The sequence below is a fragment of the Gossypium hirsutum genome, chromosome A05 (genome assembly GCF_007990345.1).
Source record: "Gossypium hirsutum isolate 1008001.06 chromosome A05, Gossypium_hirsutum_v2.1, whole genome shotgun sequence".
Lineage (NCBI taxonomy): Eukaryota > Viridiplantae > Streptophyta > Magnoliopsida > Malvales > Malvaceae > Gossypium > Gossypium hirsutum.
The window spans coordinates 41128426-41200514 of NC_053428.1; the positions used below are offsets into that span (position 1 = coordinate 41128426).

The 72089-nt window shown below is 33.7% G+C and overlaps 2 protein-coding genes and 1 pseudogene across 2 annotated transcripts; 1 reads left to right on the forward strand and 2 right to left on the reverse strand.

The window, feature by feature from the left end:
• Nucleotides 1–6357: 6357 nt before the first annotated feature.
• LOC121229120 (uncharacterized) lies at nt 6358–12153 on the reverse strand. Its single transcript, XM_041112413.1, has 2 exons — nt 10525–12153; nt 6358–10424 (listed from the first exon to the last, which is right to left on the reverse strand). Exon 2 carries the CDS (start codon nt 9792–9794, stop codon nt 8418–8420), a length of 1377 nt encoding a protein of 458 aa, XP_040968347.1. The 5' UTR covers nt 9795–10424; nt 10525–12153; the 3' UTR covers nt 6358–8417.
• Nucleotides 12154–15154: 3001 nt separating this feature from the next.
• On the forward strand, nt 15155–17822 carry LOC107960311 (enoyl-CoA delta isomerase 1, peroxisomal). Its single transcript, XM_016896630.2, has 3 exons — nt 15155–15699; nt 16955–17272; nt 17597–17822. Exons 1-2 carry the CDS (start codon nt 15254–15256, stop codon nt 17241–17243), a joined length of 735 nt encoding a protein of 244 aa, XP_016752119.1. The 5' UTR covers nt 15155–15253; the 3' UTR covers nt 17244–17272; nt 17597–17822.
• A 4478-nt stretch (nt 17823–22300) lies between these two features.
• LOC107960310 (uncharacterized) lies at nt 22301–24598 on the reverse strand (annotated as a pseudogene).
• Nucleotides 24599–72089: the final 47491 nt, after the last annotated feature.

Consider the following 72089-nt stretch of genomic DNA (forward strand, 5'->3'; position numbering starts at 1 on the left):
CAAGGTTCTTCTTTTTCTGGTTATCTTTAGAATCATCATTCCATAGCTATATACATCCGATTTATGGGATGGTGGTAGGGGTAGGGGTGAGGGTTGGGAGATTTGTATTTTATTTAATATTACTATAATTATATTTATTTAATAATAATATAAAATTTAAATTTATTATTATATTTTTTAAAATATTAATTTTTATATATTTTAAAATTTTATACATTATTATTTATTGTCAATAATTTTTTTTATTTTTATATATTTAAAATATTTATATATTTTATATATTTATTTGAATTTTTTTAGAACTATGACTAAATTGATATAATATGTAAAAGTTTAGGACTAAATTTTTTATTATACTTGTTTTTTCTTACCTCTACATCAACTTGTTGTTTATGATTTTAATGAGAATGACAAAAAATGACCCAACTATGTAATGTTGGTGGTTAAATTGTAAACTTTTTTTTTTGAATGCATAAAATAATTTTTTTATATAATTGGGTGACTACCTATGTAGTTTACCCTTTTATAAAATAATCATTTCATTTAATTTGAATATTATATTAATTAACTTGTTATTGTTAAATGTTAAAGTAAAATATAAAAAAATATTTTTAATTAAATTTTATCTTCAAATTATTTTAAATTAAAATTGAGTAGCAAAATTTAATAAAAATATAGTGGTAAAATTCAATTAAATAAAAGTGAATCCAGAAAACTCAATATTGAGTTTAAATGTAATGGTAAATTTATCTTTAGTTCATAAAATTAATAGCAAAAATGGAGTATAGTGATAATTTTCGATATAATAGCAAATTTGTAAATTAACCTTTCTTTATAAGGAGGAGGGGGGGGGGGAATTGAGGAAGTAGGTAGTGGGGAAGTTGTCATGATTCCATATATAAGTGGAACGTTTATAGGTTATGTATTATCCTGATTAATTACCTATAGTAGAATTTAATAATTTAAGCTATTCAACGTCAAACTTAGACTAAATTACCTAAAAATGTCCATTTCCAAGTAAATTTACGGAAATGGGCCGATTACAACATTATTTACCGAAAAGGGCCGTTTTTGGCAAAATGTGCCTACCTGGCCGCTTTTAAGGGGGAAAGTGCCAGGAAAGCGCGCCTCCAATGGAGTGTTTTTTGCCACGTTATGAAAATACTCTGACGTGGAAGCGTTTTGCTGACGTGGTAAAAAAGGCTCCCTTAGGGGCGCACTTTGCTGGCACTTTTTCAAACTCAACGGCTAAATTGTTTTGACCATGGGGGGTCCAACGGTAAAAAAAAACTATAAAACCCCCTCCTATTATTTTCACACAAAATATCTTAACAATTTAGCAAAAAAATTCTACAATTTCTCCCTAAAACTCTCAAATTTCTCATTAAATTTCTCAAAACTCTTTATAATTAGTTATTTACTTTAATTTTTTCCTAAATTAGTATTATTTTTTTATACTTTTAAAAATATTTAATCGTGTTAGCAATGGCCGGGGAATTAATTCGTTTTGATGATAAATATATCTCTGTTGAACAAATAAAAATGGTAACGGTTTATTTTAAATTTTGAATATTATTTAATATTTTTTTCATTTCTGTAATTTTAATTAATTTTAATTTTTGAATATTATTTAATTTTTTTCATTTATGTAATTTTCATTAATTTGTATTTTTTTATTTTTTTATTATAGTCTTTAGATCGGGTATTACAATGTTATATTCGTAACATGTCTGGTTCACCATCACCATTGATAGAAAATTACTTGTGGGAAGCGGGTTTTTGGCACGCGGCCCTATAGGCCAGGGGTGCAAGTTGGACTCGAAACTCATCAGCGTGTTAATAGAGAGGTAGAGACCGGAGACACACACATTCCATCTTCCATGCGGAGAGTGTACTATCACTCTAGAGGACATCCAGTTACAATTAGAATTGCCGGTGGATGGGGCCGCACTCACCGAGTTCATTCAATCTGCTGATTAAAGAGCTATATGCTACGATCTTTTGGGTGCGATTCCGGATAGTATTTATGAAGGTCGGATTGAGATGGGCTAGTTGCGAGACACATTCCAAGAGTCAGGGAATGATTTGACTGAATTAGAAAGAATACAATATGCTCGGGCATACATCCTTGAGATGATTGGAGGTTATTTGATGTCAGACTTGTCACGAAACCTCGTACATCTGAGGTGGTTGCTGAAACTCGTTGATTTTAGGGCAGCTGGCGAACTTAGTTGGGGTTCTACCGTGTTGGCAACATTGTACCGAGAGATGTGCGGGGCAACGCCACCAAATAAAGTAAAAATTGGAGGTTGCCTATCACTATTACAATCATGGGCTAGGTTTCGCTTTCCATTTTTATGTTCTCGAGTGAAACACCCATATACATTCCCACTCATAACAAAGTAAAATTTTTATTTGATTTTACAATTATTCCATAGATTTAAAATAAAATTGTATGCTAAAAATTTATTTAATTAAGTGGAACCATTCAGTGAGTTATGTTGGAATACCTACTGCTCTTGAAGATATACGTCTTCTATTAGACCAACGGTCAGAAGCATAAGTAAGTATTAAATAAAATATATATACATAAAATAGTCGCTTCATATTTAGTATTTAGTATTTAGTATTTAGTATTATTTATATAACTAATATTTTTATCTCGTTCATATAGTTTCAATGGACACCATATGAGGATCCGACAATACGGGCAGTAATTCTAGATGAATTCTTTCAAAATCCGAACATTTGGCATGTTAAGGTCCCATTGGTCAACTATGTTATTGTCAAGATACACCAGACGGATAGAATGTTGCGATAATTTAGATTCCGACAACCGATTCCTGAGAAACTTGAGGTGCTTGATGACCAGCATAAAATCGACTTACGGCAAATGAATACGAATTGGCCGTTATTCTGGTCGGAATATATCGAAATTTGGGAAAACTGGTATGATCATATACCTGATCGCAAACTGTTCATCGTCCCAAAGTTAGCGTGCACCCCGGATTACATGCCATGGTTTAGGATCCATGGCAAGACATATTTGTTATCAAAAAAGCAAAGACATTGAAAAATCCGTATGGAAAGGGAACAACGGGGCCCTTTAAATCCAAGAAGAAGAGACGATGGCACGGGCCCATCAATAGCGCCACACAATCACCTAGCCCATCAACAATACACACACAATCACCAAGCCCAATGCTTCAACCGACGACACTCACATCACAGCCCTTTCAGATTATGCCAGGTGCTTATCCTAGCCCTTATATGTAACCTAACCCATATATGTTTCCTTTTCCCAGTCCTATGCTAGGTTGGAATGCATGGCTCGGTGAATCTTCTTTCCTAATGACTCTAACTTAATCGATGATATATAAGCCATCGTCGTCGGAGGGATCGCACTAGGCACCGTCGGAAAGCTCATCCCATTACCATTCCCCATCGTCTTATGGGATTTAGACACCTTTGCCATGGGTGATGCAAACACCTCCACATTCTTTATTCTACCAAGGTAGGTAATCCTCTCAACACCACAACCCCCGCCACAGCAACCACAACCCCCGCAGGAGCAACCAAGAAGGAATCCAACGTGTAATTGTCGTCCACCCCCATATGGCATTGATTTCGACTGACATATACATTGATTTTTTAATATATTTGTAGAAGTTGTTTCTATATTGTTTCATTTAATAAAAAAAGAATTTTTTTATATTTTAATAGTAAATTAATTTTTTTATTTTATAATTTTAATAAAATATAAGTTCTTTTAAATAAGGCAGAATAGAAATAATGCAAAATCATTTCATTACAGCAATTATCAACTATTTCAATTTGGACATGATTGAATTGTATGAACTGGGTTCCTACACCATCCACACAACTTCTATTGGTTCGCTCTTTCCCGGATATCTATATTATTACGTATTCTACTCGAGTAAGGTCGACCTTTTGGTTTGCGACACAATTCTCTATCTGGTAACAACTTAAACAGAGCGTGTGATATAGACAGCCACTTACGTTCATTTGGGACCGGTGGGAATACGTGTATCCACACATTGTACATGTTTTCTATTTTGTACATTTCGTCGACATATCTCATTTGATCCAAATAGAGATTCTGACAAGCTGCAATTGCATGAGCACATGGATAATGAAGTGCGTCAAAAGTTCCACAGTCGCAAGTTCTGTTTAACAGGTGTATACAATATTGCCCGCCAGTAATACATTGGCTTGGTCTGTCAAACTTCGTCACACAAAACCATAGGTTGTCACGATCGTAACCCACAGTGTACATCGTGTTAGCCCGCATTTGGTCTTGTTAATTTCTTGCAATACCTTCCGTAACTATACATGGTCTCCCTACATTTGGCCTTTATAACTCTTGCTCGCTTTGGAAATAGTGCCGCCAAACAAAAATATGTCTCTCGCACAACCGAGGTTATCGGCAAATGACGCGTTCCTTTCAGAATAGAATTTATGGATTCAGTAAGGTTTATGGTCATATGGCTATACCGTAAGCCGCCGTCGTATGCTTGTGTCCACTGTTCGAAAGCTATATTATAAAGGTAGTCTGCGCCTTGATCGTTAACTGGACGCAAATTCCCCAATATCTCATGAAAACGGTTCTTATTGATCTCGTACCCTACCAATATAAGTTGATAGCAAAAATTACATACCAATATTCCATTTAAAATAAATTGAATATTACAACCGAAAGTATAATAATAAAGATTAAATACCCATGTTGGTCACTTGCTTTCGTTCAGTCGTAGACTAATATTACCCGTAGTAGTTGGATGCAACGTGCCTTAGACAATACCGATAGTGAGTACGATCTTATAGGCTTCCACGTCGCTCAATTACAGCTAGTATTCCAGTACCCTGATCCGATATAACGCAGATATCAGGTTAGAGGCATACATGCCTCCTTAACCTAGAAAGAAAGAAATCTCAGTCATCAGTTGACTTTTTTGGTGTTATTACAAACGCAATTGGAAGGATTCTCCTACCGCCATCCTGTGCCATAGCTAGCAATAGCCATTGGGTGTATCTACCATGCATAAAGGTACCGTCAATTTGTACCAATGGTTTGTAGTACACAAATGCGTCCTGACATTGCTTAAAGCTCTAGAACAGACGCTTGAACACTTGGCATCTACGGAGCAATCGGTCATTGTAGTACGCAGGGACCGTTTCAAGGTCTATTATGCAACCTGGGACATACGTCTCTAGCACCTGACACCATTTCCAAGCCTCATTATATGAAGCGTCCCACCCACTATGCATCTTTTCCAACACCTTTTACTTAGCTATCCAAGCCTTGTGGTAAGAGAGCGTATACCTCTTAGCTACGAATACTGGCAATTATGCATGACACAGAAGTCTTGGGATCCGCCTTCAATATCGGTAGTATTAAGCTAGCTATCATGCCTAAATCTATCTTGGGATGATCTTGTGAAACACATATCAACGAAGTATATTAAATAATGTAACATTAAGTAATAACATTATTATTCAAAACCTTAAATATCTAGTGATACTGTACCGGCAACACAGGTATGTGGACCTTTGTACTTTTTTATCTCTCACAACCTTGTCTTTTTCCTAAATGAAGCCATTATTTTCCATGAACATGTACCGTCTTGCACTACACACTTGGCCTCGAACTTCTCGGATTTAGATTTAACCACGTTGTAGTTAACCCCATGATTGATACTATGTTGTTTCAAAGCACCAAGAAAATTATCCTTACTGGAAGACTCCTTACCAACTTCAATCACCTAAATCTAATGTTGAATCTGTACAGTCACACATTCTGTGTGGTAGATTTGGAAACTCCAACGCATCATCTACCGATATATTGACATTATGCATGTGGGCTGGACGCGAGTACACCCTGAATCGTGGATTTTCTTTTTTCATCTAAACCCTCTTCAACATCTTCAGGTTCAGATAGAACAGGCTCTGATTTAGAAATTAATGCAACTTCTGCACCATCGGGGTCATTCTCTCAAGGTGGATCTACATCGGACTCATCATCCAACACATCATCATCTGTAACGTACGAGGTCCCCTCACTGGTGGATGTCGTAAGGAGTACATAATCCATTCTTGTGGATGTTCCGTAATGATACGAACCGGCCCGGTAATGCAAGTCGAGTCGTCTTAAGTTACCCGATCATTTTCGAGAAAGTATCATTTGGTTTGGAAAAAAGGATGTATTTGGCTATTTGGAGCGGAAGTTATCAAAAGAACTCAAAATAAAGCTAAAATGATGAAGATAGGTTTGGTTGGAAAGGAACAAAATAGAAGTTATATGAATGGCTCGATTTAGGATAATAAGTAAAATAAAGATAGATAGTGAAATGGAGATTGAACTTAAACTTCAAGATTGATTCAACACCATAGACAGTGTTGCCCCGAAACTTATGTTGTTTAAGGTGGATTAACGAAGGATAGCAGGCGGACCTTGACCCGTTACTTAGAAAAGTAAGAACCAAAGGTATAAGAAGTTGGACGAACGCTACACTCAGGAGAGTGATAAGTTCAGAAGACAAGGACTGACGCCACTAACTAACAGATAAGCCAATCAAGTCTTAAAACAAAATATGAGAGAAGAAATTCTCACAAACTAAATTGAGTTTTATAAAAGTGTTCGTTCCCCTCCAAAGTAAAAATGATCACAAATTTATAGCATAAAAACTAGCTAGCTGAATGGACAAAAATCCAGCTGAATGGTCACTTGGTTCAGCCTTTAAATGAGCTAGAAATTCCATAATTTTTCAAGAAACTTCCAGGATGCTTCTCCACCCATTTGGAACGCCACAGGACAACTTCTAGATGAAGGAAAGTCAGCTGAATGCATTTAGAAGGGTTGGGAGCTGATTGGCCATGTCTATGTTCCTCCAAGTGCTTAAATGAGCTCCTTTAATCCTGCCTTGAGAAACTAAACGTGCAGCAGCACTTTAATGGAAGTTTTGGAACACAAACAGCCCAAATAGTGTGAATACTTGAACTCCAATAGCCTCCCAATGTGAAAGAACGAAAATGATCAGCTTCCTTGTGTGAAAATATGGTGTGAACAGCATATTGGCTATTGAAATGCACGAACAGACTTTTGGAGAAAAATAAAGGTTGCTGGATTTAATTTTAGCTTAATGCTGCAGCAAGATACATTTTCCATTTATTGCCGTCCATGCATGTATGCTGCTGCAAATTTAAACCACACTTAAATGAGTTGGGACATATTAAATTCGTCCACCAGCAGCTCATTAAATTCGTCAACCAGCAGCTTATTAAATCTGTCCAGGCATGCTGTCCTTTAATACTTCAGCTCCTTATTAATGCCGTCCTATGCTTGCACCTGTACACACAAATTAATTCAGCACATTAATTAATTTAGACACATTTAAAAATTATGCAAGGAACAAGACAAACTAAAAACATGCTGGAACTAAGTCATATTAAATTCGGCTGCAATTAATTAAGTCAAAAAGTCAGCTAAACAAATTAATTAGCAGCAATTAATAAATTTGTCTTAAGTAATTTGTCTTAAGTAAGACTAAATAAGTTCCAGAAAATTAAGTCACATTTAAACCTTGTAAGCTAGAAAACTTAATGAGCCAATAAAAACTAAGACACATTAAATTGCTGGAACAAGACAAATTAATTGTTAAAACTAATTTAACTAATTCAACTAATCAGCAAATCAAATGATTTATTTCAGCAAAATAACTGCAAAATAAAATGAGCTGAAATGAGCTCATCAAGCTAAAAATATCATGCAAATTATTTAATTAATTAAATGCAAAAGCTGGAAAATTAAAAAGAAGCTCAAGCAAACTGTAACGAGCTAAAATTCAAACAAATTCAGCTCGCAATGGATTGCAAGGAACTATTCAAGGAGGGCGCTCGGGCGTGGTCGTATCATCCTCCCCCTCTTCGAAGCGACTTGTCCTCAAGTCGGGCTACTTACTTGCAACAAAATGCTCGTCGATACAAGGCCCTTGGTTGTCACATTTTATAAAAACCTGAATATAACACACAACTATGAAGGATGACAAATTAGTCACGTGTCCTCCGTCGTTAGGAATGACCCACTTCAATGATTTACCGACACAATAAAAGAAAGTATTAAGGGCACACCAAATTAAGAATTTACAAATTTGTTTCATGTTCTCCAACCAAAATAAATCATTTCCAAATTCAAGAGTATAAATAAATCTTACCTTTTCAAAATGGATCTCCATGATCGGTATTATTGAAAGCATAGGAAGCAATGTAATAGACATGGGAAAATCATTCGAATAGGTACTCACTCCAAGGGGTACTGCTTTATCAAATGATCGTCTCAAAACCAAGCAGGTTTTAGGGTATTGATTCTCCTCAAATTGCTTCCACAAGTTGTCGCTTAGTCAAAATAAGTTAATGAAATAGTTCAAGTGTTGCAAGTTTTCAACATAAGCAAACAAGGAATAAGGTTCATATGTTACCTTGTCATCATCTAAAGCAACCAGATTTTTACAAGTCCAAATAGGACGTTCAACCACATCACTATGCAAAGGGTTTTCCACAATCAAATCATCAACCATGTTTTCATCTTCGCGCTTAAAGAACAAAGGTGTCTTAAAATTTTCAAAAATCATACCTCGATTACTTTTAGGCCTAATACATTGATGTTTGGTTTTACTTTTCTCAACCAACACAAATCTTTTTTCCTTGGAAAGATATTGTAGTCGGAACTCGTCAAACGATCCTTGAGAGACCTGAAAAGATGGGTAAACATAAAGACAATTTTCATTTTTTAGAGTATCTCCTTCACAAAGATAATAGATGGTAGGGTCACCATAAATGGTAGGCTCGAAGGAACAAGTTGAATCATCTTTCACAAGTTGATCATTTGATCCAATGCCAGGATTAAAAACATGAGTAGTACTTACCCTTTTGGGATGAAACATGAATTTCATGTACAACTTCATGAAATGATCAAGAAATGATTTTATATCCCAAGCATCAAACAAACATAAATAGGTCAAACAAAATTGAAAATGCCTGATTTTGCTGAATATCAAACTAAAATAATAAAGTCCAGGTTTAAACACATGAATTTGTTTATTTACTCCAAAGTGTAGCAAAGGTTTCATTTTTGTCATTGCATCAATCATGCCGAACCAAGAAAATTGATGCTTACGCCGAATCAAGCAATCAAAATTCTTTACATTCATCAAAACAGATGTGCGCAAATTTAATGATTTCACGCAAGGCAGGAATTGTTGCACGTGATCAACATGCTCTAACAAACTAAATACTTTTAGTGAAAACCCGTTAGCACAAATGATCATATTTGGTGTTTGTCGAACAATTCGAACAATATCAATAGGCTTTTCATCACAAATCACATCATGAAAACAATTCCTCAAACTTTCACTTAAAACGAATTTATCAACTTCAAACAAAGAATAACAATTGACCAAACTAAGATATGGGAAGCTTTTAAAAACTAAATCATCGGAACTTTTATCGACAACTTTCAAACCTGATTGCTGTCGTTCGGTTGCTAAAGATTCTTTACCATTAAACACTTGCGGTTGGATTCCACCTTCAACCTTACCTTTTTCAGTCAAATGAAAGTGTCTCTCGACAAGTAAGTATTGTAGTTGAAACTTGTCTCGGGAATCTTCAAAAACCTGAATAAAAGAAACATCATAGAGAGAACTCGTAGTATGGTTAGTTAAAACACTTGTGTTTTCTTGCTCTCTCTCGTTCTGTTCACTCATTTCTTTTTCTCTCATTTCTTTTTCAAACTCTTTTTCAAATCCTCTCTCTTCTTCCACAACACTCGTTTCTTGTGTTTCTTTAAGCTCACTCTCTTTTTCAAGTTTCTCTTTTTTCTTCTCGATTTCTTTTTCTTTCTCTTCACACTCTTTTTCTTTTTCAATTTCTTCTCTTTTTTTTTCTCGATTTCTTTCAAAATCCGTTCATTTTCTTGCATTATCTTCTCTTGTTTTTTTTTCTTTTGATTTTTTTGTCTCATTTTTTCATTACAAGAAGGAGATGTCACAAAAGATTCAGAACGGTAAGTTTTTCGTTCGAACGAAGGGAAAGCATCTTCATAGGAAATACGATCATATCTTTGTAAATGCCCCTCTATGGATGGATACTTTGAGGCACTTGGAGTATAACTAGCACTTTCTCGTTCGTCCTCTTGAAAGATCTTATTCTCAAAACGTTCCTTCTTCTTACTCGAATTCCTTGATGAGTAGGAGTCACGATAACGCTCTCTTCTCAGATAGTCATGGAATGCATGTCGTCGTGAGGATCTTAACCCCGTATCTCGATTTGGCGAAATTTACTTCCGTCGGATACTTTCCTCCACTCGATCCAAACTCTTGTGCATTTTATCAAATTCAGAGTTCATGAGTCTACGCATCTCGGTCACCAAATATTGATAATCAGACTCAGAAAATACTTCTTGATTCATGATTTGAATGATTAAGAACAAGACAGAAATAATAAACTCACCACAAAAATCTCACGATTCCCTCAAAAAGAAAGAAATAGTGACACTCACACTTGTGTTTGTGCTCGTTTTGGCTTTTACCTCCTCTCGAATGCGCTCACTCTCTCATGCCTTTTTCCACTCTTTTCTTCTCCCGTAACTTCGTTAAAAGACTAGAGTAGGCTTTATCGTAGTTTTCGGGGTCGACTTCAAATGGGTTTACAATGGTTGATGAATAGGGTGAATAGGGTAGGCTAAAAAATAAAAAAATAAATTGGTAGAAGTGTGGCGTTTGGGTAGTAAGGGAAATAGAAAAAGATTTGCTGATTGGGGTTACTAGAAAATAAACACAAACTCTCCAATCACTTTTTTTTTTCACAATAATTTCACCACTTTTTTTTTAATTTTGAATTTCCTTTTTTTTAACTTCTAATACAAAGAAATAAACTTAAGGGAATTTTTGAAGCAAAAATATTTTTTTAATTTTTTTTCACTTTTTTTTTACAACGCACTTATTTACTTTCGTTCACTTGAACTATCCCCGGGAATGATTTCATCGCACGAACTTCTCATTTTAGTAGCTCTGATACTAAATGATACGAACCAGCCCGACGATGCGAGTCGAGTCGTCTTAAGTTGCCCGATCGTTTTTGAGAAAGTATTGTTCGGTTTGGAGAAAAGGATGTATTTGGCTATTTGGAGCGGAAGTTATCAAAAGAACTCAAAATAAAGCTAAAATGATGAAGATAGGTTTGGTTGGAAAGGAACAAAATAGAAGTTATATGAATGGCTCGATTTAGGATAATAAGTAAAATAAAGATAGATGGTGAAATGGAGATTGAACTTAAACTTCAAATTCGATTCAGCACCATAGACAATGTTGCCCCAGAACTATGTTGTTTAAGGTGGATTAACGAAGGATAGCAGGCGGACCTTGACCCGTTACTTAGAAAAGTAAGAACCAAAGGTATAAGAAGTTGGACGAACGCTACACTCAGGAGAGTGATAAGTTCGGAAGACAAGGACTGACGCCACTAACTAACAGATAAGCCAATCAAGTCTTAAAACAAAATATGAGAGAAGAAATTCTCACAAACTAAACTGAGTTTTATAAAAGTGTTCGTTCCCCTCCAAAGTAAAAATGATCACAAATTTATAGCATAAAAACTAGCTAGCTGAATGGACAAAAATCCAGCTGAATGGTCACTTGGTTCAGCCTTTAAATGAGCTAGAAATTCCAGAATTTTTCAAGAAACTTCCAGGATGCTTCTCCACCCATTTGGAACGCCACAGGACAACTTCTAGATGAAGGAAAGTTAGCTGAATGCATTTGGAAGGGTTGGGAGCTGATTGGCCATGTCTATGTTCCTCCAAGTGCTTAAATGAGCTCCTTTAATCCTGCCTTGAGAAACTGAACGTGCAGCAGAACTTTAATGGAAGTTTTGGAACACAAACAGCCCAAATAGTGTGAATACTTGAACTCCAATATCCTCCCAATGTGAAAGAACGAAAATGATCAGCTTCCTTGTGTGAAAATATGATGTGAACAGCATATTGGCTATTGAAATGCACGAACAGACTTTTGGAGAAAAATAAAGGTTGCTGGATTTAATTTTAGCTTAATGTTGCAGCAAGATACATTTTCCATTTATTACCGTCCATGCATGTATGCTGCTGCAAATTTAAACCACACTTAAATGAGTTGGGACATATTAAATTCGTCCACCAGCAGCTCATTAAATTCGTCAACCAACAGCTCATTAAATCTGTCCAGGCATGCTGTCCTTTAATACTTCAGCTCCTTATTAATGTCGTCCCATGCTTGCACCTGTACACACAAATTAATTTAGTACATTAATTAATTTAGACACATTTAAAAATTATGCAAGGAACAAGATAAACTAAAAACATGCTGGAAATAAGTCATATTAAATTCGGCTGCAATTAATTAAGTCAAAAAGTCAGCTAAGACAAATTAATTAGCAGCAACTAATAAGTTTGTCTTAAGTAAGACTCAATAAGTTCCAGAAAATTAAGTCACATTTAAACCTTGTAAGCTAGACAACTTAATTAGCCAATAAAAACTAAGACACATTAAATTGCTGGAACAAGACAAATTAATTGTTAAAACTAATTTAACTAATTCAACTAATCAGCAAATCAAATGATTTATTTCAGAAAATAAATGCAAAATAAAATGAGCTAAAATGAGCTCATCGAGCTAAAAATATCATGCAAATTATTTAATTAATTAAATGCAAAAGCTGGAAAATTAAAAAGAAGCTCAAGCAAACTGTAACGAGCTGAAATTCAAACAAATTCAGCTCGCAATGGATTGCAAGAAACTGTTTAAGGAGGGCGCTCGGGCGTGGTCATATCACGTAACATCCTCAATCAGATGTGGATTGCCAACCACTAGAAGTTAATGTCATTCCCCAATACATATTTCCATCATCGAACATCGACCCACCAATGTGCATGTCTCATCCACTAATCGAGTGTTGTGTAGGAGTTGTGTTTTCCATATTGCCACCAAACACTAGCACTTTTGTGTTTTGTCCTCCATTAACGGAGTGTCGGCTAGGGGTCGTGTACTCCTCTCGAACAACAGTTGATGTTGAAGTTGCAAATGTTTCCTTTAGCGATGAAAATTGAACATATAACTCGAGATAGGGTGATCTACTAGCAAGATGAGTTTGCACCATCGCCTCAAAGCTATGAACGCCTTTGATATCAAAAGAGTCATATGTCACCTGATCAATCGAAGCACAAAATCGATACTTAATAAAAGTAACCCTACTTGACGTCATTCCGAAGATTTTGTGCCTAATTCTTTTACGAAATTTTGTAAAATCTATACTTTGGTTAAAAGCCATTCGCGCTACGTTCTCTGATAAAAAACAACGACGTTCTCGGTGTCACGGACCTCACCATTATAGTAAATAACAACACTAATACGTTCACTCATCTTCAATTTCTATTCTGCTTAGCCTCTCTAATTTTTCTTACTGTAACTTATGTAACCTGAGAATGATATTTGCCTCGTTTATAGCCTAAGGCCAAGTATGAACTACTGTAGAAAAAGAGCATCCATGTGAGAGCTTTTTTTAGAAATTTTGATAACATTGAATCCTACTTGAAGCGTTTTTGACACTATATGTTCAAAAACGTCTTCTTAAAATTATTTTTTCAAGAACTACTGTAGTAAAAGAGCGTCTATGTGGGAGTTTTTTTCAGAAATTTTAATGACATTACATCCTGCTTGAAGTGTTTTTGATACTATTTGTTCAAAAACGTCTTCTCAAAATTACTTTTTCAAGAACTATTATAGCAAAAGAGTGTCCACGTGGGAGCTTTTTGCAAAAAATTTGATGACATTGCATCCTACTTGAAGCGTTTTTGACACTATTTGTTCAGAAATGTCTTCTCAAAATTATTTTTTAGGGTAAAAATAATCAAATTTTGTTAAAAAAATTAACACAATGTTATTTTAAAAAAAACTAAACCCTAATTTAATTAATTTTAACCCAAAACCCTAATTTAATTTATCTAAAACCCTAGAACCCTAATTTACTTAATCTATTTAAAAATCATAAACCTTAATTTAATTTGTTTTAAATCCTAATTTAATTTATCTAAAACCCTAATTTAATTAATTTTAACCCAAAACCCTAATTTAATTTATCTAAAATCCTAGAACCCTAATTTACTTAATCTATTTAAAAATAAAAAACCCTAATTTAATTTATTTTAAACCCCAATTTAATTTATCTAAAATCCTAAACCCTAATTTACTTAATCTATTTAAAAATCATAAACCCTAATTTAAATAATTTTTATAAAAGAACACAAAATCTTGATTTATTTTTTAAAACTACTAAAACTATAAACTCTAACTTGTTTTAAAAAAAAACCTAAATACTAAACCCTAACTTATTTTAACCTAAACTCTAACCCTAAAAACCATAAAAAAACCCTAGGGACTAAACATGCAAATATCCTTAACATATAAAAACACGGAGCAAAGCACACCTCAAGGGAGCATTTTTTGCCACGTTAGCAAAACGCTTCCACATCAGCGCGTTTTGCTGACTTGGTAAAAAATACTTTCTTGGTAGAGCATTTTGCTGACAATTTCCTTCTTAAACGCTTCCGGTAAATAATGTTGTAATCGACCCATTTCCTTAAATTTACTTGAAAATGGGCTTTTTTAAGTAATTTAATCTCAGATTTGATTACTTAAAAAAAAACCATTGAACTTAACTTGCGAATTCTTTTTTGGAATTAAATTCAAATAGGTTAGGCGCATACTCCTCAAATAAGAACAAGTAAAAAGTCTGATATGAAAAAATAATTAAAAGAAAATAAGCTGAAATCTTTTTCCTCATAACTTCCGCCTCAATTTTGCAACTTTTATTCTTTCAATATTATACTTTAAACAATTTATCCATAAAATTTTAAAAAATATTGTTTATCAAATAATTTAATTATATTTTATATTTAATTTTAATTAATATGTCAAATAAATTTTATAACTTAAAAGAATATTTGACTTCTTCATATTTAATTTTTAATTCAGTATTTAATTTTTCAATTTATCATTTAATTAACGATTAAGAGAAGAGTCAAAAAGAAAAATACGATTAAAGGGTTCAACAAATAGGTAAGTTATTATAAGAAATTGTTCAGCTGGGATGCATAGCTAAAGATATTTAGACCAAGAGTAGCATTTTTTCCTTTGAAACAAAAGAAATGGAGATGTGCAATTTAGAGAAGCGGGGTAAGCTCTTCATTTTAACCTTGACCGGCGAAGACGAGCACCGCATAAACCCCGCCCGAATCGACGCAATCCGGTCTGCACTAAACCAAATCCGCTCCGACTCTACCTCTCTCTCTGGCTCCGTTCTCATCACCACCGCTCACGGTAAGTTCTTCTCCAACGGCTATGATCTCTCCTGGGCTGGCTCTTCACCAGACAAGATACGTTTAATGTCTTCCAAGCTCCGGGAACTTGTCGCCGACCTTATCTCCTTTCCAATGCCTACCGTTGCCGCCATCACCGGCCACGCCTGCGCCGCCGGGTTGATCTTTGCTTTTTGTCATGATTATATTGTTATGAGGAAAGATCGAGGGTTTTTGTACATGAGTGAAACGGATATCGGGCTGAAAATTCCGGCTTGGTTCATTGCCGTTATAAGGTGATTCTTCAGAAAACCTCTTTTTTCTCCTTCAACTTGATTTTTTTAATTAGCCGAATAATATGAACCGAGTATGGGAAGTCCAAATCAACATGGCTGCTGACCATTTGAGAAGACAATGATATATTTATGCTGTCAAAATCAAACTTGATAGCATTATAAACCATTATTATCAACCGTCACGCTGATTTAGGATTCCCATGGATAGCTCAAAGATTATTGAGAAAAAAAAATGTATAAGAATTGAAAATAGAATTTTCCATTTTCTTTTTTCTTGCGCTTTCCCACTTAATTAGCTTTTTCCATTTCCTTTCTTTTTTAATATATTTTTATTAGTGAATTGTAATTGGCTGTAACGAACAAATACCTTTTTGTTTTTAACTTCAAAAAGTAATTAATTAAAAATAAATTAACTTACGAAAATAACCACTGGAAATAGACAAAGACAATGAACTCACACAAACAAATAATTAAACATTACCTTTAAAAAATTTAAATCCCGTTCTCACAAAATCAAATAGCCAACAAATTTGGATTTTTTTTATGACATTTTTAGAAGGGTTTCAATTAATTTTAAGTTTCATATTATTTTGAGATTAAAGTTTCATGGGTTTAGATTTAACAAATGGAACTACAAAAAAACAAAAAGGGGTAAATGGATTTAGGGTTAATTGTTTTCAATTTTTTATTTCCAGGGAGAAATCTTTCTTGTAGGTTTCCGTTTCTCTTAGATTAATTTATTTTTAGTTAATTGCTTTTTAAATTTAAAAATAAATTACTTGTTTTTAAATTCCTTCATATACTTGTTATAGCCGATTATAACTCAAAAAATATATTTTTTAAAAAGGAAAAGCTAATAGGCTAAATCACTTAGGAAAAATGCAAGAGAAGAGAAAAGAATAGGAAAATTTTCTATTCAGTGTTTGTACATTTTTATTTTTATTTTTTGCAATCTTCGACGACGACTTGAGTTTACAACGCTGTCATATTTGATTCTGACAGAATAAATTCATCATTATCATCCTAAATCGCTAATCGTTATGTTGATTCGGAGTTTTGATACATAAATTCATATTATTCAAATAATTTAAAAATCATATTATTTTGATTATTATTATTTTTTATATTATTACAAAAAAAATAAAGGAAAAACCTTTTTTCCTGAACACAAAATGGTCTTATTTCACTCGTACAAGTAAGTTTAGTCAAACTTTTGAATTTTTTATTTAATATTATTTTATTTTTTTAATTTTAGCTGCAAGATTGGAGACGCCAAGGTACGGCGAGATGTGGTGTTGAAAGCGAAGAAGTTAACGGCTGAGCAAGCATTGGAGAGTGGAATTATCGACGCAGCGTTTGATACAGCGGCGGAGACGGCAGAAGGGGCGCTGGAATTAGGAGAAAAGTTGGTTAAAAATGGGTGGAACGGCCAAGTTTACTGTGAAAATAGAAAGCAGCTTTATAGAGAGATTTTAGATAAACTTGGAGTTGATGAAACTACAGACGATGTGAACAATGTTGCAATTGCAACATCCAAAATGTAGTAGCGGTTTCTGACCCCCCAAAAAATGCGGTAACGGTCCTGTTTTTTTCTTCTTTTAATTATTTTTTATATTATATAATTGAAATAGTAATTCTAATATTTTCTGTTTCACAAATAATAATTATAATGTCTTCTAGATTATTTCAATTATATTTAATTTTTTATTTCCATTGTTTTGCTAAAAAAATATTAGTTAATAATATTCGTAAAAAAAAATGGATTTACGCATTACAAAACATCTTTTATTTGTTTTAAGTTATATTTTAATTATTTTATTGATGTATTATTTGTATAATAGTGTGTTTATTTTATTGATTGTATTTCATAATTATTTTTGATTGTTTATGTCTTTAGTATGATCACTTGATGAAATATTGAGGGAAGCGGGATAAATGGTCGACATTACTGGAGGAATTTCTCTTTGGATAATAGATACTGTAATTGATATTCCTGTAATCAATTTAATAATTTTTTTTATGGTTCATATTTTAGATTGTATTCGTCCTTTTAATATAGAATAATGAGGCGAACTAAATTATGGAACTCTATCTTAGTAATTATAATCTCATACTATTTTGTATGATATAATTATATAATATTTAATAGGATTAATTGAATAGAGGCTTTAAACTATTGGTTTTGATTGAATTAGGGCTTCCAATTCAATTAAGCATATTTAATACTATCATTTTTTTTTTTGGTAAAATGGCAAGTTTGATAATAGAACAAACAAAAGGCAGATAATACTGAGATAATTTGTACAAATAGACTAAACTTGTAACGGCAACTTGTGTATACCAAACCCTGCGGTGCCTTTATACCAATTAACATACAGACTAGCCTCCAGAACAGTGACAGAGAGTCACAGTGAATTGCATTTGAAGGTCTCCCATCCTGCCCATGTGGACCATCATGAACAAGCAATAACAGGACACCTGTTAATAAGAGCAGAGCACATGTATCCTCAATGGCTTTACACTCCTCAAGATATGCTCTATAGAATAGTCATCATCAGCATTCAGCAAAGATTTGCTCTAAAGTTTCATAACTTTAAATTCTAAATACTTATTTCTTATTTAGCTGAACATATGATCCCTCAAAAATCTTCTCTTCATTGTTCACATCATTAATATCTATAACTATCATTATAGGTTATCCCCTGCCATAAAATTGCTTGAATTACCTAAGGTAGCATTTCAAAACTTATATTTGGATTTTAAAATTGTAGATTTGAATTCCTTGATTTCCAAATTCTTTGTTTAGGAATTAAAATGTGTTAAAATAGATGCTGATAATGGCAAAAGAATAATTGTAAAAAAAAACATAAATTTTACGTAAAATTCCTTTTAGAAAAAATCACGAGTAGAGGAGAATAAATTCACTAATGTTGAAAAACGAATGAAACAAAAGGAGTTTCGACTACATCTATTTAAATGTTTAAAAACATTATTCTAATCAATGTCAAATAAACGAAGTGTTCTATACAAGAGGAGTTTCGGCCCTCGACCTTAAGCCCTACGTAGATCCCCTTGTTTTATCATTGTATTATTTCTTTAACAAGGTTTCGAGTCACACAACTCTAACAAGATAATGTTTCAAATACAAAATTTTGAATTAATTTGATTCATGAATAATTCAAATTTAAATTTAAACTAATTTAAACTTTTAAAAGAATATTGAAATGAATTATTTATAAATTATAATTAGAAAATACTATAACAATGATAACAAATATCAAATTAATCTCAAGTTTGAGCTCTAAAGCCCTTCATTAAATTAAGATTTGGATATAGAGCATTTTAAAATTTAAAAAGAATCGATTAATAATAATTAAGATTTAAAGTTTCGATTAATAAAGTTATAGAAATCCCTTTTTACAGTTTAAATAAGTTAAACTATTTGAAAATATATTATTCTGTTCATTTTAATAAAAACCAATAAAAATATGCATATAATGGTATTTGAACGTGAAACAGTAAATTTATCACTCAACCAAAGCTTCATTTTAATGTATTTTATATATTTCTATTTTAATATGCACAATTCATTATCTCCATTAGTGGTATATCTATACTATTTATAAAGTGTTTTACTGAGTGACAAACACTTTCTAGGTCTACAACCCAAGTGCAGGTTGTATTCAAGTAATAAAATCTCGAGAGCCCAAGATTGATCCACAGGTGTGAAAATAACGGAGAAGATTGTTTAATTAAAAGCCAAAAAACATCAAGGATCCGCTTATCCAAAAAATATAGGTGCGGATTCGGTTAAGGTTTATTGCTATAAATATCATAAATCGGGTTGATTTTCAAAATTTTAATTTTTCATTGTACAAGAAAAACATTTTCAAATCAGGTTTTTTCCAACAATAACCTATTATCCAGATAACAGATTGTTGTTTTTCCAACATTTTGGGTCCTAACCTCTAACAAATACTCATATATCTTCTCATATTGTGCCTTATGATCTCTTTCAAGTAGTTCTACTGCCTTAAGTTTAGCCCTCCTACATTTGGTTAGTGAGACAAGGGAAATGTAATCTCTTTTAACATCTTGTTTGTAATGATGTCAAAGAATAATCAAGATCAGCAATGAACTTGTCTTTATAATGTTGACCTAGCCAAGTTGAGGTTATATTGTTAATTTTATGGACCTTAGAGTAATTATGGTTAGGGTTTAACTCCAAATTTGTCAAGTTTGATCAATAGGGTCATTAAGGTGTAGTCTAGAGGCCCATATGTACCAAGAACAGTTTGAACTGTTAGCTGCCTTTAACCTCTTTTGATCACTTTTTGAGAATTTAATAAAATAACTATTTAGCATACCATACTACCTGACAATTTCTTTTAGACTGTCTTTGGTCAAAAATAATATTCTAACCTTAAGTTTTGGATTATTCATGTCACTATCTGAGTTAAACTTAGGCCAATTTTGGTCATCTGAGTTAGATTCATGTACACTATTTAACCTCTTAGAATCATCACTATCAGACAATTTCCCTACTTCTATATCATCCATGTTTAAGCCATTTAGATTAGCTCTAACCCTATCAAACACATCAAAATTAAACAGGTCTTCTTCACTCTCATTAAATTCATCACCAAGTAAATCTGCCGAACAAATTTAACATCAATAAATGAAGTGACAGATAATAACCAAACACTTTAATATAACCTAGGCAGTTGCAGACAATAATAATTACAAAAATAATTTAATACAAATAATTTTTTTTCCGTCATGCACATGTCATAAACTTTAATACAAAGAAATCTATTTTTGTCATGTACAATAATAACCAAACAATTTAATACAAATAAATCTATTTTTGTCCTACACATGACTGACAATAAAATACAAAGAAATTCATTTCTATCATGTATAATAACAAACAATTTAATACAAACAATTCAAATATGATCATTTCTAAAGTTCGATACAAACAATTTAATACAACCATTTTTATCATTAAAATCAAAATTGAGTGACCGTTAGTATAATTTACCGTATATGTTTTTAATCTTTGGTAGGCAATACCCTTTGCCTGCTTCCGTTGAAAGAGCAACAACCGTTACTACAATACAACTAGAGCGCAGAGTGAAAACGATTTGCTGGGACTTTTATTATGTGCAGATGATAGAAGTTGATCAACGGCTAGAATTTCTTGCCAAATTTCTTCGTATTCTTACTATATCTACTCTTGTAATTGATTACCCCTACGTTATAGATGATTCTATTCATCGAGGAAAGCGAATGGATATGCTGAGCCATTCTATCTAAGAGGTGTGCATGGGCCGGACCAGGCCGGGCCCATTAAAAAATTTTGGCCCGTTTTTAAGGCCCGAGTCCGGCCCGGCTCGGCCCAAAATATGGGCCTAGAAATTTGTCCAAGTCCGACTCGGGGAAAAAATGGTAGGCCCGAGCCCGGCCCTTCCATATCAATTTTTTTCTTTTTTATTAAATAAAAAACTTTAAAATATAATAAATTAAATAAATTTAAAAACATAAAAACAAATATTAAAACAAAAAATAAATAAAAAATGAGACTAAAATAATTCTTAAAATAATACATAAATTAAAAATATAATAAAAAGTAATTATATTAAAATTGAAAAATTAAAACAAATTAGAACTAAATTAAGAACCAAATTATATTAATAAAAAAATTTTACAATATCAAAATAACATTAAAAACAACAAAAAAGAGTAAAGTAAAAGTACTAAAGTTACTTAAAATTAAAAATAAAAAAACTTTAATATTAAAATCGGGCCGGGCTGAGCCCGGGCTAAAAAATCTTACCCGAGGCCCAACCCGTATTCTAAACGGGCCTCATTTTTTGTCCAAGCCCATTTTTTGGGCCTATATTTTTACCCAAACACTACCATTTTTCGGGCGGGCCTTCGGGCCGGGCCGGGCCGCCCGGCCATGCGCACCTCTAAATTCTATCCACTTTTTTTTTCAATTACTTTCAAAATAAATAAATTTATCAACTAAAATAATTATACTTGTTGATCAGATCAAAATTCACATTTTTTTGAGTTCAATGTATTTATTAACTCCTTTTATTATAGAATTAGATCAAATCAATTGTTTTATCATTAAATAAATTAATTTAATTTATATATTAATAAAAAATTAAATAAAATTAAAATATAAAAAGTTCAATTTTATTCCAGATTGATATCTTAATTGATACTTTATCCAACCGATCCATCTGATTATCCGCATTCTGATTCTGAAAACAGTGTTACAATCACTAATGATATACATAATGCACCTTTAACAAGCAGCATGTTCTCAAAAGAAGAAAGACCATCACCTAATCAAGATTAAAAAAAAAAAAATCCACCCTTGGATTATAATTACGGTTACTAGTCCTTCTCATGAAAAAACAAAAACCTTGAAGCCAAGTGAAAACCCCAAACTCCAATTTCATGATCCATAAATAAAAAAATTAGATTAAATGCAAGGTTCTACATGTATGAAATCAATGATTATGTCAACAAAGATGAATTCTTAATAATATCAAACTACGCACGGCAAGACCAAAAAATAACCATATAATCTAAAACGATTGCAGTTATAATTTCATAGATTTCCTCATGGAATGAGGTTAGTAAACAATGAAGCACCAACCACTAACATCCTTACATGTATCACAATATAGATTCCTCCAGGTCCATGAATGGTCGTTCACTCCACGGCGAGGGCCGAAAGCAGACACGTACCTCATGCTCTTCAGGTCCTACGCGATGCTTGGGCACGATTATCTCAAGCATTGTTCCTGTCTCATCATGGTATGCTTCCAGTTTAGCATTTTCCGGAATGCGGTTCGGTAGGGGAATTTCTCGAATAAATTCCCCGGAGGGCAGTGCTCAGGTGCTGGATCTGTTAACTTAAACGTCCTATCTTGTCTCTTAATGAATGGCATGCAGGCTGTACTCACACATGATATCTTTACAATTCCATGTGAGGGAGTATTTCTCCAAGCAACTTTCACCCTTGGAAGATCTGAAAAGGGCAAGCTGACAATGATCAAAAAGCTTTCATCATCTTCATATATTGTTTTCGCTGCTGTTACAGGCCCGTATACGTTCTTCATTACCCCACTAAATTCATTCATCCATGTTGGCTCGAACCGGTGAATTTTCATATCCAAAACTCCGTTAGAATGCAAATTATTGGGTAAACAAGGATCTTCATCATTTCCATGCCGGAAATAGTCCTTTTTTCGTTTATTACAGACAGGTGATAAATCCATCCCGTTACCATTGCTATGTTCTATTGGCTGAGTTGATAGGTTTAAACCAGTACCGTTAAGCAGTTTTCTAGTGTGGGCATTTAAACTACTCTTTAAAGTAGCAAGGGGGCGCTCAAGCTCGAATTCTGTGCTCGTAAGGTTTCTCCAAGCTGCAAAATCACTTGCTTCAGGAGGAATAGAGAAGTTTATATCCCTGCCGGTAAGTTCTCTCCACCTCCTCTTCTCTTCATCATCGAGATTCGAGAGGTTTGGTGATGGCACAACTTCAATCCCATGTAAACATTGAGGATTAGAAAGACCCCTGTAGTGTTTCCTCTGCATTCTATGAGATCTAACAAAACCCTTACCAACACTAAACGGAAACGGGCGCTCCCCTTGCCGGGAGTGACCATTCATGTAACTCCTCAACTGCATCTTACCAAGTGCATTTTCGGGCCTTTCCTTGAAAACCCACATATACATGTTCTCCATATCATGCTGAACCAAGAATGCATCTAGCTCCAAGTCCGACTTGTCATACCCAGACAAACCGTTGCTGTCCCTGATTACCTTAGACTTTGACTTCCCACTCAAAACAGGCTTGAAGTAGAAAGTAAAGAAAAACCAAGCACCCCATACACTATCAAGACGCTTGATACACTTCTTAGCCACTTTCGGGACACTGACGACCGCCTCGTAAATCTGGGGAGCAAGGCTAACATCTAAGATTTCACATGAATCATTCCAAGCCAAAGGTGGGGGGCTCGGTTCGGATGATAACGGGAGATTGATATCAGGTGGCCGAGACAACAGCATAGATCGGTTCATCTCTCTCTCCAATTCATCTGGTAGAAAAGAACCGGAATCCATAGACAAAAGTGTAGATGGGTGATCAGTTTCCATTGACAAAGTAGTGAGAATAGCTTCCCCCATTCTTTTTCTCTTGCTCTTTTAACTATTTCCTCTTTTTTTTTTTCTTTCACTTTTATATATAATTTGAAACACCCCTACCAATCAACAAAAGCTCTCTATTGACATCTTCACAAATCAAATGGAAAATTCCAGCCAAATCGTATATTCATACACCAATCAATCCACAAAACCACTGGTAAACCTCATAAAAATCTTCATGATTCAATTCCAAGCAATACAGTATCCACTAAGTTTCATCAATCAACCAAATTCAAACTACAGCCAAACATGAACAAGGGCAGTAACATTGATAACACCAAAAAAACCCAACCTGAAAAAAAAAAACAAAAACGAACACCCAATTTAATATCAAATTCTCTATATCAACATGGAATCAAAATAACAAAAAAGACGCTTCCTTTATGACAGACAAATCGCATATCAAGGCCGAGTCAAGCTAATGTTTTTATATCTAAGATCTAAAATACCCTAAAAAATAAAGATTCAAAATTCTCACTTTCTATCGATTTTCTTAGCCATCAAACAAACAGAATATAAACTCAAAAAGAACAAAAAAAAAAAAGAAGAAGCAAATCCATGATTCTATAAGAACCAGAATCCAATAAAATCCCAAGAGTAGAGAGAGCCGCAAAAAAAGGAGCAGATGTGAAAGGAAATCAAATCAATCACAGACAAAAAAAAAAGAAGCTAACCCTAGAATAATAAAAGAAAAAGCAAAAGAAAATTGAATTTTATAGCTATTACCTAAAATAGAGGATTTGAATCCAGAGAAAATTGAGAGCTTGAAAAATGATGCCCTTTGAGAGAGTGAGAGAGAGAGAGGGAGAGAGAGAGAACGGAATCTGTTGAAAGAGACGGAGTTGAATAAAGGAAGGGAAGAGACATCGGCGCCGTTAGGTAACGGAGACGGTGACGGCAAATTTTTTTTTTTTGGGACTGAGAAGCGAAAAACAAGGGTCAAACGAGGCGTCCCTCAATGATAAAGTGACAATTGCTGAGGAGCACGTGTCAGTAAAAGAGTTAGAAATATGCGCTTTATATTTTTCAAACTTTAAAAACCATTCATTTATTTAATCAATTACTTTTAAAAGATTAGTAGCTAAGCATGGGTTTTTTTTTATCAAAATAAAATTATTTTGAAAATAGGGAGATTAAATAAGGATATGATTTTTACAGTGAAAGCTTAAAAAAATAATTATCAAATATTTGTTAAATATTGAAATAAATAAATAATGTGGGTGTCGCACAAACAAAACCACACATCTTTGCAAACCTTTCAATTAGAGGGAAGCAACTATTGTATTTTGGGATATTTCTTATTTAGGTCCCTTGATTTAAATTATTATTTTAATTCCAACTTTAATTTGCGTTTTTATTTAGTCCTTATTTTTAATATGTTTGAGTTTATTTTGCATATTATATGATTTTTTAAATTATTAATACCTTGATATGTATATATTGAATATTCAGTTTGTAGTATAATAATTTTAGTTGTGTCTATTTATATGTCTCTTATTTGCTTGATACTTATTTTTTAGGTGGTATCATTTCACAAGTATGCCATACTGTTTTTTTACTATAGAAATCATATTATCTCGTATTTAATCTCTAAATTATGTCATTTTCAAAATTATTTTATTTTTTTATATTATTTTGATAAAAATCCTTTAAAATTTGTCGATAAATAAAAAAATTACAAATGATTAGGCAATAATTTTCTAAAAATAAAATAGTAATTATGTATTTATACAATATAGATTGAATTGATATGTTGAAGGAAGATAAATTATTATTTGATATATTAATTATCGTGGCTTTTTTATTATATAAGCAAAATTAAATAATTACTATGTTGTTCATTTATATATTTTTAAAGTATTAATTAAGAGTATTTTGAGTATCATATATGAAATTATTTGATTTGAATAAAGAGTTATTTATATAATATATATAAAAAAGGAAGACAAAGAAAGGAATATTTATTTAGAAATAACCCCAGAACTTGGTGATTAAAATATAATACCAAGTTTATTTTGGAATTGGAATGATGTACTAATGTTGGAGCAATGTGCTAATGCACTTATTCTAATACTGGTGATTCCAATACAATGTTATGTTTGTGGTGATTTTAATACGATACTAAGTTTGTTTTAAATGTTAGGCTAGAATTGTACCGAGCTTGTTTTATAACTGTGCTAATGCACTTATTCTCATAGTGGTGATTTTTCTTTTGGTGGAAAAGAACAATTACTTATCTAGTTTACATAGAATTACAGAATTATACTAGAAAGGAAAAAAACACCTTTTGCCTTGTCTATTTCAACAAGTGCTAGGATCGCCTTTGGAGGGAAATCAAAACAGTTGTAAGTCTTGTTTTTTTTGTTCAAAGCCAATTTAATTAAATAATCCGCAACCTAATTATATTCTATATAGTGGTGATTTCAATATAGTATTAAGTCTATTTTAAATGTTAAGTTAGAATTGTACAAAATTTATTTTAAACTAGAACAATGTGTTAATGTTGACATATATAATGTGCAGGATATATCTCGATAATAGCATATCTTCATCATTTTTCGTCTCTTGAGTGATTTTTGATATTATATAATTCAAAGGTGTAATAAGAATTGTCCTATTTAAGAAAAAAATATATTGTATTTTATCTTGGAAATGAGAAAATAACTATTCTTAATAAAGTTTGGTAGAAATACATTGCCTTCCAATTTTTTTTGAATACAAAATTTCTACACAATAATTAATAATGGCTATTTGAAAATATTTATTTATATATAATATTTTGAAAAATATTAATATAAGATGACAATATTTACAATTATATAAATTGATTTATTTTAGGAATTTATTGTATTTATGTGGTAAAAATAAATAAAAAATATTTTATTTTTTTAGAGAAAGGGAAGGGTTATAAATCTCAAACACTATTACAGTTCACACTAGAATTATAAATGAATATCAATTTCCTCACTATTTTTATAAGTTGATGAAAATTTATAATTTAAATTTATTGATATTTTATTTATATGTAATGATAAGTTTATGAAAGAGAAACATAATAATTGGTTTGGAAATAAGGCATTCAATAACCATAACTAAATGACATTTGACATTCAATGGCCACAACTTAATTACCTTTTAGGGGCATATATATGTATGTATATCACTTAATATCACTTTTTACTTTGTGCATTAAAGTTATTACCTTTATGCAATCACATTTCATTACTTTTTCATATATATATATATATGATTTTTACCATCATTGAAAACTAAAAAGAAAATTAAGCATTCATATTTATATGATTTTTTTTATTTTCAAATATAAATTAGTAAATGAATGTACTCTATACAACAAATTCGTGTATGAATTTTTTTGTTATTTAGATTTAACACCCAAATTTTTCATATTTAAATTATTCTGAGTTGAATTATTTGTTTTTTTTTCAGATAATTTGTTTCTATCTTTCAAGTCTTTTAAGTCCAATTTAATAATTTTAAAATCAAATTAAATCAAATTTTAAAAACAAATTAAATCAAATTTTAACAAATTATTTATATAAATCAAAATATTAAAAACAAAAGTTTAATATTACTAAAAATAAATATAGAAATGTAAAATAATAAAAAAAGGTTAAAATCGAGTTTTCCTTTTCCTATTGCCTGCTTAATTTGATGGTGTTGGTTATCCGCAGATACATACAAAAAACCCAAGAAGTAAATATTTTATCCATTCGCAGTAGAGGTGTGCATGCCCAGCCCGGCCCGAAGGCCCGCCCGAAAAATAGGAGGGTTCGGGTAAAAATATAGGCCCGAAATATGGGTTTGGGCAAAAAAATGAGCCGGGCTCGGGTAAAACTTTTTGGCCCCGGCCCGAATTATATACTAAATATATATTTTTTATTTTTAATCATATTTACATTTTATTTTCAATTTTAATATAATCACTTTTTATTATATTTTCAATTTGTGTATTATTTTAAGAATTGTTTTAGTATCATTTTTCATTTGTTTCTTGTTTTAATATTTGTTTTAAATGTATTTGATTTATTATATTTTAAAATTTTTTATTTAATGAAATAAGCTAAAAGAAAATTAATATGGGCCAGGCCGGGTTGGGCTCTGGTTTAACAATTTTTTTGGGCCGGGTCGGGCCCGGGCTAAGAAAACGGGCCTAAAATTTTGTCTGGGCCCAGCCCGACCCATGCACACCTTTAATTCGCAGCACTCTTATTTTTTAGTTAATTATTAAGTTATAATTTTAATTAGGTAATTATAATTTTAAAATTTAGATAAAATTTTAATTAAATAAAAATTAATTATATAATTTTCCATTTGATTTAACTTAAATATTTATTTACATATTATCTATTTTAAATTTTAATATTAGCATAAATTTTTTTAAAATTAATTATCACATTTTAAAAAATAATTTGAATGAAATCATTTTAACTATAAAATTTTATCCTTTACATTTTTTGAGATAAAACTATTTCAATATTAATTATATTTTACTTTTAATAATCATAATCTATTAAAATTATAATTCAAAATTTAAACCATAATTATTTTAAGTTTTAATTACCTACCACTAACACAATAATTTTCATTTTGAAAGTTCCACCTTTTTTTATAGTTTTTTTTAAAAGAAAAAAACAGCATTAAGCAATTACATTAATGAGTACATAGTAAATTCACCAACAACAAATTGTGCACCGAAATTAGGCTTTCTTCAAAGGAGATCAATCCCACGCCACCATTAAATGCACATTTTGCCAATTTGATCCGCAATTTCGTTTTAAGATCTTGGAATATGACAAAAACGGGTTTTCCAGTTTTAAGTTAGTGACAGAAGAATAAGTCATAGTTCCATCATTCTACTACTAGTAGCTCCACTGGTTAGAATAGTTTTCAGTAGGAGGGCATTGTCACACTCCACGTCAATTTATTTAAAACTCTTCTCCCAAGCTATGCGCAACCCTTCTAACACCATTCTTGCTCAACTCTTAAGATTGAATCCTTACCAACCACCATCGAATAGTCATATAACTAGTTTGCATCAGAGTCCCTAAACACTCCTCCAATACAAGCGTTATAAACATTCGATAACCCAGTCCCATTCGTATTGAATTTAATCCATCTTCTATCCGGTGGTAACCAAGACCTATCAGTTACCATTGGACTAGAGTGCAAAGGATTGGTGTTCCAGCTCACAAAGCTCCTTGCTCACGCAACACCTGAAGTCACAATCTCATGTACACAAATGTGACTATTAGAGAAAACAACATTGTTCCTGTCGAAACCATTTTTTTGAAAAAAAAAATTGAGGTCGACTTTGATTTTGAAAATGAAAAGTGGGAGTCGCCACCAATCCTTTTTATTTAGGTGTGATCGGATCACCTAGTAATTCAGTCGTTTTAAAAAATTAAAATTTATTAAAACGATAATTTTTGGTCTACAAAATCCAGAAAATGGGTTCGAGAATTGGTTACGCACGAGGAAGGGTTAGCACCCTCGATACGTACAAAATTGGTACCTAGTTGATTAATCAATGTCTTGATATCGAAAATTTGAGAACTTTGAAGATTTTAAAGGTACGACCCTTTGTTAAAATACTTATTTAAATTTTTTTGAAAAAATGACGTATTCCACGTTAATCGAGAAAAATGATTATATCATGTAAGTTAGGACACAATGTCTTAAATTCTCGATACGCGAATAAGCGCTGAAAAAGTATTTATTTTGAAAGATATTTGATTATCTCGGTTTTAAAAAGAGATCATATTCCATAAGTTAGAACACGATATTTTCTTAATTCTCGAGATTATTTTAAAAAACTTATATTTTAAAAAGGGACTCGCATATTCAGATTTATTGAGAAAATCGAAACCTCGTAAGTTAGGGAACGACTTTTCAAATCTCGAAACATAGAGTATCACTTATGAAAATAATTTTGTGTATCGAATGAAGGCTAATGCGATATGATTTTGTAGTAAAATGGAAAATAAACCACAATGCTAATTTGCGTCATAGAATGATAAACGAGTATATACGAATGGTGATAATTAGAACCGAAAGGCCTGGGATATCCTGGGCATTGGGATTCTGTTTCCTTCGGTAATGAATGTCGCATTCACAAACTCTAAAGACTGAAAGAAACATTCGATTGCTTCATCATTTGGCTCTAGATATGGCGCGTTACTGGTCACCACTGTGATGATCTCCTCTTCGGCATTGATCGTTACCAACTGACCTTCCGTTACCAATTTCAACTTTTGGTGCAGCGACGAAGGGACTACCCCTGCTGAATGTATCCATGGTCTCCCCAATAGGCAATTATACGAAAGCTTGATGTCCATCACTAGGAAATCTACCTCGTACGTGCTTGGACCGATCAGAAGTGGTATTTCGATTCTGCCCATTACCTTCCTTTCTATGCCATCGAATGCCCTCACTATATTTGGCAGGCTTTCATGTGAGAACTATCTACAGGCAATCTATTCAGTGTGGATAATGGTAGGACATTCAAGGTCAATCTATTGTCAATCAATACCCCCAGTAACGTACATCCCTTGCAGTGGGTCGTGATGTGTAAAGCCTTAGTTAATCCCCGACCTCCTGGCAGTACTTCATCATCATTAAAGAAGATGAAGCTTTCGGCACTTATATTGTTGACTAGGCGGTCCAGCTTGTTTACCGAAATATCGTTAGCAATATAAGTTTCATTCAGCACCTTCATCAATGCGCTATAATGGGTTTCTGAGCTTAAGAGTAAAGCCAGTACCGATATATGAGCTGGCTATTTGTGCAACTGTTTCACGACATTATTCTCACTGTGTTTTAGAAATTTCAAGAATTTATTGGCTTCTTTTTTCGTTACCGATTCATTAACAGGCGATTCAAGTCTAACTGGTTTCTCTTTCTTTTACTTAATCACCAATGATTTTCTTTTAACAGGCTCGACTTTTGTATTTGAGGTATTATAGCGTCTTCCGCTACGCGTATAGAAACTCATGTCTTGACCTTCTTCTGATGCGTTAGCTAGGATTTCCTCTCCTGGGATTGTCATATTATAGTTATAGTTTCAAGGTACCCTTTTGCTATCTTTATAAGGGAAAACAATGGGATTCTGAATTACAAATTTTGGCGTGACTTGTGCCCCGGCTTCGTTAATTCTTAGCCATGAAATGATAACCACTGGGTGGTTGACTTTGTAAATATTTTTTGTTGACCCCTCTTCCGAGGCACACACATTTTTTCTTTCTGGGTTTCCTGCATACTTAAAGAATTCTAGTTCCTTATTATCCATCAATTCTTGTACTAGAGCCTTGAATTCACTGTATTTTTGAATCTCATGATCCTCTTGATCATGGAACTCACAATAATTCTTTGTTCCTCGGGGTCTGTCCCCTGAATTCTGTGTAATTAACCCTCTTTCTACTATTTTCTTCCACACTCCTTTTAGTGGGGTATTCACTTCTGTGATATTCATCTTGATTTCCTTCCCTGAGCTCTCGATTATCGCATTTACCCCCTTATCCACATGGTTAGCTAACGAATTTTCTACACTAGATGTATCATCAAATTTCAAAATTCCCATTTTGATGAGTCTTTAGACCAACTTCTTGAAAGTAGTGCAGTTTTCTATCGAGTGTCCCGTGATTCCTGCATGGTATTCGCATTGGGCGTTTGCGTCATACTATTTAGGGTATGGGGGTTGCATTGGCTTTAGATAGAAGGAGGACACAGCATGTGCATCAAATAAACTTTGGTACAACTCCTTATACGTTATTGGGATAGTCGTAAATTGAAGTTTCTCCATATTTTGCTTTGTGTTGGGCTCTTTTATGGGTGGGCCTTGATGACCAGTGGTTGTCGTCCTCGGTTGGCTTACGGTGATCGATTTCAAATATGTGCTCACATTATTTACCTCGTGCTCTTTTTTCCTCGGGGCTATTTTTTTGGCATTTTTCCCAGCTTCTATTTTCCCATACCTTATCGTATTTTCTATCATTTCACCAGACATTACTATGTCTGAGAAACTCTTAGTTGCGCTTTCCAGCATATGATTAATGAAAGGTGCCTTCAGGGTATTAATGAAGAGCATGGTGGCTTCTTTTTCTAATAGAGGTGGTTGAACTTGTGTGACTACCTCTCTCCACTGTTGGGCGTATTACCTGAAGCTTTCATTATGTTTTTTCTCCATGTTTTGTAAAGTGATTCTATCAAGGGTCATATCCATCACGTGACTATACTGCTTCATAAAGGCTTGTGCTAGAGCCTTCCATGAATTAATCTTGGTACGGCTCAATTGGTTGTACCATTTGGATGTTGTCCCAACCAGAATTTTTTAGAAACAGTGAATAAATAGTTGGTCATTATTGACATAGCTTGCCATTTGCCTGCAGAACATGGTGATGTGAGCTTTGGGACAACTAGTCCCGTTATACTTCTCGAACTTAGGAGTTCAAGACTTGGGGGGAAGCACCAGGTTCGGAACCAAGCTCAATTCTTTAGCATCGATTCCACCATGATAGTCCGCATTTTCTATTTCTTTAAAATTTTCTTCTAACCATCTACACCGTTCTTCGAGTTCTTTTGGGAGATCTACTCTTGTCTTTTCTGTTTCTATCATATCATCAAGATTAGGGACAACAGGGTTAGTTGGGTTATCCTCTGGATTGAGCCTGAGCCGACTTGGTAGTTCGTCGGTGCCGAAACACCAACCTGAAACTGTTGGGGCCTGATTGTAACAAATAACCTTCGTGAGTACACTTCGGGTTATTTCTGAACATTCGTTGGAGTAAAACCCGGAGGGTAGAAGGGATCTTCATTGTCATCTCCAATATCGTCCATAGGGCCCTTTCCCTTCTCTTGTCTACCAGTCAGCAGTTCTGTTAGCTGATTCATCATGTTCTTTTGTGATTCCAGCATTTGGTCCTTCATAACCTACTGGATTTTAGCCAATTGCTCTTGCATTTGTGCTTGCATTTGTTCTTGTATCTCCTTCTGCATTTGTTCCAACTTTTCTAGTATTTTATCCATCGCTTTAGCTTTTCTTCGTGTACCGTAAGGATGCGTACTTGGTTGATTTTCGTCAGTTTCTAGATTACTGAAATGATTTTTTTAATTAGGGTCTTTTTGTGAAAATTAATGCATATGATGCGATGGAATGCAAATGCATGAATGTAATGAATGCAAAAGGCGTTGATTCTGATTTGATTTCATTAAAGTAACTTTTCCAGAAAACAAATTTCTTTACATAAACTGGATTACATATAAGGTCTTGCCCTAACACCTAAAGCCTTAACCTACCTAAGAAGTCGAGCTAGCTCTCGGCCTCGGTCTGAGTCTGACTTGTATTTTAAACTTAGTACATCGGCCTGGATTGCTAAGGTTTGTAAGTGATCGGCCACTTCTCGCACTTGAGTCAAAGCTTCGTCCATGACGTAATCCCTGTTCCTGACCTGATTTTGAGATTGATGAAACTACTCCTTCCACCGCTTGTTATTTACCTCAAAGAGTTCATTCTGAAGTTCACGATTTTGCAGCGCGGTTTCAAGTTCTTCTATCTTCCCTTTTAACTCTTCAATTTTGCTCAGACAAACTGTTAACTCGATTGCAGAGTTACGACTGTGATACTGATACAAGGAATGTTCTAACTCTGACACCCGAATCTTTAATCCCTCCTTCTCGTTTTGGCTTTCTACCAAACTCCTTTTTAGAGTATCTTCTCGAGCTTGAGCATCTGAGAATTTTTCTTCCCATTAGCTAGTTCTACTTTTTTCCTCTTTAATTTCCTGCCGCTATTGTTCTGACATTTTTCCTAGCCCAGTGGTTCTCATTGACCTTCGCAGTTTCTTGTAGTCTGTTTTCAAATTGTCCAAATCCTTTTCAGCCTTTTTTTTCCTTTTCTCAGCTTTTCAGCTTCTAGTTTTTGGACATCGACATCTAGCCCCAACTGCATCTTTTCTCCCTCCAATTGCTCGATCCATTTTTCTAGCTCCAAACTTTTTCTCTCAAAATCTTATTTAATGATCTCTAACTCAGATGGGATCACCTTCAAGTGTTCTTCCATTGATCGGGTGTTTTCTTGATCTGACGTAGGGATGTTGTCGCTGATCCTCTAACCCCACCATTAGTCATACTCAGGGGTAGTCATTGGATTAGCAGCAAACCTTTTCATTTTACGAGTTTGGTTCCAGGCATTCGATATCTCACGAACTTTCTTTTTGTAACCAAATCCTCTTCAGCCTTTTTTTTCCTTTTCTCAGCTTTTAGCTTCTAGTTTCTGGACATTGACATCTAGCCCCAGCTGTATTTTTTCTCCCTTTAATTGCTGGATCCTTTTTTCTAGCTCCGAACTCTTTCTCTCAAAATCTTGTTTGATGATCTCTAACTCAAATGGGATCACCTTCAAGTGTTCTTCCATTGATCGGGTGTTTTCTTGATCTGACGTAGGGATGTTGTCATTGATCTTCTGACCCCACCATCAGTCATACTCAGGGGTGGTCATTAGATTAGCAGCAAACCTTTTCATTTTATGAGTTTGGTTCTAGACATTTGATATCTCACGAACTTTCTTTTTGTAATTATCTCCCTTGTATATGAACTCGCACTGAGCTAACTCGTGTGTTGGTGGCGTAAACTGTCTTGATCTATACTATCTTAACACGAGTAGAGGAGCATGCGCAATGATTCCCTATATCCTAAGCAGGGAAATCCAATCAAAATCTCCACATCGATATAATATCTCATTAGGGACCATCCTCAAGGCTCTCCATTTGACATCTTCCTCTTACAGATTCTGAAGAATCGTCATCCACTTTTCCTCTGTAATATCATCCCGTCTTGGAGTGCTACTAACTCTTTCAGTGGAGAGTAGTTTTCGGAGAAGATGCGTTACGAGACCTTCTCCACTTTCCAATAATGGCTGTGGAACCAAGCTAGTAAGAGTTGTGCGCATCCGATGAATCTCCCTTCACCCGCTCTTCGACAAACATTTAATGATCTGAAAGTTTCAGCCAAAATCGTGAGTACGGGTGTGACCCTTTTACTAAGCCTATCAAATAGATTGAAAACCACCTCGTCTATGTGCCCCAAAGCCTTGGGGAAGATAACCAGTCCATAAATGTTCAAAGCAAAAACATTAACCCTCTTCTTCATATCGGGATGCGCTAGGATTAAATCCCTCAAATTCCTCCAATAGATGCACTTACAATCTCTCTTTTACTTGATCCAAGCTGTAACCTAATGTTCACTCATTCCCGTGATGTTTATCAGCTTTTTGAGAATGTTGAGACGTTGGCAGCTTTGGAATGAGCTTTGTCAACTTGAATTTTCGGGCAACGGAGCAAGGTCGTGTGCTCTTCTATAGTAGGTGCCAAATCTACTTTCCCGAAAGTGAAGCAACTGTAAGCAGAGTTGCAATACTGGGCGAGGGCTCGAAATAGGTGCTCTTCTACCTTGATATCGAGCAAATAGGGTAAATTACCATAATGACAGTAGAATAGCTGTTTGATCTCGTCATCCCACCGACCCCAAATTTCTTTCATCTCTTGGAGATTATTTTGGGTTACACTGATCCGAGTGAAATCCCACAATTCTGACACATACCCTTTGGTAAGACTATCACCTTTCTCTTGCTGTGTTGTCTCAGCCCATATCCGGACGGCCGCATTATCCTCCACTTTATCAAGAAACCCCGTTTCCATGATAAGTTATCTATTTAGCAACCAAATGTGAATCAACACCTTTTGTGATGAAAATGCCATGCAAGTACAATCAAAGTAAAATAAAGCAAGTCAGTATTTCATACACAGTTTAAAGCAAGCAAGGAATAATAAATAAAGCACCTGTGCGGGTAACCACTAGGGTTTGATTTAGCTCTACCTAGGGCGGGTTCCTACGGCTCACTATATGCAAGTTCGGTTCTAAAGTAAAGGTACTTGAACCAGCAGATTCCTTGATCTTCACCCATTATAGGCTTATATAGATTGAGTTTAGTTCAGGGGAATACATTTCCCTATAGCTGCACGGAGATGAAAATCTCACGAAGACATAGGTACGGATGTATCCCAAAAGCGATCCACTATCCTACACGAAGGTGAAAACCTCACGAAGGAATAGTTTCTCACTCCCACTTAAAAGGGTAAGATCAACTGATCATGCAATGCAATGTACAAAAAGATACCAAAACTTAAACAGCATAGCAATTATAAACCACAGTGATACAGATTGTAACAAAAGCGAATGAAATGCAATAAAAGGATCGTACATTTAAACCAAGTTTGCAACTTTCAACAAGAGGAAAAAAATTAATCAACTCGTGGCTTGAATCTCTTATTTTAAAAAGTCCCTAGCGGAGTCGCCAAGCTGTCGAAATCATTTTTTGAAAAAAAAAGAGGTCGACTTTGATTTTGAAAACGAAAAGTGGGAGTTGCCACCAATCCTTTTTATTTAGGTGTGATCGGATCGCCTAGTAATTCGGTCGTTTTAAAAAATTTAAATTTATTAAAACGATGATTTTTGGTCTACAAAATCCAGAAAATGGGTTCGGGAATCGGTTATGCACGAGGAAGGGTTAGCACCCTCGATACGTACAAAATTGGTACCTAGTTGATTAATTAATGTCTTGATATCAAAAATTTGAGAACTTTGAAGATTTTAAAGGTACGACCCTTTGTTAAAATACTTATTTAAATTTTTTTGAGAAAATGATGTATTCCACGTTAATCGAGGAAAATGATTATATCCCGTAAGTTAGGACACAATGTCTTAAATTCCCTATACGCGAATAAACGCCGAAAAATTATTTATTTTGAAAGATATTTGATTATCTCGATTTTAAAAAGAGATCATATTCCGTAAGTTAAAACACGATCTTTTCTTAATTCTCGAGATTATTTTTAAAAAAACTTATAATTTAAAAAGGGACTCGCATTTTCGGATTTATTGAGTAAATCAAAACCTCGTAAGTTAGGGAACGACTTTTCAAATATCGAAACATGGGGTATCACTTATGAAAATAATTTTGTGTATCAAATGAAGGTTAATGCGATATGATTTTGTAGTAAAATGGAAAATAAATCACGATGCTAATTTGTGTCACAGAATGATAAACGTGTATATTCAAATAATGATAATAAGGACAAAAATAAAATGAACAAGCCAAAAAATAACGAGTAAAAAGACTAAAGTTAGCAACTAAAAAAAATATTAAACAAATAAATAAATATGGTGTAAACAACATAAGATAATATTAATCATAATGATGGTATAAATAAAAAAAGTTTTAAAATTATATATAAAAGGATATTAATGAACAAGTAATAATAAGAATAATATAAATGTATTTAAAAATAATAATAGGTAAATAAATTTCGAAAGAGAAATATATATAATAGTAATAAGAAAAATAATGGCAGTAATGATAATACTAATAATAATAGTAAGAACAACAACAACAACAACAACAACAACAACAACAACAACAACAACAACAACAATAATAATAATAATACGTTAAGTTATAAAAGAAAAATAATAGTAATAATAATATATTAAATTAGTTAATTTAATAATAAAATAGTAAAAATAACGAAAAAGGACTAAATCGAATCTAAAAATAAAATTTTGGGGTGAATATGAAATAAATAAAAGAGAAAAGGACCGATTTAAACACGCGAATAACAAGAAGGGGTTAAAAGGGAAATTTTCTCTTCCCCTCCAAAGCATAGCACTTTACACAGGACTAAAATGAAATCAAAGTAAAATTCCAGGGCAAAATTAGAAATAAAAAAACTAAATTGCAAAAACCATGAAAAAATGGAAGGACTGAATGAGCAAATAACCCATTAATCAAAAACATGCGGATCCTAGGCCTGAAGCGGGTCGAATTCGGGTCGGCCAAGGCAAAACGACGTCGTTTTGAGGCTTATGAGCTTAAGCCAAAACGACGTCGTTTTATTTTGCTATTTAAGTCACATTTTTGTAAAAAAAATCATTCCATCTTTATTTTAAAAAAAAAAACTTCAAAAAACTCTCTACTCTCTCCCCCCTCTCCAAATCCGGCTTGACTCCAGCCGATCACCGCCATGGGCTCCGCCGCCGGAGATCGTTGTGCACGGATGCTGGAGCCCAAAAATGCCCTTTTTCTGTCGAGTAAAAAAAAGGTAAGATTTTTCTTATATTTTTTTACTCATTTTTTAATATATGTAATTTTAAAAGAAGAAATAAAGAAATATATGTATATATAAACGATTTTGTAAAAAAGAAAGAAAAAGAACAAAGAAGAAAACCTTAGCCCGCTTCTAACTTTTTCCTTTCAACTTGCTTTGTTATTTTAGTTGTTTTTTTGTGTGTTTGAATCTACTCTTTTTTTTTTATTTAAAAGTGTCCAGCCAAATTACAAAGGATTTTTTATGGCTTTTATAGCCATTTTTACATGATTTCTTGTTGTCTTTTCTTATTTAGTCCTTGTAGGTGCAACTTGAGGGCGGTGGAATGGCGGTGTCAACAGTGGTGGCACTGAGGCTGTTGGTCAGAAGGCTAGGGCGGCGCCTAGGTTTAAGAGTGGCTAGGGTTTTGTTTTTTCTATTAAGGTTTGGGCTGTATTGGGCTAGGGTAAGTAGGTTTATTTGGGTTGAGTCTGTTGGGTTTGGAATTGGACTTTGGGTTTTAATTTTTGGGTTTTAGGTTTAGGTTGGTTTTTATTGGGTTGGGGTTTGTTTGTTTTGGGTTTGATGGTTTTTAATTTGCTTGGATCATTTGGCTATTTGTTTGGGTCTTAGTGGGCCCAGGTAAAAAATTGGGCTGTACAGTTCTAACTTTTCCATAGCAACCAACATAGTATAGGAAAGAAAGTTTGCCATTCAACATCCTTGCTTCCATAAATCTTTTTATTCTACAAATTCCACAGAAGCTAGTCATTAAACTGCATAGAAAAGAAGGCATTTTGAGTAAATCTCGGCACCATAAAGACCCAAATCGGTTTTGAAAAAGGATAGTCTCGAATTGCATGCAACCCAGACTCAATAGCATGACCACACCTCAAACAATGGCTATCATTAGCCATATGATGCCCAACCCGTTCCTAATTTGTCAATAACTTGTTATTCCATAATAACAAAAGGAATAGCCGAACTTTTTGAGGCACTCTAGCCTTCCAAATCAAATTCCAAACCTTAGACATATTGTCATTCACAATAGGATAAAGATGCCTAAAAGTTTCAGTGGTGGAACGCCTGTTTTTCTTCATTTTTTTCTCCTCTATTCATTTCTTTGGTCATAACCGAATCCTTATCACTCATTCCTCTATTCTTTTGAATATGTTAAATAATATTCATACTTACCTTTTCTTTATTTTGATTTTCTCCATAGTTGTTCCTCCTCCATTCACTCGAATTTTCTGTTGAAATCATAAAATCTCTGATTTAGCCCAATATAATGTAAGTGAGGATTAGTTCATTTAATCTCAATTCTTTTTTTTCTTTAAGTGAGCTGAATCTAGTGTCTAATGTATGTATAATATGTTTTCATGAAGGATCCAATCCGGACCGCTTGGATTAGCCTTAGTGCAAGGGAAGTACTTGGATCTCCGTTGGAACGAGTAATAGGGTAAGTTCCTCACTTGATTTCATAAGAGAACTATATTGGACTATAACCAAAACTAACATATGTATTTGGTGTTGGTACCTTAATGTTATAATAGAATCGAGCGAGATCTAGATAGATCTAAAACGTAAGGATTATAAAGGTGTAGATTTTGCACCATTGTACTTTCATTCAAGGTGTGAGATCTTAATCAATTAAAAATAGTGGATCAATTCATCTATAAAAAAATTATATATGTGTTTAAAAATATCTGTTTTTATTTTAACCAATCTTGTGACTAAATGAATACGTAAAGTATTCAAGGTGAATAGTCTTTGAATAGTAAATTCCTTATTAAGGATTTACTGTAAGTAAGTACTTCGATCTAAGAAATTTGTACTACCAAAAGTGTATGTAATGTCATTATATAATTCAATATTATTTCATATGTATTGTGATGCTAAAGCATGCCATTGATCTGGCTTTGATATTGAAATCATGTTAAATCATGTTCACTGAGATTGTTAAATATGATTGCATGTTTAAGACATGGCACCAATTCTGTTAATAATCGATCACATGATAACATTATGATAATTGATATTGAAATACTGATCGCATGATAATTCATGCCTATTGTTTCTGCCATTGGTTGCATGTTTTAATCATGCCTACTATACTGCTTAGTTAATGTTAAAAATATGTCATTTTGCATTAGGGTTGGGACGATTATGTGAGGAGGAAGTACTGATAGTTTATCTGCATTTCTGGTGGCTTGTCCACAATGCTGGCAGCTTGTCTACAATACTGGCAGTTTATCTACATTACTGGTGGTTTGTCTACATTATTGGTAGCTTGTCTGCATTACTGGTGGCTTGTTCACATTTATGGTAGTTTATCTGTATTACTGGTGGCTTGTCCACAAAATGGTGTGTTATTGGCTGGATGAGTTTTAGGGAACCCTTATTATGGTGTGTAGCAGAGATGGGTAGGACATTTTTTTTGAAAATACCACATTGACATGTTTATGCATGCTGAAATTGTGATTCTGTACTATTTTAAAATCCTTTATTATTGAATGGCTTGACTGCTATTTACACTGCTTATTACTGTATATTTGAGTTAAGACTCACTTTGAGCTTATTAGCTCACTCATTAGTTTACTGATTTTACAGATAACCCCCAAGATTAGGACTTGGACACGACTATTGGATGAGCTTCTCAGATGTTTCCATTTTAAGCACTTTAAACGTAATTTTAATAATTATTTTGGAACTATAATAATTTTTATATGGACTATGACATGAGACTTTATTTGGGGATTTTTATTTTGATTTGCATGATTTTAAGTTTTAAATTGCTCATTTGATATTTAAATGATTATGCATAAAAAATTGATTGTTAACAAAAATATGATATTATCACTAATTTTCGCTACAATACTGCAATAAGTTTTTAATAAAATATAACTTAGTTTTTGAAATGATTAAGACAAATGAAATTCTAAAGATGACGCGTCATTGAGAGCACAAAAAATATCCCATCCCTATAAAATAATGAAAAGAATAGTTTAAGGAAAGTAGGGTCAAATCCTCAGGGACTAGATTACTTAGCTGGTGAATTACTTATTAGTAAGTTCAACAAGAGAATTCACAGTATTAGTAAGTCTATCAACTTTATCTTCTAAGGTTGAATTACTTAGCTGGTGAACCCTTCTAGTGGGTTCAGGATTGGCTCGAAATTGTTGAGTATTTACAGCCATCGTGGATATCAAGTCCCTTGCTTGTTGGGGAGTCATATTGAGTAGCGCTCCTCTACTAGAGGCATCTACCATATTCATCTCTATGGGCTTTAAGCCTTCATAAAAGTATTGGAGTAGAGACTGTTCCGTTACACCATGTTATAGGCAGCTTGCGCACAACTTCTTAAATCGCTCCCAGTAGTTGTAAAAAAACTCTACTTCTTTTTGCCTTATCCCAATGATCTCTCTACTTAACTCAGCTGCACGCGATGCTGGAAAAGATCTGTTGAGAAATAAACGAGAAAGATCAGCCCAAGTTGTAATAGGCCCAGGAGGTAAATAAAACAACTATTCCCTAGTAAAGTCTGCTAAGGAAAAAGGGAAAGCACACAATTTGATTTGATCCTCAGTTACCCCCTGAGGTTTCATGTTAAGACAAACCGTATGAAACTCTTTCAAATACTTGTGGGGATTTTCGTTTTGCAACCCATGAAAAGTTGGCAGTAGCTGGATTAATCCTGACTTCAGTTCAAAATTAGTATTCATAGTAGGATATGCAATGCATAACGACGATTGTTCTGTAGGAGCTTCGGCCAATTGCTAAATCGTTTGAGCCATAGGTTGATGTGCTAGATTCGGGTTTTCGTTAACCCTAGCATTAAACACTTTTTCTGGTGAATCGGCTTCTACTTTTTTTGTTTTCTAGTGTTTGAGTAGGGTTTTTGTTAACCTTAGACTCAACTTCATCGTCTACTTCAATTTTCGGCAGTGGGTTACTCTGAGTCCCAACCACCATTGACAGCTTTTTCCATAACTTTGTTTCCTTGATATTAGCTCTTGCAGTCTTCTTTATTTCTGAATCAAATGCAAGAATTCCTGGAGTAGATCTGGTCTTAAGAAAGAAAGAAATAAGATTAGTACATTTCTAGTCCCTGACAACGACACCAGAATTTGATGCCTCATTGAGAGCACCAAGTTCCTGTCCCTCGAGATCCTGAACAGAGTCATGCCCAAGAAAACCTGCGTACCTGGGAAAAAAATAAAAAAATAGAATTAAAAGTTTGATTGAATTGAAATTGTGAAAATTAAAATTAAAATTGTAGAGATAAATAGAGTTGAGGAAAAAGAGTTTTTATGGAGAAATTCTAGCCTCTGGTTGTCTCGATCTGCCTTGGGTTCAATCCTAGGCTTTTAGGTGATCCTTCTCGAATAAAATAAGTCAGTTATAGTGGAAGAGGACACCTACGACCACCAGCTCCACTTAGATTTTAGACTTACGATTTAGAGGAACCTGACTCTAGCCAACAGTCACTTTTGTGGGACGATTTTAACTAGATCATCACTTCTCAATGGTGAATGCCACGCCATTTTGTCTCTTGGGCTCAACAACCACTGACGTAGTAAGCTAATGAACCGACTGTGCAACCTTTCCAAAACATACAACGCGACCGTTCTTTGTACAAGTTGAAAAGATCACATTTGAAAGGACATGGACGGAAGCATCAGCCCTGTAGAGAAACGATGAATACTCGTTGAGTGGATTCTAAGCCTCATGAACTCTTTTTGGGGAATTTCGATAACCTTTGGCTAGATAAATTTAATGGCTCATGCTTTTTGGGGAAAAAAGAAATAAACATAATTAAAATGAAATTTTTATTTAATAATACGAAAGGAACAAAGGCTAAGCTTTTTGGGAGAGGGAGTGTTTACAGAAAAAGATTAGTCAAATTTGTGTCACTTCATCCCCTATTTATAGTACTAGGAAACCTAGTGTATTCTTAATTAAATTCTAAAAGATAAATAAAAATAAATAAAGATAAATAAATATTAAATCTAAGTAATAATCTTTAACAATTATCTTAATATAATTAAAATTTAAATAGTCTTGTGTTTATAAAATCTCTTCTTTGCACTTTTGCCTTCAAGTCTTCCACACTTTGCATTTTCGACACCACTTCTTCCCTACTTCGCATGCTGGCCCATTTTATCTTTAAATTTATGCTTGTTGCCCTTGCAAATTTTCTTTTGCCTTCAATTTAGTCCCTATAAGATAAAAAACCATAAACAGCTCAAATTAGTAGGATCATACTCAAAATAAATATGTAATTAATACTTAAAAATATGTCATTCCAGAGTATTTTCAAAAGACAATTGATTTTTGAAATTAACATGTTTCTCTGAAATTATAACAAATACCCAAGTTCACTAGTTTTGAAGAAATAGGCAAATGGTTTTAAAATATGTTTGAAATTATGGAAAATTTTCTATGCTATTCCGGTGGCTAATGTAGCCTTCAAAATTCAGCCATAACGTCTAGGTCGGGTTTGAGAGGTAACATTTCCTCTTGCTAATTCATTTGGAATATTGAGTGAAAAGAACACTTGAGACTTATTCCTATTTACCTTTTGGCTAGACCTCTCTTTGATAAAAACAATGGCTTCCAACTTCTCTGTTCAACCACTTCTTCGATAAGATGTCCCAAATGCTCATTCATAGCACAAATAGATACAGTGAAAGTGGATCTCATTGACGAATACCACGTGTTGGCTGAAAATGATCTATAACCACTCCGTTCTAGAGGATTTGAAGAGATGACAATGATAAACAATTTAAAATCATCGTGACCAGCAAAGATAGTTGTCTAGCTTCAAATAGTGTATCCTCCAAAAACTCCCATCTGACCCTATTGTATGTTTTTTCCAAATCAATCTTCAAAGTCATCCCTATTTTTCTTCCTTGGAATTCCGTATAAAATGAATAGTTTCCTGTACAATTACAATGTTATTTGATATGCTTCTACCAGCAACAAAGTTAGCTTGATTTTGCTTAGTAATCTTCATCATCAAAGACCTTAATCTATTAACTAGCACCTTCATAATAACCTTATATAATACTGCGCATAAACTTATTGGCTGAATTTGCGTAATTCTTTTTGGACCTTGAACTTTTGGCAGAAGAACCAACAATGTTCTGTTTAGCCATGGGTTCAATTGATGACCTTCTAAAACTTGTTGCACCATACAACAAATTGAACCACCAAGTATATCCCATTGTGATTGAAATAATTTATATCTCATTGTGATTGAAATAATTTTGCAAGAAATCTGTCCACTCCTGGTGCTTTCAACGGGGCCCTTCTAAAGGTTGTATTGCGAATCTCTTCATCACTGATTCCCATTATTAGGCTATCTTTCTTTGATGGAGAAATCTCAAGAAATCTACCTCTACTAGGCAAGGCTCCATGGACTGAATAATCCACATAATAAAGTTATTTAAAAAATTCTACCACATGTTGTAGGACCTCCGAATCAAGGCACCAATCACCATTCCCAATTTTAAGTCCTTCCACCTTATTTTTCATTCACCTAGCCATGGTACGGCTATATAAATACTTTGTGTTTCTATTGCCATTCGTAAGCTATTCTAATCTAGAATTTTGATACCATAACAACTTTTCATGCTTCAGGAATTCCTCAACCTTGTGCCGTAATTCCAATTCACGATCACAAATTCTAATGGAATGCCTAAACTCTAAAATTTATTTACATTCAAGTTTCAAAATTAGCCTCCTCTTATGAACAAAATATCCTCCAAAACATGTTTATTACATTCTTAAACCTTTTTTTTTTTGGAAAAGCTCCAAGTTAGTAATCACATTTATATTATTTTTCCAATTGCTACTTATAAAGCCCTTAAAATCAGCATAGAGCAACCTAAGCAACAGAAAGGTCTATTACCTCTATTTTGCAACGGATTGAGAGAAACCAAAATCGACCGATGATCTGACTTCAGGCGATGCAAATTTTGTATTAAGCAATTTGGCGCAGTCCCAAATCAAGTTACACATAACCTTATCTAGGCCCTGGGATAGATTGCTTCTACTCCAGGTGAATCGAGGCCTACTGGACTCCAAGTCACGAATACCATTATCAAATAGAAAAGGCTGAAAACTACTACAACCACTTCACACTCTCGTTGCCCCACCCACTTATTTTGATGGCTCTAGAATCGAATTAAAGTCTCTTACTATAATCCAAAGTTCCCTAATTGATTCAACAAGAGAATTATAAAAAACCCCATTATTTCGCATTACTAGTTATAGGCTAGCATACACTACTAAACATAAAAACTTAGAGGGTCTTTGTCTGTTACTAACCCTCATATGAATCATCTATGGATGCAAATTTAGAATGTAGATGAGGACAATGTCACTCTAGAGAACCCGTATCCCCCAGCAAATCCCTTCACTTCAATTCTAAATGAATTTAGGAACCAGGTTTGAAAATGATGCCATTCGCCCAAACACCATTGACCTGAATCTCAAACAAACACATAACATCTGAACAAAATTCTCTTTTATACTTAGCCACAAAATTACGGAAATGGGGATGACCTGTTCCTTGACAGAAAAATAGTTTTGAATAGTTTGAATCCATAAACTAATAACTGATAGAAAAAACAACCAAACAACTAATCAAAGCTTCGACACCAAAATCAACAATTAACTTTGACATTTCTAATAACATCATCATCCATAACTTCCACCACAAAAATTACATCCTCCACTGGGGAACCATTCCCGGTTCCTTATTCAATGCCATGCACGTTGCCCTCCATTGTGGCTATTAGCTCCACTATTGGGGTTCCATCACCTTCTAACTCGCGATCTAGAGGTTTCTGTTGTTCCAATAGGGTCGGAAGCATGTAAATTATTGTACTAAAAAATCACACAAAGTTCAATTCCCAGGGAAGAGAGGTGGATCACATGGATCTCTTAAATACCAAGTCTTTCCTTAGTCAGAATATTCCTTCTATAGTAATTTAATAGCACAATTAAATACTACTATTATACCCTCAAATATTGAAAGAAAAATAGGAGAAGAAAACGCACAAGAGTTTTAACGAGGTTCGATAAATTATACCTACGTCCTCGTGCACTAACACCAGATGATAACTTTACTATCTCCAAAATATTACAAACAAATAGAATTCCTTAAGAATTCTCAAATGGGAGAAGAGAGAAAACTAAGAGAGAAAGATTGGTTGGGATGAATTGAAATGAGAAATGAGAAGGCCTATTTATAGTTGAGGTTCAAGGACCAAACAATAAATAACCCATTATCTCAAGGACCAAAAAAAAATTATCCCATGCCACTTTTTCAAAGTCAACTTTAGGGTGCTAAACTTACACCACTTGGATTGTTTTCCATTAAAATTGTCTGCCATTGATCATAATGTTAACAATCTCCACCTTGAAGATTTGATTAGGATAATCACATCTTCACACACTTCCTTCAACTCCCCAAATTCGATAAAGCTATCTTTTGTAGTGCCTCCAAATGCGCTCTCGAGCGCCATACACCTGAAGGTGCTAAAATTCTCAGGATGTTAATCAAGTTCAAACAATGATTAAACTTGATTATTGTTACCACCTTGGTCATCATATTTGCGGGATTATCTGCTGTCGGAATCTTCTGAAGTAGAATTTTTCCTTTTTCAAAGACTTCCCGCACAAAGTGATATTTTACGTCGATATGCTTGGTTCTTGAATGATAGACTTGATTTTTCGCTAAATGAATAGCGCTCTGACTGTCACAATATAGACTAATGTGACTTTGAACAACTCCCAAGTCTTTCAACAATCCATTAAGCCAAATATCCTCCTTAACAGCTTCTGTAACTGCCATATATTCTGCCTCTGTAGTTGACACTACTACTGTAGACTGTAAGGTAGACTTCCAACTCACTGGGGCTTTTGCAAGAGTAAACAGATACCCCGTAGTTAAACGACGTTTATCTAAATTACCAGCAAATTCGGAATCAACATATCCAACTACAAACTGACCAAGTGCTTCATCCTGTTCAAAAATTAAACCAACATCAACGGTTTTTCGAAGATACCGTAGAATCCATTTCACAGCTTGCCAATGTCCTTTTCCAGGATCATGCATATACTTGCTCACAACTCCATCAGCTTGTGAAATGTCAGGCCGCGTACACACCATCGCATACATCAAACTCCCAACTGCATTAGCATATGGGACTTTTGCCATATATTCTCTTTCTTCTTCAGTTTTTGGAGATAATTGAGCACTAAGTTTCAAATGAGAAGCAAGTGGGGTACTTACATGTTTTGTGTTTTCATTTACACCAAAACATTGTAATACCTTTTTCAGATATTGCTTCTGATTCAAACAAAGCTTGCCTTTCTGTCTATCTCTACTTATCTCCATGCCGAGAATCTTCTTGGCCTCACCTAGATCTTTCATCTCGAACTCTTGATTCAACTGAGCCTTCAGCTTGTCTATCTCTTTTTGGCTCTTCGAAACGATTAACATATCATCAACATACAAGAGTAGATAAATGAAAGATCTATCATACAGCTTCTGCAAATACACACAATTGTCATATTTGTTTCTTGTGTACTTCTGCCTTTTCATAAAGCTATCAAATTGCTTGTACCACTGCCTCGGGGATTGCTTCATTTCATATAGCGATTTGTTCAGCTTACAAACCCAATTTCTACCACCGGCATCTGTGTATCCTTCGGGCTGAGTCATATAGATCTCCTCTTCTAACTCACCATGCAAGAAAGCCGTCTTAACATCAAGTTGAGCTAGCTCCAAATTCAACTGTGCTACCAAGGCCAACAAAATTCTAATGGAGGAGTGCTTCACAACAGGGGAAAATACATCATTGTAGTCAATTCCCTCCTTCTGAGCGTAGCCTTTAGCTACCAATCTTGCCTTGTAGTGAACATCTTTCTTGCTAGGAGATCCATCTTTCTTTGCAAATACCCACTTGCATCCGATTGCCCTTTTACCTTTCGGTAATTGCGCCAACTCCCAAGTATTGTTCTTCTGGAGAGACTGCATTTCTTCATCCATGACACTTTCCATTTGTCACTTTCTAAGCTTTGCATTGCTTCTTGATAAGTGATAGGAATATCATCATCAACAACGGGAAGGGCGTAGGCCACCATATCAGTAAATCGAGCAAGTCTACGAATTTCTCTCCGTGGCCTTGCAACTGCAACTGGTTCTGGTGTACTTAACGGTTCTTGGGTCAGAACCTCTTCAACTTCTAATTCCTCCATTGTGGCTGGAGAATTATACTTATTAACTGGGCAAACTCCCATTTGCTCAAACTCCACCTGTTTTGGAGTACACTCCACCTGTTGTGGAGTATCGCTCGTCTGAATATCTTTATCTGCTACCTTTTTCAATGTGGCAGATTCATCAAAGGTAACATCTCTACTACAGATCATTTTCTTTGTGTCTAAGCACCAAAGACGAAATCCCTTTACTCCAGAAGTGATTCCCATAAAGAGAGCTTTCTTTGCCCTCGGATCTAACTTTGACTCCTTCACATGGTAATATGCAGTGGATCCAAACACATGTAAGGAATCATAATCTGTAGCCGGTTTTCCGGACCATACCTCCATAGGATTTTTTCTTTCTAATGCAGATGATGGAAAACGATTAACAAGATGGCCAGCGTATGTCACAGCCTCAGCCCAAAATTGCTTGCCCAACCCAGCATTGGACAACATACATCGAACTTTCTCCAGCAATGTTCGATTCATACGCTCTGCCACTCCATTCTGTTGTGGTGTATCCCTAACTGTGAAGTGTCGAACAATACCATACTCTTGGCACACATCGAAGAACGGATCACTTCTATATTCCCCTCCATTGTTCGTCCCAAGCCGCTTGATTTTCTTGCCAGTCTGGTTTTCGATCATAGTTTTCCATTTAAGAAAAACTCCAAGCACTTCATCCTTAGTTTTCATGGTATACACCCAAAATCTTCTGGAAAAGTCATCAACAAAAGTAACAAAGTAGTGTTTTCCTCCCAACGAAGGTGTTTTGGAAGGCCCCCACACATCTGAATGAACATATTCCAAAATGCCTTTTGTATTATGGATAGCAGTGCCGAATTTCACTCTCTTTTGCTTTCCCAGAACACAATGCTCGCAAAATTTTAATTTGCAAGCCTTTGCACCTTTCGACAATCCTTGCTTTGCCAGAATTTGTAAGGATTTTTCGCTGGCATGTCCCAACATATGCCACAACTGCATTGAGTCCAATTCTTTGTTACCGGAAGCTGCAGCGACTGCTCCAATAACTGTACTACCTTGGTAGTAATACAAGTTATTTTTCCTGATGCCCTTCAATATCACAAGTGCGCCAGATGTCACTTTTAAAACCCCATCTCTCATAGTAACAACTGAACCATTGGATTCCAAGGCTCCCAATGAGATGAGATTTTTCTTCAAACTGGACACGTATCGAACATCAGTTAGAACTCTGGTTGATCCATCTTGATTCTTTAATTGGATTGAACCTATCCCAACAGTTTTACAGGCATTGTCATTGCCCATATAAACAACTCCTCCATTTAGTTCTACTAAATCAGAGAACCACTCTCGGTTAGGGCACATATGATAGGTACAACCCGAATCCAATATCCACTCATCTGAATGGAACGACGACGATGATGCAACCAGTGATAGTTCAGAGTCACTGGTATCATGCTTTACAACACAAGCATCTACAACAGCATTTCCCTTATTTTTCAGCTTTCCCGAGTCTGGACTTTGACTTTGATCTCCCCTTCTGAGTTTTCTTCCGAGTGTACGAACGACCTAGGACTACTAAAGCTTCTGTATCTCTGATTGAGTTTTTCTGTTTGTCTTTCTTTCTCTGTTCATAACTGTATAAGGCTGTACAGACTTCGCTTAGAGATATATCACTCCTGCCATGAAGTAGAGTAGTTTCTAGGAACTCAAACTCCTCAGGAAGTGACCCCAACAGCATCAAAGCCAAATCTTCATCTTTGAATGTCTCATCCATATTTAGCAAATCAGTGACTAACTGATTAAATTTGGTGATATGATCATTCATTGTGGTACCTGGGACGTAAGTGAAGCGAAATAGTCTTTTCTTCAAGTGGAGCTTATTTTGACTGTTTTTCTTCAAAAATTTTTCTTCAAATGCCACCCACAACTTATTTGCAGAAGTCTCCTTTGAAAAAGCATACCTCTGCTCTCGAGAAAGGCATGATCAAATTGTGCCACATGCCAACCGATTGATCGCCTTCCAATCTTTCTCCTGTACATCATCTGGTTTCTCTTCATCAATGGCAATGTCTAGACCCTGTTGAAAAAGGGCATCTAGAACCTTACTTTGCCACATACCAAAATGGTCCGTGCCATCAAAGATCTCCACGGCCAATCTTGCATTTGCAATTGTCGGTCTTGTCCACATGGACGATGTTGAAGCTCCTAAACCATCCATCTTCTCCATAATCTTTCAATATACCTAAGAAAATCTTTTCTGATGTGGAAGATCAGTTTAAACTGCAACCACAGAGCATACTACGATTAACCTTTGGCTCTGATACCACTTGTTGTTCCAATAGGGTCGGAAGCGTGTAAATTATTGTACTAAAAAATCACACAAAGTTTAATTCCCAGGGAAGAGAGGTGGATCACATGGATCTCTTAAATACCAAGTCTTTCCTTAGTCAGAATATTCATTCTATAGTAATTTAATAGCACAATTAAATACTACTATTATACCCTCAAATATTGAAAGAAAAATATGACAAGAAAAAACACAAGAGTTTTAATGAGGTTCAGTAAATTATACCTACGTCCTCGAGCACTAACACCAGATGATAACTTTACTATCTCCAAAATATTACAAACAAATAGAATTCCTTAAGAATTCTCAAATGGGAGAAGAGAGAAAACTAAGAGAGAAAGATTGGTTGGGATGAATTGAAATGAGAAATGAGAAGGCCTATTTATAGTTGAGGTTTAAGGACCAAACAATAAATAGCCCATTATCTCAAGAACCAAAAAAAAAATTATCCCATGCCACTTTTTCAAAGTCAACTTTAGGGTGCTAAACTTGCACCACTTGGATTGTTTGCCATTAAAATTGTCTGCCATTAATCATAATGTTAACAGTTTCTTCTGTTGGATATCACTGTTGACACTTACTTATGCATCTGGATTTGGGAACCCCATACTCGATTCTCTAAAGTGAAACACGAGATTTTTTCTCCTTTGAACCTTTAGACTTCCCTCTCTTAACCACCCGAATTGCACCATGTTTATTTATGTCCAAATTGGACTTAAAAGTTACAGGTGAAAAATCAAAACCCTTATCCTTAACATTTGGATTTATTGTGCCTATTTCAGAACCATTATCAAACACATTCCCTCCCTTCATAGTAGCCAACCCAATATTGACATTAACTGGCCTTAATGCATTTGGACCAGATTTGGTCCACTACCAAGCATAATTCCTTTTTTCTGTTAAGCCTAACCATCCTCCTCTTCCCCAAATTTGTTTCCTTTTGTCAAGATTCTCTAACCTTTGCATTAAAATTCTTCCCTAGATCACGCCTTTTGATTTGACCAGGCTAGTACCCTCCATCCGTGGCCTTGATTATGAGATTAGTAGCACCTAGATCCACCACTAAAACTAAAAACTGTTAACCCCCCAATCCATTGAATGAGTCACCATTCCTCGCCATTTCCACATGATGTACCCTCCCTATTTGTCGTTGTTCTACAAGCATCCATGGCCCGTAATTTTCCTTTTCCACATGCCGCTAAAGACCCATTTTTTCAACCACCAATTCTTTCCCATTAACACTACCCTCCGATGCCTTGTTCCTGCTCCCTAGGCATAAATAAAAGTTATGCACATAAAGGCCACATTTGAAACATACAACTGACAAAGATTCATACTCAATTCGTTGTAAATGATCATTAATCTTGACTTTTGGCACCAATGGTTTCTTTAGATCCACACACACTACCAAACAATCAAAGCATCCCTACCTCCCGCTATCTGTTTATCAATCAAGTTTGACCCTGACCTTATAACTTGGCCAATAGCACGAAGCAAGAAATTTGAGTATTAGCTTTCCGGCAAACTAGGTAGCCTTATCCACTTTATTTGGATATCCACTTCATTATTCGATGTCGGAAAATCCAGTGACCAATAAGGTATGGTCCAATATTGACCAAAGATCGCCCAAGGCCCCCCGACCAAAACCTTATTAAAATATCCTTCATCTTGGAATCGGACTAGGTAGTAGTCATTCTCTAAGTCCATAAGCCATAAAGGGTGTCTGAGACTCCACAAAATTGACATCTTATTAACTAAAGCATTGAAACCAATTCTTTTACCCAAAAGTTGGACAATAATGGCCCTAGCCATCTTACTCTCAATGAACTTATGAACTCGATCAAAAAAGGTGATCAATGAAATTCCTTCTACCAACTTTGTGACTACATCTCCATCATAAAGTACAAACTCCTCCATCTTCTCCTGCGAAGAGACATCCAAGGAAGTGCCCATCAACATAGACTTATACGACATTTTATCTACTCCCACATCTTCAATCTTCTGGCCATTCTCATCCACTATCGTATCATCTGTGTCTGGCGATGGATCTATCCTCCTTCTTACCTTATTTGTTGTCCAACCAACACTGCTATTTGACCTCGTAGGGATCTTCCCTACCACAAAATTCCCTGAAAGCAAAGAGTCGCTCATTTTTTTATTCACAAACAACAAATTTTTTTAGATGTTATTGAGAAGAAAAGAAAAAACCTACATCAGGTTCTAAATGTTCGACGAGCCCAGGGTATTTAGGAATCAAAATAGAAAATGGGGGCTAAAGAGAAGTTGCTGAGTTTAATAGATTTTCTTTCGTACATAAGAAACAAATGATGTTCACCATGCAACTTTGCCTACACAACGATACTCTTTGAAACCCTGATTGGTTACCAACAAATTATGATAATGTTGATCACAGTTCCAAACTCTAAAGAAGCTTTCTTTCAATAATGTGTCTAATGGTGGAGGAGATAGACATAGATTTCGGTGTGGGCATAGGTCCAATACCTCACGTGCCAATAAATTCATTGCCATATATGTTTGTAGAGAAATGTGATTACTTCAAGAGAAATAATGATTAATTTTAAACAAAATTAAAGAGTTAAATAAGAATTTTCTATAATGAAATTTATAGGTAGTTAAGTATAATAATTTTTCTTTGATAAAAATGGCCCAAATACAAGCGTTTTAGGAAAATGAAATTGATTTAGTTATTTATTTTTTATTTAACGTTAGTATGTGGGGAAGAATCTTTCTATTAATTAAAACTCAAAACCTTAACTTGGTTATGGTATCTATTCGTAATTTATTTATTTTATTACATTTAATCAATACTAAATATTTAGTTTTTTAAAATAAATTTTCATTAAATTTTTAATAAAATATTAGATGAATTTTATTTCAAATCAAACCTGAAATTAATATCAATTAAACATTTATATGTCAAATCTCTACATTTTATCAATAATTCAATCAATGTAATTAATTTGAATAAGATTATTTTAACTTTAAAATTATCTCATTTACATTTAAATATATATCAAAATAGATTTTCATACCATCTTAACTATAATTTTATATCTTATTAGCCTGACTTTAAATTTTTTAAAGCATCCGTACATATATTATAAGATTGATTTATGTTTAATCTAGGAAATGATATATATAATATACATATAACAAATTAAGATATTATTTTTATCAAATAAAATATTAAATTGAAAAATATATAAAAGATATAAAATAATTTTAATATATTTGAACTGATATATATAACTAAATGTGTGCAGAATAAAAATACTAGTTTTAAACATATACTATTGTCATGTGTATTTTTTTTATTGTAAATATTTTATTTCCTATCATTAAAACTACCAACATTATCAATATATTTATTTATAAATCCTTATCATACACAAACTAACTTTATGAATACAAAGTCATTTGTATTTTTTTTATTGTAAAATTTTTATTTTGAAAGGTTTTTTTAGTAAGAGAAAGATGTTATTTTTTACATTCTTATTTTTAGGGTATAATGATAAATTTTACTTTTAACGCTTACATATTTTTTCAATTTTAATCTTATTCTTTTTTAGCTAAATTTGACCATAAATCTTTTAAAAACAGTCAAATTTGACTATAAACCTTTTAAAAGGAGTCAAATAGTTGCTTTTCTTTAACGAAAAATATTGACTAAAATGTTAAAATTTTAAACATGGTAGCCTGAATGGTAATCCACATGTATTTTATACTTTTTTTTAATTTTTATATTTTTAAATTTTTGAATATTTTTTTATCATTTTTAAATATTTGTTGACGTTAGTTTTATGTCAGTATGAAGTACAAGTAGATTGCCATCTGGGTTGCCATGCTAGCGTTGTTAAAAATTTAATGTTTTAGTTAACATATTTGTTAAAAAAAAATTTGTCTCTTTTTGAAAAGTTAATGGCTAAATTTAGCTTAAAATAGGAATAATGGCTAAATTGACAAAAAAAACGTAAATATTGAAGCTAAATTTATCATTATGCCTTATTTTATTACTAATATTTTTTTTATTTCAGAATTTTTCTTTATCTTTTTACAAAGTCAATGTGATAATATAATTTTTTGTCATTGAACTTGGCAACTAGGCTCACTATGGTACTTATACTTTTTTTATCCACTTTAATACTTGAACTTGACAATTAGATCTAATTTTGTCTTTGAATTTGAAAAATATAAAAGTTTGATGATATGAAACTCTAAGCTTGTGTCACATCATCACTTGAAAATTAAAAAATTATATAAATTTTTAGTTGATGACGTGGTACAATATTAAACTACCACATACAGTGCTTTAATAACTGGATCAATGATTGATCCAATTAGACCACTGGTTCCTGATTCAATAGGTTTAATCGGTTCAACTGCTAGACTAATATTAATTAAATAAATAATTAAAAATTCATAAAATTTTAAAATAAAAATATTAAATCGATTTAACTTATTCAACTACTGGTTTTTGTCTTATTTTTTGATTTTTACTAATTTTGAATAATTTCCGATTCAAATGATTCAACCCCTTTGTTTGGACCAGTATAGCAGTTGATTCTTGGTCTAGTCGGTTCGGTGGACCAATCTAGTCATGTTCCAAAAACGTTAGTCACATCATTAAATCTTAACAGAATCTAAGTTCAGGGATGAAAATGAATCTAGTTGTCAAATTCATGTACCAAAGTAAACAAAAAAAAGTACAAGTATCAAAGTGAACAAAAAAGTATAGATACCAAAATAAACTTAATTGCCAATTTTAGGGACCAAAAATTGTATGATACTTTTCTTTTATAATCCTTCAAATAATCAACATGTATCATACTTTTTTTCAACTCTATTATGTTATTTGCTTTGCTACTTGGGTGTTCAACCAACTTTTAGAATTAGAATTAGAATTAAATTGATAAATTTTGTAAATGTTTAGGGTTAAAGAATTAGAACTAAGTGAAATTTTTTTGTGAACATTGAGGGATATATTTGTTAAAATTTTAAATTTAAGATCGAATTGATAAAATGTATAAACATTCGTGATTAAATTTGTTATTAAGCCAATAAAAAAGAGCCATGTAAGCTTTCTATTAAGTATTCAAGTGTAGGTTACTAAAATTTTAAGCATTGAAAATATTGATGAAATTGAAAATTTGTAAGGTTAGGTGACCAAAATAAAACGTATCCCAAGTTGGGTGACCACCCAGATATTTTACACATGAGTTATGTGATCAGAATTGAAAAACAATAATAATAACCGCAAAAGAGATAAAGAAATACTAATATGTTAATGGGAAGCAAGGAATTTCGGAAATTTTGCTTTTTAGTATTGGAATTTGAAAAGAGAAATCCAACCATTTAAAATTTATCATTCATATTCAAAAGGTTCAAAAAATTTAAACTTTATTTTCCTAAGCAATGAAAATTGACTTCAGAATTTTGATAATAATTTTTTTAAAATAAAGTCAAATGATATGTATATTGAATTTGATAGGATTTAGACATTAATATACTGCTTGCTTAATAAATAGAGGGCATACTATTAAATGATGTTCAAAAATTTCGAAAAAGAGTGTAGCAAATTTTGATAATTAGTAAATAGATTGAGTTGAAACCTACAATTAAATCTACAATGTATATGTATATATTTCTAACATTAGAATCATACAAACAAAATTCATAAGATGTCATGTGCATATGGGATGCTGGGAAAAGCTTAAATAATGACAAAAATAATTACAAAAATAAAAATAGTTAAGGTGGATATAATTCAAATAAATATTTAGTTCTATTGATTGTGAAATTACATCACCCAAATAACAACATTAATTAAGTGGCAGAAAAAATTCAACTTCTTTAAGGAATTTATAAGTGTTGAGATTATTTTTTTAAGGAATTTATAAGTGTTGTATAAATCATAAACAACAATCAAGATCACCACATAGTTTTCAAACTATATATATATTTCTTATGTCGTTTTTAACTACATCATGATTTAAGGTTTTTATAATTTTTTTTATGAATCTCATTATATTTTCTTTTTTTATACAATATCTAAAATTACTCATAACCTCTCTCTAATCCTTAAATAGGAGAATAATATGCTTCAGCACAATCAAATCTATGTCCTCCTGCGCTGGTAACAATACCAATGCTAATCGAACTAAGACTCAATCAACTTTAATAATTTATTTTCTAAAATGTTATAACAATTACTTTTTAATGTTATAAATGGGATTAAGAATCTAATTATGCAAGCTTATTAGGATTTGCACGTATTGAAAGAACAAATCAACTGTTTTATATAAGTAGAAAAAATTGAAGGGGCACTTGAAGAAAAAACCTCTTGCTGAAGCTAAAAGACAATTTACATTAAAAAAAAATTATATGGTATGGAATAATGTGGGTGAAAACTCTATAAATTTTGAATACGTTGGCCTTCAAATAAAAGATATTAAAGTACTTCGTCTCGTATTTGGTTAATTATTTATATTTTAACTAAAGCTATCTTTAAATGATGATTAATAATCGATATTTTTAATGATTTAATTTTTTACACATGTTTGATAATCTAGAATAAAAACAATCACTTAATTTTTTTATAAAAAAAAATGAAAAATAATAAGTAGATAAGAACTACTCACCACTTAATGTAGAATATTTTTAATTAATTCAATTTTATTTTATTTATTTTAATATTATATTATCCTATAAAAATTTTATGTTTAGAATTTTATTTTATATTTAGAATAAGGTGAAATGTCTAAAAATTAAGGATAAAATGTAGAATTTTTTTATTTATAACTATATTAATCAAACAATCTGGTTATATTCCATAATTAATTTTAAATAATACACCAAAAAATTTATAACTTAAATTCAGTACTTAAATTTTCAATACATAGTTTTTCAACAGTTATTTTTTCAGCACTTAAATTTTAGTTTATTAAACAATACCTAAGTTATAAAATAAAATCTGTTGACAAATATGGAATGATTGAGATGTACCTAAGGAAGTGCCCACTTCCTAAAGCATTGTGACAAACTGGATAGTTTTCATATTTAAGTGTTTGACAATTTATTGAACTGAATTTTTGGGTTGTTTTAATATTGTGGAATGTATCTAGCCCATCAATGAAAATAGTATTTCCTAGGGAAATATATTTGGAGAATTGAAACAGATCAGGTCAAGTCTATCTAATCCCTTGGATTGAGGAAATTGGATCAGATTAGAGCATTGAATACTTAGCTGCCAACAGTCCTTATTTACCTTAGTTATCATTATTTTATTGTATTCAACTAGTTTAGCTGCTGTTTAATAGGGATTGATATAAATCTTCATTATGTTAGCAAGTCTCTAAATATTTATATAATTAAGAGACTTGTATAAGTTGTTGTACTGTTTTTGAGAGCATTTAATCTGTTCAAGTGACGAACACTATTTGTGAGAGTGCATTTGATGATAAAACCTTTGTGTTGTGGTTTTACAAGCTAAGTTCATAGGGGTGAATTTAGTGGTGAGAGTATCAGTCTTCAAGGTACAAAAGTGAGGTAATTTTCATTAGGGTGTGATAAATGTAGGTTCACTTGTTGTAAGTTTTGAAGATAGTGAATATCTCTCACTAAGATAGGCTCCACAGATGCAGGGAAACCGAACTACGTAAATTTTTTTATAAAAATGAACGAAGGCTGTTTGAGTTACTTTAGCAACGTAATGTCACATCTGCATTTGGATTCGGTGATCGGGTCAAGTATAGGGTGTTACATTTAGTGGTATCAAAGCTAGAGTTTAGCTAATTCTCAAACTACAACGAGCCTTATATTAAGTCTAGAAGTACGTGCCATAGAATATGTTGAGTCTGATCTGAGATTTGGATGTTGAATTCAGTTGTTATTGTTTACATATATTGAAAAGTTTAAAGAATTTGGAATGCTGCATATGAGAAAATTGAAAGCATAGCTCCTTGTGCTGAGAGAGAAGACAAAAATATATTTGATGCACCTGGTGAGAATCAAGCTAGTGTACATCGAGCAGCTAAAGTTGCAAGGCCCTATTATGAGGGCTAAAGAGGTGAAGTGATGTTGAGCATCATTGCCAATGTTTTATAGAGGGTTGCCAGTGTTGCACCCCATTCTACACCATTAGCTAGTGTAACACCCTAAAACCCGGCTTGGGAGTTTAAATCGAATCTTGGAGGTTACATTTGCCATCAAAAGTGGCGGAAACAAAAACTTTAATTTAAAATAAGAAAATCTCTTTTGTTTATTATGTTCGAAACAATATTAAACCAGCGTCAAACATTCAGAAATAAGTTCATAGTTTCTAAAGTTTAGACCACAATCTTACAAACTGATTTAAAGTTTATAGTATAAAACTTGTGAAATTTTACTTAAACCAAATCAAACAATATCTGTCTGAGACCTCCGGTATGCCGAGTCCAGCTCCAAAACATGGAAAATACCTGAAAGGAAAGACACTACAAAGATGAGCTATGCGAGCTCAGTGTGAGTCCAAAACATGAACAAACGAAAACAGACGAAGTGAACAATAAATACTTCAGACAAGCATGTGCATAAAAATATCACTTATGAACGTCTCAATCGGTATGTCAAGTACAATATCAAACCACAGAAATGATTTTTCAGTCATATGCATTAATCAGATCATATTACATGAAATTAACTATATAGTCAATAACTAGAAGTTCCCACAAACAGACAGAATGTTTTGACAAACAGACGTATATTAAGATGCGAACAGATGAGCAATTCAAAATCCCACCCCACCAACCAAACACCACTTCATCCATCCAGCACACTACATAAGGGCTATGGTAGGTCCGTCCACCATGCACACCACATAGAACCATAATAGGTTCAACCCACTCATTGACCTTAACCACAAACCTCAAAACTTCTAACCCAAAATTTTAGGATGTTACAACTCACCCCTCCTTAATGAAATTTCGTCCCCGAAATTTCCAACTAATAGAACAACTGTCTAAACACAAAACTTACCACTAATTTCTCGCTGCGCACTCAGACCTCGAAACATTACCATATCATACTAAACCTCAAAATTTTGCATACATACCTTGAACCATTAACCAATGAACCAGATTAATTCACTTTTCTGTTACATACAACCACAATGCCATATTCAGAAAGTCAAATCATTCACAACAATAGCACATAAAGTCATCAATATTACACAACCATACCTGACTCAATGTTGCTGAGGACAGTCCCTAATCCGATACCCCGTAGACCCACATCTGAGACATGCTCCCAACTTTTTCCAACAATCGTCCGGATGACGCTTTTTATAGTGCTCACAAAACGGAGCACTCGCACCACTACTGGAACTTCCTACATTACTCTTATTAAAATTTCGTTGAGACTTGACACGCTTTGCAGATCGAGGTTCTAACCTTAAAGGATCACGATCTCTTTTTTTCCCTCAATCCACACACCTACCTTGAACCACCTCTCTATTTCTCTCTAAACTAGCCTCGAAGACTTTCTCTAACACTTCTCTCATAACCCGAGTTAATGCTTCAGTGCCAACCTCTAAGTCATCGCTACCCGAAGCTGGTGGAACCGCATTTACTTCAGACTTCTGAACAAACACACATCTCGGAGAAGCTGACGACTCCTCAAGAGTCCTACCAGACTGACCCTTATTTTCTTGCTTATCATCATAATCCATATTGAGCTACAAACTAACCTCCATGATCTACAATACCAAAACTGAACACGAAGATAGTTGTCTAAACATTATCATTCTAATATTACAGAACTAATTTGACAAGTTCAAACAGCTTTGGTGTTTTAGACATTTTATTTTCCAAAAACTTTTTCGAAACACGGTGGTACAATTTTTTCAAATTTTGTTTTTTTAAACCAATATGCACCCACAAAGATATGTAAAAACACAGGCTGAGTTTTTGCAAAACTAGCTCTGATACCACTAAATGTAACGCCCCAAAATTCAGCCTAGGAGTTTAGACCGGATCCTGGAGGTTACATTTGCCAATAAAAGTGGCAGAAACAAAAACTTTAATTTAAACTAAGAAAACCTTTTTTGTTCACTATGTTCGAAACAATATTAAATTAGCATCAAAAATTCAGAAATAAGTCCACGGTTTCTAAAGTTCAGTCCATAGTTTTTATAATTGTCTTACAAACTGACTTAAAGGTTACCATATAAAACTTGTAAAATTTTACTTAAACCAAATCAAACCATATCTGTTTGAGACCTCCGGTATACTGAGTCCAGCTCTAGAACACAGAAAGTACCTAGAAGGAAAGACACTACAGAGATGAGCTATGCGAGCTCAGTGTGAGTTCGAAACATGAACAGACGCCAATAGACGGAGTGACACAATAAATACTTCAGACAAGCACGTGCATAAAAATATCACTTACGAAAGTCTCAATCGGTATGTCAAGTACAATATCAAACCACATAAATGATTTTTCGATCATACGCATTAATTAGGTCATATTACATGACATTAACTATATTGTTAATAACCAGAAGTTCCCACAAATAGACATAATGTTCTGACAAACATACATATATTCAATTGTGAATAGATGCACAATTCAAAATCCCACCCCACCAACCAAACACCACTTCGTCCATCCAGCACACCACATAAGGGCTATGGTAGGCCGGTCCACCATTCACACCAAATAGAACCATAATAAGTTCATCCACCCAACACACTACAACGTGGAACTATGCCACTTGAGTAATTGTATCAGCTGAGCTGATATACATATAGGATAGTGGGGTAAACCGATATACAAAAGTATCGCAGTTAAAACTGCTAAGTCTGTCTTTCTTCTATTAATAACCAGATCCCAAAATTTTCATGCTATGCGACAATGCACACATTACGAAAAAATTATACAAAAACGAACATTAACAGTTCCAATTGAACAAATTCAGATTTGATTACAGTTGTGTTCAAATATTCAGTTATGACAATAATAATAAACTCATACTTATTCATCAAATAAATGAGTAATAAAATTAAAGCCCATAAACACACGTATATGTACAAATCAAACTAAATCAAGTCCCAAACAGACTTACTAAGGCTTGACCGAGGGTCAGATTACACAAAAACATAAAATAGATAATTCATGACTCAAAACAAAAATCCTGCGAAATAGGGCCACATGGCTATGTGCCTCAGTCGTGTGGATGTGCCTAGGCCATGTGGGGGACTACACGCCCATGTGGAGGCCACACACAACCGTGTGAGGGGCACACGCCTGTGTGAGCCGCCCATGTAACTCACTGTCCAAAAATGCAAAAAATAAAGAGTAGAGGTGACACAGCCTTGTAGATATCTCACACGCCCGTGTGGGATACATGCTTGTGTGGCCAGGCCATGTGGTACCAAAATTCACCCAAAAACCCTAATTACCAATTTCACACGGCTGTGTGAGCCACCCATGTGGGGCATATGCCTGTGCAGCCTGTACCACCCCTTACCCATGTCCGACGCTTGAACAGGGTACAAGGCATTATTGGACTTAAACATACACATTCATGTAAAAATCAGGCCATAAAATCTCTTTTAATTCAAAACCTTTCGAACATATGCATGTCATCCCTTATTTGGGTCTACGAAGCCTAAAACATTCATTGGAATCGATTTGGCACTAAATCAAGAACTTTAAGAAGTTTCAAGAAAACTTAGAAAATTTTCCCACGAAACAGGGTCACACGCCTGTGTGGACGTAGGGACATGCCCATGTGCCTTTGGCACGCCTGTGTCCTCAGGCCGTGTAACTCTCTGTTTATGACGTCAGCATACACATTGAACCACACGGTCGGGCCACACGCCCGTGTCTCCGGGCCGTGTCTCTCATAGGGTTGATACACATGGCCGTGTCCCAGCCCATATGGTTAACACTTAGGCTATTTTCCAAGCCTTCATGTTACCCATAATCTTTTACAACCTTATGCACATCAAAATCGCAAATCATGGCATCATTTTAGTGATTAAAAACTCTTTATTAAGACACATCCTTACAAGTAATGCATCTACTCATGCAATACCAAGTCTAGACTCCTTATTTCACATTCATAAGACTTTTCATTTTGATCACCACTTTTATCATTATACTATGGTTACCAACTTATTCATCAAGCACTCATGTTCAATCATTATCACGTTTTGTTTATAACGTGCAATTACTATATGGCTATGACTACCTCAGTTGGTCATAGAGCATACATCTTACAAACATGTCATATTACTAACCATGCATGACAAACAAACATAATCACATTATAAATATTAAACATGACATGAATAGCTAAGCTTACAAGCCATAATCAATATGAGCCACATCTCATGGCCATATACATATAACTCAATATAAGCCAACACATTTGGCCAAAGCAAAATAATACATGTCAATCAACAGATCCTATACGTGCCACTCACTTGAAGTTTCTAATATATGCTTCATTATTCAAAGATAGCGACTTGATAGTGTGATGCTGCCTCCGACGATCTCCAACCCCGAGCTAACTTGACAAGCTAAGATAAATGGAAAGGAGGGAGTAAGCTTCTTGCTTAGTAAATCCATATGAAAATAATAAGCAATTTATCAATATGCTTTCACCAATTCTTACAACATGATCGCAAGGAAATATTGTCATTTTTGCCTTTTTACCTATGTTCAGGTCAAACTATTTTCTCGAGTCACAATCACTAAATTATTTGTATCTGGAGTTATGGAACTCCAAATTAAGATCTGTTAATTTTCCCTAAAACTAGACTCACATATCTTCTTACTATAAAATTTTTAAAATTTTTGGTTTAGCCAATGAGTACAGTTTATTCCGTAAAGTCACCCCTGATTTGCTGCCCAACAGCTTCGACCAGTCTTTACTAAAAATTAATTATCTCGTCATATGGAACTCGAATGATGTTCCCATTTATTTATCCTAAAAATAGACTCATTAAGAATCTAGGAATATAAATTATAACCATAATTATTTTTTTACAATTTTTGATGATTTTCCTAAATCAGAATAGGGGATTTTGAAATCGTTCTGACTATGTCTCGCACAATTTCAAATATCTCATAATATGAAATTCTTTTGCTTACACCGTTTCTTCTATATGAAACTAGACTCAATAAGCTTAAATGTCATATTTTATCCAGTCTCTAATTCACTTTATACTATTTTTGGTGTATTTTCAAAGTCGAATTACTGCTACTGTCCGAAACTATTTTATTACTATATTTCACTCTTTCATGATTATTTTTAAATGAGCATTTATACTAATCCATTTCTCCTTTCATGTTCATTAGGCCACCAAGTAAAAGAATATAAATTTCATGTCTCAATTTATTGTGGCCTCAAAGTCTCACACATAATCATTAATCACATTTAAACCATCATGGTAAGAATATATATATGTACATCATAAACTTAAAACCATAATCACAAGGTCACCACAATTTCATTTTCATAGGCATAACTTACTTATTTGTATCTTTACCAAAAGTGCATTGTTTCATGTTCGCAGTAGCATTTAAGCTTCGAATACATACTTGTACCTTTTCAGCATGCTCAAAAATTTACCTTTTTGCTTTCATCGCAAGCTTTGAACTATCTATTGAACCACTTGGAATACCAGAATATAATCGGGAAATCTTACACATATCAATGCCGATGCTATATCCCAGATATGGTCTTACACTGGCTCTTACATATCCGTGTTGATGCATGTCCCAAACATGTCTTACACTGGCTTACATCTCGAGGCCGATGCATGTCCCAGACATGTCTTACACTAGTACTCGTCTCAATGCCGATGCCATGTCCCAGGCATGGTCTTACACTGGCTTTCATAATATGGCCGATGCATGTCCTAGACATGTCTTGCACTGGCTCACATAATAGCAGTGTCTTGATGCCCATATCCTAGGAATTTCCAAAGGTCTAACTGGGATTTCTCAAGGGTCACATCATAGCCAAGCTTGTTCGAAGAATTAATCATACAATTCATAAGGTTCGTCACCATAAGAACTTTCAGTTCATTTCATCAGTCTATAATTTGCTCATCTCAGCAAGATATCATATTTCATAAATTTCCAATATTTCATAAATACACAAAGTGAAATCGACATATTAAGCTTTCGATTATTTCATAGGGTATAATATTTTCTCATACACCCTAGCACTAACACATAATTCAATACAATAATAACAAGGAGATTTTCAAGTATAACAATAATAACATTAATAGCATCTTTATTAAATCACATGGACTTACCTCGAGTGCAATTTCGGCTAATTACACCTTTTTAGTCCATAACCTTGTACTTTCCGATTTAAGCCCAAATCTTGATTTTCTTGATCTATCATGATGAAAGTAACTCATTTAATCATTACATTAATTAAAAAATTATTTAATTCACAATTTGAAAAAATGACCGTTTTGCCCTTAGACTTTACAAAAATTACGATTTTGCTCTTAGGCTTGTAAATCAATTTTTATCAAATTTCCTCCTTTACCAAGCCTAGCCAATTTCTTTTCATACTTATAGCAACTCAAAATTTAATTATTACACACATTTACACCCTATTTTACAAACATTACAAAATGGTCTAATTTAGGTGTTTTTCATGAATACCCTTTCACAAAAGTTGTTTATTTAACAACCAAGATTCATTTTCTTCCATAAAAATTCAGCAAAAAAACATAAATATTCACATGAAAAACCCTATACTTTCAACCATTTTGCAAAATAATCTCCCATTAGATAGCTCATGCTATAAGGATTCTAAAAATACAAAAATTATCCAAAATGACTAAGAAAATCACTTACTTGCAAAAGGTTTAAGTTGTATTTGAGCTTCAAGACACAATTTTCTCTTGTTTTTTTCGGTGGAGAAAAGATGGAGAAAAAAGATGATATCTTTTCTCTTTGTTTTATTTTATTCTTAGTCAAATAAGTCACCAAACTCACCTAACAATTTTGAATTTTTAGTATCCTTGTCTCATGGCTGACATCAGTTATTTAATGGGGTATTTGCACTTTAAAAACCCCCAATTTTAATTCTCTATGTATGTAACGCATTTGGGTACTAAAATAAAACTTTTACTCTTTATGCGATTTAGTTTTTTTTCGCAATTAAGTATGCAATCGCTAATATTATTTCACCAAAATTTTCATGCACTCATATAATCATGCCACAACACATAAAATAATAATAAAATAATTCTCTGACTCTGGATTTGTGGTCTTGAAACCACTGTTCTGTTTAGGCCCAAAATCGGAATGTTACATTTCTCCCCCTTAGGGATTTTCGTCCCCGAAAATCTTACTAGAAAAGTTGTTTTGGTATTCACATAAACATCTATTTCCCATAATCATTGTTAAAAAACTTTCACTCGACTGTGTCTCTAATACTTACCTCTTTACCTTCTTATATCATAAGCGATTCATTACTATATCGTACCTCGGCTAAATTTCAACCTCTACCTGAGAGTTCATATACACAAAGGTCCCATTTATGCCATCATGTCACATAAACATACATACTTGAATCTTTTCAAATTAGAATAGTGAAACTATCCGATTCATCTTGGTCTCATACTCTCTATAATTTCACACAATCTGATTTTTTTCCAATTCAACTCTCAGTTACCTTTAATTCCAAAACCTCCTCTCGCTTTCCCAAGAATTCATGATATAGAACTTGGATCCTCAATTCGATTAATGGAGACTAAAATTTTAAAATATCCAACAATCATAAAGATACGAAATTCCTCAAACCTGATGACCGAAAATTCAGTGCATACTAGCATGAATTACATATCTCATCAGACATTTAATAATAAACCACATAACATTTTTCTCTTTCAGAGACAGTAATAAATCAGACATGAAATCCATAGTAGCTTCTTCTTATTTCCATTCTATTTCCAACATGGGCGAAGATAATTCTGATGACACTTGATATACATTTCTTAAACTTTCAACATTTCAAGTATTCGTACCCAAGAATCAACGATGTCGAGTTCCAAACTCGATCGCTAATACATTACTCCTGTAAGTTTTCTTGCGAAATCTCTGTAAAAGTTTTGGATTTTCTACCCAAATGTTTACCACTGCATTTTGCTCTTCTCAAAGATCTTACAATAACTATCACTGAAAATCAAGAAGTCTTTGTCCAATGCATACTAAATCAATTCAAATGCTTCGGTTAACAATATTTCCATCTGTCCAAACTTTGCTAATGTTAAATCCTCATACGGAAATTTGAGAACTCCAACTATGATCATCCAATTACCATAGTCAAATCAGAAATACAATCATACTTGAGATATATATACCTCAAGCTAAAGGTCATACTTTAACTATAAGCCATGTTCGACAAGTGATAAGATAAAGATGACCAAGAATTCACGATAAGGAAATCCATAACGGAGAAATCCAGAATATAAAAATGCAACATAAACAAATCCAAAACAAGAAAAATCCAATCATGATACCGTATCGAAAGATCGAGGACAAAATTCATAAGAAAATATGAGAGACCTTAATGGTTCCTTAAAGAAAAGAAATCCAGAAGAAAATACCATTGTAACCACCAAAGATAGATGTAACAAGAATGACATACTTTCCCATATACATATTGGACAAATTAACTATTAGCAGAAGCCGAATTATAGCATCATACGCACCCCTTTTCATCAATTCCCAAAAGACGGAAGGTAACAGAATACCAAAAAGAAATAGGATCATGTAGATTATGTACCAATTAGACTGTCAATGCCTTTGTCTATTATCAAGATTAAGGAACATTTCTGTATTACAAAAATTCACCGGAAAATAGATAGTCTCAATAACCTTTCTGTAGACAATTGATTTCATACTATATTTCAAGAGAGGCAGTCATAATCTGCTCACTGTAATTATCGTACGCAGGCATTTCATATTTCAAATAATATTTCCTGACATCTTTTCAAAATAGATCGATTTTCGAAGTTAACCTTTTTACTAACTGTGATATTGTGAAAAATTAAATAATCTTTCAGTCAATCCGATATCTTTCTAGCTCTATCTGTACTTATCAACCCATTCTCAATTACTAATCATGCTTATAACCATTCTATCACTGAATTCTTTGGTTTCTCATCCGGAAACTTGTTCATCACAAATATCAAAAAATTCCATTATAGAACACCACTTTGGTAAGGGGGAGGGGGTCGTAGGGCCTCTGACTCAACTCTCATATACATATGCATGTAACACAATTTTCATCATCGTGGCAACATCATCACAATCATGTCATTCATTTCGGGTAGACTAACATTCATATTGATTTTACGCTCACTTTCCAGTTATCTCATTTAAACAAGTATACTTATGCATGCATTCCATGTTTTCTGGATAACTTTACTAATCTATTCATTTGGTCATACAAGTCATGCACATGATATCATACAAGAGCCAAAAAACATGGTTAAATTTATCACAATCTATACTTTTACCTCGTACACCTCCATTTAGACATATCATTACAATCATGTAAATCAGTCCAAACAATTTAACGCATTTAATTAGACTATGTGAATTTGCCAACCATATTCATTCAAATAAGTATACATAAACATTCTTTCTACCTGTATTTTTAGTAAGTTATCTAAACACATGCATTCACTCGAACAAATCATTCATGTACAGTATGGGGTTATTAATCAATCATAGATAAGCTCATTATACCATGTACATATACATTTCACGAATTCTTGTTCGTACCTTTCTGAGTTTCAACTCTTCATAACTGCACTTTACTGAATACTTTAGCATCATTATCTACGTGATCAGGTGTAGCTCGGTTGAAGAGTACCTTGCCCACACAAGATAGTTCTCATTCGCACTGGGAGACATCACACTATCACAAACTTGTGGCATGTATAGCTAGACTCATACACATGCTAGGTTAGTCCGAGAACCGACTAAACCATGCTCTGATACCACTAAATGTAACGAGGCATTACTGGCCTTAAACATACACATTCATGCAAAAACCAAGCCATAAAATCTCTTTTAATTCAAAACCTTTCAAACACATGCATGTCGTCCCTTATTTGGGTCTACGAAGACCAAAGCATTCATTGGAATAGATTTGGGACTAAACCGAGAACTTTAAGAAGTTTCAGGAAAACTTAGAAAATTTTCCCATGAAATAGGGTTACACGCCCGTGTGGATGTAGGGACATGCCCGTGTGCCTTTGGCACGCCCGTGTCCTCAAGCAGTGTAACTCTCTGTTTATGACATCAGCATGCACATCGAACCACACGGCCGAGCCACACGCCCTTGTCTCCAGGCCGTGTCCCTCACACGATTGAGACACACAGTCGTGTCTCAACCCGTGTGGTTAACACTTAGGCTATTTTCCAAGCCTTCATGTTACTCATAATCTTTTACAACCTTATGCACATCAAAATTGCAAATCTGGCATCATTTTAGTGATTAAACACTCTTTATTAAGACACATCCTTAACATTAACATGTCCTCTTACAAGTAATGCATCTACTCATGCAATACCAAGTCTAGACTCCTTATTTCACATTCATAAGACTTGTCATTTTGATCACCACTTTTATAATTATATTATAGTTACCAACTTATTCATCAAGCGCTCATGTTCAATCATTATCACGTTGTGTTTACAACGTGCAATTACTATATGGCTATGACTACCTTAGTTGGTCATAGAGCATACATCCAACACACATGTCATATTACTAACCATGCATGACAAATAAACATAATCACCTTATAAACATTAGACATGACATGAATAGCTAGACTTACAAGCCATAATCAATATGAGCCACATCCCATGGCCATATACATATAACTCAATATAAGCCAACACATTTGGCCAAAGCAAAATAATACATGTCAACCAACTAGATCCTTATATATGCCACTCACTTGAAATTTCTAATATATGCTTCATTATTCCAAAGATAGCGACTTGATAGTGTGATGCTGCCTCCGACGATCTCCAACCTCGAGCTAACCTGACAAGCTAAGAGAAATAGAAAAGAGGCAGTAAGCTTCACGCTTAGTAAATCCATATGAAAATAATAATTAATTTATCAATATGCTTTCACCAATTCTTACAACATGATCTCAAGGAAATATTGTCATTATTGTCTTTTTACCTATGTTCAGGTCAAGCAGTTTTCTCGAGTCACAGTCACTAAATTATTTATATCTAGAGTTACAGAACTCCAAATTAAGATCCATTAATTTTTACTGAAACTAGACTCACATATATTCTTACCATAAAATTTTCTGAATTTTTGGTTAAGCCAATTAGTACAGTTTATTTTGTAAAGTCACCCCTGATTTGCTGCCCAACAGCTTCAACTAGTTTTTACTAAAAATTAATTCTCTCCTCATATGGAACTTGAATGGTGTTCATATTTATTTATCCTAAAAATAGACTCATTAAGGAATCTAGGCATATAAATTATAACCATAATTATTTTTTTACAATTTTTTATGATTTTCCCAAATCAGAACAGGGGATTTTGAAATCGTTCTGACTATGTCTCGTACAATTTCAAATATCTCATAATATGAAATTCTTTTGCTTACACCGTTTCTTCTATGTACAACTAGACTCAATAATCTTAAATTTCATATATTATCCAGTCTCTAATTCACTTTCTACTATTTTTGGTGTATTTTCAAAGTCAGACTACTACTTCTTTCCGAAACTATTTTATTACTATATTTCACTCTTTCATGATTATTTTTAAATGGGAATTTATACTAATCCATTTCTCCTTTCATGTTCATTAGGCCACCAAGTAAAGGAATATACATTTCATGTCTTAATTTAATGTAGCCTCAAAGTCTCACACATAATCATTAATCACATTTCAACCATCATGGTTAGAATACATATATGTACATCATAAACATAAAACCATAATCACAAGGTCACCACAATTTCATTTTCATAGGCATAACTTACTTATTTGTATCCTTACCAAAGGTGCATTGTTTCATTTTCGCAATAGCATTTAAGCTTCGAATACATACTTGCACCTTTTCAGCATGCTCAAATATTTACCTTTTCGCTTTCATCGCAAGCTTTGAACTATCCGTTGAACCACTTGGAATACCAGAGGATAATCGGGAAATCTTACACATATCGATGCCAATGCCATATCCCAGATATGGTCTTACACTGGCTCTTACATATCCATGCCGATGCATGTTCCAAACATGTCTTACACTAGCACATCTCGTAGCCGATGCATGTCCCGAACATGTCTTACACTGGCTTACATCTCGAGGCTGATGCATGTCCCAGACATGTCTTACACCGGCACTCATCTCAATGCCGATGCCATGTCCCAGACATGGTCTTCCACTGGCTTTCATAATATGGCCGGTGCATGTCCCAGACATGTCTTGCACTGGCTCACATAACAGCAGTGTCTTGATGCCCGTATCCTAGGTATTTTCAAAGGTCCAATCGGGATTTCTCAAGGGTCACATCATAGCCAAGCTCGTTCAAAGAATTGATCATACAATTCACAAGGTTCGTCACTATAAGAACTTTCAGTTCATTTCATCATTCTATAATTTGCTCATCTCAGCAAGATATCATATTTCATAAATTTCCAATATTTCATAAATACACAAAGTGAAATCGACATATTAAGCTTTCGATTATTTCATAGGGTATAATATTTTCTCATACACCCTAGCACTAACACATAATTCAATACAATAATAACAAGGAGATTTTCAAGTATAACAATAATAACATTAATAACATGCTTATTAAATCACATGGACTTACCTCGAATGCAATTTCGGCTAATTACGCCATTTTAGTCCATAACCTTGTTCTTTCCGATTTAAGCCCAAATCTTGATTTTCTTGATCTATCATGATGAAATTCACTCATTTTATCATTACATTAATTAAAAAATTATTTAATTCACAATTTGGAAAAATGACCGTTTTGCCCTTAGACTTTACAAAAATTACGATTTTGTTCTTAGGCTCATAAATCAATTTTTATCGAATTTCATCCTTTACCAAGCCTAGCCAAATTCTTTTCATAGTTATAGCAACTCAAAATTTCAATTATTACACACATTTACATCCTATTTTACAAACATTACAAAATGGTCTAATTTAGGTGTTTTTCATGAATACCCTTTCACAAAAGTTATTTATTTAACAACCAAGATTCATTTTCTTCCATAAAAATTCAGCAAATAACATAAATATTCACATGAAAAAACCTTAGACTTTCAACCATTTTGCAAAATAATCTCCCCATTAGATA

What these genes read in the sequence shown, in the direction of transcription:
- LOC121229120 (XM_041112413.1), bottom strand. Translation starts at nt 9,794, where the DNA reads ATGAGAGAAAAAGAAATGAGTGAACAGAACGAGAGAGAGCAAGAAAAC.
- LOC107960311 (XM_016896630.2), top strand. Translation starts at nt 15,254, where the DNA reads ATGGAGATGTGCAATTTAGAGAAGCGGGGTAAGCTCTTCATTTTAACC. An exon ending in TGGTTCATTGCCGTTATAAG is followed by an intron (nt 15,700 to 16,954) that starts GTGATTCTTCAG and finishes TTTTAATTTTAG; the next exon opens with CTGCAAGATTGGAGACGCCA.